At 27.3% G+C, this 72,089-nt stretch overlaps 1 protein-coding gene and 1 long non-coding RNA gene across 3 annotated transcripts; one reads left to right on the forward strand and one right to left on the reverse strand.

The window, feature by feature from the left end:
• Positions 1 to 9,427: 9,427 nt before the first annotated feature.
• On the reverse strand, positions 9,428 to 10,219 carry LOC136090179 (uncharacterized). The gene is made up of 3 exons (XR_010643228.1): positions 10,011 to 10,219; positions 9,682 to 9,926; positions 9,428 to 9,508 (listed from the first exon to the last, which is right to left on the reverse strand). It is a non-coding gene; the product is annotated as an uncharacterized LOC136090179 (long non-coding RNA).
• A 24,902-nt stretch (positions 10,220 to 35,121) lies between these two features.
• On the forward strand, positions 35,122 to 46,239 carry LOC101241671 (endosomal/lysosomal proton channel TMEM175). 2 transcript variants are annotated; one of them, XM_065815352.1, is made up of 2 exons: positions 35,122 to 35,251; positions 44,453 to 46,239. In XM_065815352.1, the coding sequence occupies exon 2, from the start codon at positions 44,481 to 44,483 to the stop codon at positions 46,095 to 46,097; it is 1,617 nt and encodes a 538-aa protein (XP_065671424.1). In that variant the 5' UTR covers positions 35,122 to 35,251; positions 44,453 to 44,480; the 3' UTR covers positions 46,098 to 46,239. The 2 variants fall into 2 exon arrangements, with proteins under 2 accessions (XP_065671424.1, XP_065671423.1); XM_065815351.1 differs by lacking the exon at positions 35,122 to 35,251 and adding an exon at positions 43,844 to 44,020.
• The last annotated feature ends 25,850 nt before the right edge of the window (positions 46,240 to 72,089 follow it).

The raw sequence follows: 72,089 nt of genomic DNA on the forward strand, positions 1-72,089 counted from the left end.
ATTCGCCTTGAGTAGGGCAGAACATTTTCCAAAAAAACTTTTTTTTTTATTCATTTGTTATCAAAGTAAAGCACCTTGAACATAATAACTACACTCTTTTTGACAATGTAAAACAGAAAAACTTGTAAAACAGGTTTATTGTTTTACATAAACCTTGTTTCAAAAGGTTTGTATTTTCGGAGTTTTAGGATTGAGAGAAAGTTACAAATAAAATAATAAAAAAAAAAGAATTAAGAAACAGGGCCGTTGACACTAGGAGAAGCAGGGGGTGGGGCAGTGGGGCACTTTTTATTTAAAAGAGTTTTTTTACAAATTTTTATGATATATAGGACTTTTTTAGAATTGACGATTGTGCCCCTCCATTTATCAAACCCGTATTGTCGGCCCTGAAAAATGAATCTCTTTGACTTTAGTGGCTTTATAATCAAAAGAATTATTAATTTAATTTAAAATTCAATAAAAATAACATAACTGAATCTTGTTTTCCTATATATGGAAAATGGTATTTGCAGTTGTTCTTGAGGTTTTTAATAAAGTCTTTAAAGTTTTTAGTAAACAAATAAATTAAGGTGTTAGTGATCACTTTTTACCGCACTAACACTTTCCCTATCCCATCTAACACCTTCCCTACCTCATGAAGTAGGGAAGGTGTTAGATGAGATAGAGAAAGTGTTAGTGAGGTAAAAAATCTACTTTCTGAAACTCGTTATCGTAACTCTTTTTAGTTTTTTAAAACTGTTAAATACATTAATAGAAATAGTTTTATAAAAAAAAAAAAAAAAATCCTATTTTAAAAAGGATATATATCCATAATGATCAAAAAAAGGTTAAATTTGACCGTTTAAAATGACAATTTTGAAACATCATAACTTAATAAAAGCAAAACTTAAAATTCTTTTACACTTATTAATATCCGGATGACCGATAGGATATACAGAACTATAACAACCTTTCAGCTTATTTATCTGAGTAATGTTTTTGACTTCATATATGATATTTAAAACGCAGAAGACGTAGCTAATACACCTTTGTGAATGTTCAGAGCGAATTATAAAAACACATATGAGAGGAAAATAGAGAATAACTTTTAGTTAATTGTAACTAGGGACGTTGCTATGGACTCAGTTGCTACATAAGAGTGTTTTGAAGTCTAAATATGAACAAAAAATATTTTTTACTATTTTCAACGTTTGTTGCATGAAAATAGGCATATCATAAAAAGAAATTCCACCATAAAAAATAAATCAAATTTTTGATTTTTGGATCATTATTTATATCTCTACAATCTTAATACATTATCTTCAGTGGTTATCACTCAAAACACATCAAATACTTTCGATAAAATCCAGCATCCTAATTTTCGCATTCTATATAGTGGATTTAAAAAAGTTTTTTAAAACTTTTAAATTTTTTTAATTTATAGTTGTAGTAACATTGCTTTCGATGGGTTTTTGTTAATTCTAGCAAGCTCTTGTGTACTACAGGATTCCGTTTTTGGTTCTATGTTATTTCTTATTTAAATCAAAAATCTTTCGGGTTATTGTACTTTTTATATGGCTTAATATGCTCAATATATATAAATATATATGTGTGTGTATAAATATATAAATATATATATATATATATATATATATATATATATATATATATATATATATATATATATATATATATATATATATATATATATATATATATATATATATATATATATATATATATATAAATTGATTTTAATAAAAAAAGCAGCGTATAACTATTTTTTAAACATATTTTAGATATAATAATATATTAACGATATTTCGTTAACCTGTTGTGGTCAGCATCATCAGGTAATGAAAAAAACGTTACAAAACAACATAATTACATTTTTAGAAAACGACTATAACAAAAGTATTCTTATTATAATGACCAAAAACTATTTAGACCGCGTTTCAAAAAATACTACATCTAAACAATTAAATAAGTAGTTTATTAAACTACCTTGGATACCTATTATTGGCCCTAAATTCCGAAGAGAATTAAAAAAAAAATACATCAGAATATTTACTTCACCTCCCAATTTAAATTACATATTATGAAACAACAAAACAAAACTACCACCGAACTTGAATCCGGGTATCTACGAACTCAAATGCTCATGGGAAAGTATATATATTGGTGAGAGCAAAAAGAAAATCATTTCAAGAAGTGCGGAACAACAAAGAAGACCAAAGAGCCTGTGAAATCAAAAATGATTAAGTTCAAGGGGCCAAGGAACATTCTAGAACATGTCGTGGTACTTTTGATTGGCTGAATCCTAAAACCTTGACAGTCATTCCAGAATACAGGATAAGAAAAGTTAGAGAATCCCTAGAGATAAATAAAGCAAGAATTCGACACTTTCTAAATAAAGATGTTCTTAAATAAAGATGACGGGGATAATGTGAAAACAAATAGTTAGGGACCAATTTTGACAAAAACTTAACTGACGTCACTATTATATTATTTTTATTTTACGCTTTTTAAGGTCTTCTTTTTAAACGGTTGATTTTATGTTGTTTTGTAACATTTTTTTCATTACCTGATGACGCTGACCACAATAGGTCAACGAAATATCGTTAATATATTATTATATCTAAAATATATTTAAAAAATAGTTATACGCTATCTTTTTTACTAAAATCAATTTATATATATATATATATATATATATATATATATATATATATATATATATATATATATATATATATATATATATATATATATATATATATATATATATATATATAAAATGTAATATAATATAATATAATATAATATAATATTATATATATAATATTATATATATATATATATATATATATATATATATATATATATATATATATATATATATATATATATATATATATATATATATATATATATATATATATAAAATGTAATATAATATAATATAATATAATATAATATAATATAATATTATATATATAATATTATATATATATATATATATATATATATATATATATATATATATATATATATATATATATATATATATATATATATATATATATATATATATATATATATATAGAAATTAGTAAAAACACTAATTTTTGATTACTTCAACACTGTGTTTCACCATCAGTAGGTTCATCAGGAAGAAGATTCTTCCTGATGAACCTACTGATAAAATTAGATAAGTGTTTTTAATAATTTATTATTGCTCTGTTCTTTTAGAACATTGAACACTCTGTTTGTAGAATACACTAACATGATATATATATATATATATATATATATATATATATATATATATATATATATATATATATATATATATATATATATATATATATATATATATATATATATATATATATATACAGTCATGCAAGATTTGACTCAATACAAAATCATGATAAGTTTCTGGAGTTGTTAAATGAACAATATCCAGGGTGCTTATTCACAACTCTTTCGTAAGTCAAAAATTTGCGTAAGTTTTGGCGTAAGTTCAAAGTTACGCTAAGTCATATTCACAAACTTTGCCTAAGCAAAAACTTAAGTTTTTGCGTAACTTATTACACAAAAAGTATAAAAAACGGTATTCACAGAACATTTTCCTCAAACCTATCGCGAAGTTTACGCAAGAAAAGTTACGTCTATTTTCTGACTTACGTTTGGCGTAACTTTGAATCATCTAGTATTAAAAAATGGCGTTTTAACTATTGTAAAAAATTTTCGATTTTGTTGTAACTGCCAATAAATTATATACTTATATTAATATTATACTGCTATACGTAAGTTATTTACTTAAAAAATACAGCTATAACCTTTTTTTTTAACAACAACAACAACAATAGAAATATAATATATTGCTATTGTTGTTGTAAAAAAAAAAGGTTATAGTTGTATTATTAAGAAATAACTTAACGTATGTTAATATATGGAAAATATATTATTATATTTACCAAAAATATAGAAGTACTACATAAGCTTGTTTTAAGGTGAAAAAAATATATACATACATTTTATATAATCGATAGTTCACTCTAAATTGAACCATATCTAGATGGTTCAATTTAGAGTGAACCATCCATTATATAAAATCTATGTATTTTTTCACCTTAAAACAAGCTTATGTAGTACTTCTATATTTTTGGTAAATATAATAACATATTTTCCATATAATAACATACCGTTAAGTTATTTCTTAAATAATACATTTCTTAAATAATACATACGTATTAGACTAATACCATATAGAGAGCTAGCTCTCTTATATCATATATATGGAGAGCTCTCAGAGAGCTCTCTTATATGGTATTAGATGGTTCACCTAGAGCAAACCATCCATTATATAGAATGATAATATGATTATATAAGATATAGAATGATAATATAGATATTGTATTCAATATGAGAGCTCTTATAGCTTGGCTAAAACAGGAGAGCGACAGTAGATGCTCTGGTCGCTCTCCCTGTTTTAGTTTGTATAACATATAGTTTTATTATGTTGTATATGTATACAATTGTAATATTTATATAATTTAGTATATGTTTTAGTTTGTATATAATATAGTTGTGTTATAATACAACCATAAGGTATTAATCATATAGTTTTGTAGTATGACAATAAATAGTTATTGAGATAACTTAATGATATATATGAGAGTTATTAAGATAACTTAATGATTATATATGGTATATCCATATTAGTATGAATATTTCATATAGATTTGTAGTAAGCCAATAACTTAGTAAGTAAGTTAAGTTACCTTAATAGCTATTTATTGTCATATTACAAAACTATATCATATATCCCATACTATATTAACTTATGGTTGTATTATAATACAACTATATTATATACAATACTATACAAATACTATATACAAATCTATATACAATAATATTATTGAAGTATATACTTTATACTCTTGTCTCTCTCTCTATTATGTTACTCTCTATTACTATATTACTATAATCTCTCTATTACCTCTAAATATTCTCTTAAATATTACCTCTCTATTAGAAAGAGAGAGAGTTAATATTTGTGCTAATATAGATGCAATATTATTTAGGCATTTTATTATATAAACAGAGTAAATGGGGTTTAATGCCCCATAGGGCTTAATACCCCACTTTACATGCAATAATAATGTACAATATTAGTCAAAGTCTTTTAGTAATAATATATATTACTAATACATGTACATATTAAATTTAATATACACATAGATTTTGTTACTATATGTTACTCATACATACACACGTATTTAATATATGTGTATGTGTGAGTAACATCATATTTATCCATACATTTTTACACACACATTTTATTATAATAAAATATGTGTATATTATAAATTTAATATATGTATATATATTAGTTATATCAACAGCGTGTTTATCAATAACGTGTTCATTGCGCATAATAATAATATTATTATTAGGTGCAATAAATAGGTTTATTGATTTAAAATTACTAATTTAGTAATATATACAGAATAATGTATGTCGTTTTATATAGAATAGCATATTAAATTAGCTATTTGAAATGCTATTTGAAATATTTGTGGTTAGAAAATGGATATTCAAATGATTCAAGAAATTGAATTCCAAAATCAAAATTGGCGAAAGGCTCATCGTGCTGTCCTTAATGATTTTTCAGATGTTGAATGTCGTCAGAAATTTTGTTTACCGTTACGTAAATCTCTGATTGTTAACACTCTACAGGATGATCTGTCTTCAACAACTGGCCAAAACAATTCCATTTTACCAGAAACTAAAGTACTTGTATCTTTAAGGTTTCTCAACCAGGAAGCTTTCAAAATCCAATAGGTAAGAATTATATTATGTGTATATATTTATATATGTTTATTGAAATGTATTTAAAAATACTTAAAAAAAAAAGTAAACATGTTAGCTAATGCTTCACTTAATTGATATTAGTCCAGTGTTTCAAGAATCTATAAATGTACGTTCTTTAAGAGACAAAAACCAAACATAGTTTTAATTAACAGAACATATTAATTTTTTTAGAATAACTGCAATTTCACAAAACTATGTATTATTTTGTAAGGTTAAAAGTTAGTTAGCATTTTGTATAAAATCACAGTTTTTATTCAAGAATTTTCCGTAAACATAAACAATCATAAATTCAATCATAAACTACATCTGAATGAAGCTATGAAAGTTTATTATTTTTTAATTTTAGGCGACACTTCTGAGATGAGCCAGGCTAGCACTAGCCGAAAATCCATCAGTTTTGTGAGTCATTTATGCAACACTCCGCTCCTTGTCAAATGGTACAGTAGTCAAGAAGAAATAACTAAAGTGAAACAAAGTTATTTTGAGGCTTGTGGAGTAAGGGTTTTTTGGGCCTAATTGATGGTACAATGGTGCCCATCAAAGGAGTCACTGGGGCTGATGAGCCAGCTTTTATTTGCAGGTAAAAAATAGTTTTTAAATGAGCCAAAGTAATCTTTAAATAGGCTTGAGTAGTATACAAATTACTATTAAATAATATGATTGACATTTTTAATTTTTTTTTATTGAGTATTTATTACTGTAGGATCTAAATGATCATATTGAAGAGTTAAAATTCTAGTTCCTAATTATAGTTATAGTGTAATTATACACTTTAAGCTCTAAAAAACTGATTTTCATTTTGCTTATTAATATGTTTTGTTTCATTTTTTAGAAAAGGCTATTGAGCTATAGATTGCCAATTTGTTGTCGATTATGATGGACAGTTCAGAGATGTAGTAATTAAATATCCAGGATCATGTCATGATGCTTTTCTTATTCAAATTCTACTTTAAAACAAACGATGGAAGCTGATCCAGTTGCAGGTTTTCTTTTTGGTGATTCAGGATACGGGTTATCGCCAGTCATGATTACACCATTTAGTCCTGCAATTACCTGAAGAAATGTTTTTCAACAAAACCCACTCGAGAAAGATTCGGAGACTGGAGTCGAACGTTGTATTGGCAGTCTCAAAAACAGGTGGAGATGTCTACATAAAAGTGGGGGAACTCTTCAATATTTTCCTACCAAGTGCTGTTCGATCATTTATACTTGTGTATTACTTGAGAATATGTGCAATTCATTGGGTTTAGAAGAGCCAGATAATGTAGTAGCTAGCGACGATGCAGTTGGTAACACTGAGATGATAACAGATAATAACAGCACTGAAAATAATAGTAATTTTTATCACGTTGGTCGAAGACAAATCAACCAAATTCGACTTGGTTTAACTAGAAGAAATGATTTGAAAAACTATATGTTTGCCAATAGACATCCCCATGTTTTATAACGTTGTATTAAATAAAACTGTTATTTTAAAAAAAAAGCTTTCTTTATTTAAGAAATTTAGTGTGTAAAATAAAAATCTTTTTTTAAACTTTAATAATGATATTTATGTCTATGTTTTTGTGCGATGTCTACGTCTATAAGTTCATATGGGATTGTATAAATTAATTTTTGTTTTATTTTCAAAAGATGTTAAATTAATCAACAAATATAAAATAACATTCAAATTTATTAAAACTATAATATTGATTTGATTATTCTAAGATGCTATTAATGTGCAAAGGGTCTTAAAAATTTAGCTTTTGTTTTTAAATCAACATTAGAACAAATTATTTTAAATCAATAATAGAACAGCTATGCTATTCGCTTAGAATTTTTTTTGTTTCATGTTTCATTTTTTGCCATTCGAACATTCGTTTTTAGCTTAAGTGATGAACATTTTAACTATTATTAGGTAATAAATAAAATTAATAACAAATCAATTTATTGGATTGTGATTGAATTAGATAATGTACATTTATTAATTCTAGGAATTTGCTGAAGCGATTTCTTTAGGGAATTCGTCATCTTTTAGGAATAACTGCGCCAAGCTTTGTTGACTCTGCAATGCATCTTAAGGTGTCGCCAATACTTTCCAAAAGTGGTTGATCAGTTAGAATAGTTGGCTTAAGAGCAGACGCTATTTGCTCTGCAGTTTTCAATAATTTGTTGACCAAGCTTGGACATGTTTATCATATAGTTATCTACATTTGATGGCGATAACTTCATTTAGAGGACTTTAGTGACTGTTTACACTCGACATTCTAAAATTAAATTTAAATTCGATGTTAAGAAATAAAACAATTCTAAAACATAAGTAGTAGTTTATTTATTTTATTTACTTTTGTTGTAAAACAAAAATAATTTAAAGGGAGTGATGCACCTGTTTTGTAAAAATTGGCTCAACAGACGTTTTGTCTTGTATTGTCAAAAACATAGAGAACTAGTTGATGCAGTGGAACTTAGCAATTCTTTGGTAATTGAGGATGTATCGTGCAACAATGGTGTCTATAATTCAATATGAGTACTGATTACTGCCAAAAATTGAAAAGAACACTAGGGATCAAAATACAAATAACATATTTTTTGGGAAAATAATATAAAAATACTTTTTGAGACTGTTTGAACTAGATTGCACTATATTCTCTTTGTAAATCTCATTATCAGTTGCAATCTGAAGACTGCATATTGTTGCTAAATTATACAAGTTATATATATATATATATATATATATATATATATATATATATATATATATATATATATATATATATATATATATATATATATATATATATATATATATATATTTATATAAATATATATATATATATATATATATATATATATATTTAGCAAATAATAAAAATAAGCAAGAAAATTTATTAAACTACCGCATTGCACAAAAAATAGTTTGCATACTGATCAACCGTTTGTTCCTTTGGCTGTAGTGAAAAACTCCCTGATATATTGAAAAATAAAGTCGTTATTCGATGTGGTAGGACTTTGAAGAGAGTCAATACCTCCAGTGATTCCCTGTAAATATATATGTATATATATATATATATATATATATATATATATATATATATATATATATATATATATTAACGAAGAAAAAACAACTTTTTCTATGGTACTTTAAGTTTCATGCCTATACGGCAATCATCAGCCATTGAATACCCATTAATTAGTTTAATTAACCCATTGAATAGCCATTGAATAATAGGTATTCAATGGCTGATGATTGCCGTATAGGCATGAAACTTAAAGTACCATAGAAAAAGTTGTATTTTCTTCGTTAATATACTTGTATATCGCTCTGTTTGAAGTATCTTTTTAATATTGCGCACTCTTTTACTACTATGAGTTTTGTTTTATTATTATAATACAAAACAGCCTCAAATATCAATATATATATATATATATATATATATATATATATATATATATATATATTTATATATATATAAATATATATCCATATATATATATATATATATCCATATATATATATATAAAACACACAAAAATTATATTCTTCTAAAATCATTACCATGTATAAAACTTTTGGCATCTTAGACACCATTTGCTGATCTAAAAAAAAGTCGTTATTCGATGTGGTAGGACTTTGAAGAGAGTCAATACCTCCAGTGATTCCCTGTAAATATATATGTATATATATATATATATATATATATATATATATATATATATATATATATATATATATATATATATATATTTATATATATATATCCATATATATATATATATATATCCATATATATATATATAAAACACACAAAAATTATATTCTTCTAAAATCATTACCATGTATGAAACTTTTGGCATCTTAGACACCATTTGCTGATCAATGGAGTTAAGCTCTTCCAAGCACCCCTCACCCCCGCCAGTCTTGTTTAGACTAGAAATAATCCGTGCTGCTTTTCCCTTGCTTTCAGATTTTTGATCAGATAGCTTCTTTTTACATTGTAGCAGTGTGCGGTCTGAACCGACAAGAGAAACCTGGTCTGCAATTTTACTCCATGCATCGTCTTTTGTAAGTTTTGAGATTGCTAAAAATAATTGAAATTTTTTATTAACATTAAAAATGTTTTATCATTATTATATAATATATATCTAAAATAAATCTTTTTTACAAGGAGAAAATTTTCCATCAAGCAATCTCTTATTCTCGTTATACAGCTTGACCAAAAGTCCTATCTGCTCAAGCGTCCAATTTTCAGCTCTTTTTTTAGAATCTTTCGTGATTTCTGACACTAGAGTAAATAATTTCTCAAAAAATTTTAGCATCAACATATTTATCATAATGCCATAATAAAATAAATAAATAAAACGCCATACATAAATTAAAGCACTAAACTACTTTTTTGTACCATTTAATATAAATTTATACTACTATTAATATTAAAAATGATTAGTAAATATTTAGTAGAAAAAAAGAGTTAATAAAAATAAAAACCTACTTCTAAGCAGCAATATTTATTTATTACTTATGCTACTTTGAAGAACTTTATTTTGTTAACAAAAATAAGTATAATAAATAAAATATAATAAATAAGTCTGCAGATATTTTATAGTAATCAGTAAAGGCATTAAAAATTAATATGTACATTTATAATTTTTAATTATTTCCTTATTAGATCATTTGCTGAGTAAATAGTATATTATTTTAATTTAATTAATCAAGAAATTAGTTAAAGAAACATTTAAAATTTAAAATAAGTACGTGTATTTCCCCAAATAAGGAAGAAATTACTAGAAACATCTCTCTCTCAATCGTTAATTCTCCTTAATTCTCCATCTCATCTTCCCTTCCTTTTTTGGGAAAATATACGTTCTTAGTTATATATAATTTATATATAACGTTCTTAGGTATAAATAATTATATAATAACTTAGTTATAATATAATTATATATAAGACACACATGCAGATATAAATATATATAAATATATATATATATATATATATATATATATATATATATATATATTATATATATATATATATATATATATATATATATATATGTATATATATATATATATATATATATGTATATATATATATATATATATATATATATATATGTATGTATATATATATATATATATATATATATATATATATATATATATATGTATATATATATTAATATATAAATATATATGTATATATATGTATTTATATATATATATATATATATATATATATATATATATATATAAATACATATATATATATATATATATATATATATATATATATATATATATATATATATATATATATATATATATATATATATATATATATATATATATATAATATTTTTAGTAGATACCTATCAAAACAAAAGAATTTAGTAATACTAACTACTTATTCTATACAAATAGTTTTTAAATATTTGCGTAAGTTTTTGCGTAAGTTTTGCGTAACTCATGCGCAACCTTAACTTTACGCAAACGCTACGAAAAAGTTGTGAATACCAAATAGTTACGCAAAAAATAGTTTGCGTAAGTTTTTCATAACTTTTGCTCAGCTACGCAAGAGTTACGGAAAAGTTGTGAATAAGCACCCAGCAGTAAAATATACTTCGGAAAAAGAAAACAATAAAAAAGAATTAAACTTCTTGGATATAACTGTAACCAATACTAATAACTCATACTATAACTTCAAAATCCATCGAAAATCGGCTATCACTAATATACAAATAAAACATACATTAAACGTTAATCTAAAAATAGTAATGGGTGTTTTTAAAGGTTTTGTATCTCGTGCCGTTAAATTTGTTCCAAAAAATATCTTAATGATGAAATACAGTTTTTAGTAAATATGTTTGCAGAAAATGGGCACGATAGATTAAAGCTTGAAACAACTGCTAAGAACTATATTCAGAAAAGACTCAACCTTTCTAAAACAAATTATAATAAAACAGAAACATTTAATTATACTGTCAAACTTCCATGGCTCCCAAGAATAGGTCCAAAACTAAGAAAAGAACTTAAACCTTACAACGTCAGAATAATATTTAGTACACCACCTACGTTAAAAAACATCTTATGCAACAACAAGTCTAAGTTAATTCCAAATAGCAATCCCGGTGTCTATAAACTCACATGCTCTTGTGGCTGTATATACATCGGTGAAACAAAAAAGAAGATTTTAACGAGATGCATTGAACATCAAAAAAACTATTTAAAATGTAAATGGGATGCATCTGGTGCAATCAAACATGGTCGAGAATGTAATGGTATGTTTGATTGGTCAAATCCGAAAACTCTAGCAATAAAATCAGAGTACGATGAACGTAAAGTTAGAGAATCACTTGAAATTAATTACGCCTCAACATACCAAGAAATAAAACATGCTCCAATACTTCTCTATTGTAACAATGGCATTAAAATTTCTACAAACAGTTGGAGACCTATGTTTAAAAAAATTATCCAAAAAAAGAGTAAAATAATATTTGCTAGTTTTATATTTACGTTATTATGTTATTTATGGCTTTTTACGTGATTTATGTTATTTATTATTATTATTACGTTATTTACGTTATTTATTACGTTATTTATGGCTTCTTTTTAATGTCTTCTTTGACGTTTTTATGTAATATTTGCAACGGTTTTTTTCCATGCTTTATATAAGGTGTCTTTCTATATATATATATAGATGTTTGTGTGCCACAAAATTTGAAATCAATTTTTGAAAGCTTTTTTCTCAACCAATTTTGCTCAAATTTTGCACACTTAATCATTTTCGATGACAATACAAGGAAATGGAAAAATTTGACCAAAAAAATGTAATTAAGTTAACAAAAATTTAATTTGTATTTCCCCATACATTTTATTTATTTGATATGAATTGCGTATTACGTCACAAAAATCATTGATTTGCAAATTATTTGCAGTTTCGAAGACATTAAAGCGCAGCGATTCAAAACCTATTGTTTTAAGTTATTAAGTAATAAGTCTTAAGTTATTAAGTTAAAAAACAAAAATTTAGTAAAAACAGTAATTTTTAAATTAAAAAAAAAAAACAGTAATTTTTCCTTCTACAAAAGATAACAAAAAAAGAATTTCTAGGCCCAATAGAATTCTGCTTGCATAAAGCATGGATTTGAAAAAAGAATTTTTTTTTGATTTACTAGTTGTATTATATTTTACGTCTGATGACGATCTGTGCAAAAGCAGATCGAAATATTACGAGGAATAAATTTAGTTTCTACGCAGCTGTTTGTTATGCTTTATATTCACAAATATGTATATATATATATATATATATATATATATATATATATATATATATATATATATATATATATATATATATATATATATCTGATATACATACATATAAATATATATATATATATATATATATATATATATATATATATATATCTGATATACATACATATAAAATATATATATATATATATATATATATATATATATATATATCTGATATGCATACATATATATATATATATATATATATATATATATATATATATATATATATATATATATATATATATATATATATATATATATATATATATATATATATATATATATTTATTTATATATTTATATGTATGTATATCAGATACATATGTATAAATTATTGAAGAATCATTTAACAACACTATTTTGTTTAAACAATAAATAATTACATTTTTTTGTATAACAATTTAATCAATGCTTTTGAGTTTTTTCAGTAAGCGCACATTCCGAAATGCTCCTTCCGTAACGAACTGTTTCGCAAGTATTCTTTCAAAATAATTTGTTTTGCAAGTTTTTTTTCGTAAAGGATTGTTACAGAATTATTATTTATTTGCGCATTTACAATTTCCGCTATAGCAATCTGAAATACGGATGATAAATATGCGAAGTTTTTGTTTACGGCGAACAGCCTTAGTCATAAATAACATTTTTACTCAGAACATAACAGTATTAACAAAGTAAAAGTTAAGCTGCATTTACGTTTTTTGCAATATTTATACGTAACCAACGAGAAAAACTGATGTTGGCTACATTTAATGGGAGCCACACTTGATTTATATATGACGTAAACGTGGACCATATGTGGTATGGTGTTCCTATAGCTTTTGATGATAGCAACATAGAATATATATACCACTTAAGTATTTTAAAATATTTTCAATGTTTGAACACATTCGTAAACCAATATTCGTTTAGTAAATAATATTCGTTTTACCAATATGTACTTATTAAACAAATAAACGGGAGCAATAGAGTAAAAGCGGGTAGAATGAAATAAAGGTTAGAATAAAAAGTTTTGAAAATATTTGTTCTTTTGCTCCTACTTGTTTATTGAACTAAAATCTTGCAAATATATTTTGATCATTATGTAGAGAATCTTTTTCCGAACATTTTCCGAACATTTTCCGAACATGATATACAAGTTTAACACAAAAGAAATAGGTTTTTCTATGCAGTTTGAAATATTTGGGCGCGAAATGACTTTTTTTTTTTGTTGAAAAAAATGAGTGAAATTTGTTGCAATTGAAGTTAAATGTATTCTTGTAAAAGTCTAACGCTGGTCAAGATTTTTTTTTGAATTAAAGTTCCTATTTTCGGTTAAAAGCTACAAATTATTAACAAAAACGGTGAACTGAGGTTATGTGTAATACTCTAACACTCTGTTCACACTAGAGGATGTTTGATGGAACATTCTATGGAGCATAAGACACTAACAAATGCACTCTCGTGTGAACGCAACTTGAACAAAAAATTCTTGGAACGTTTTAGAAACTATTGTATTGTTATTGCGTTAAACAACTAACCCGTAAAATAAGCAAAAAAATAGTTGTGCGCATGTTTATTCGCTTAAGTAGATATGTTGGGAGTTGTCCGTTAGATAGGTTACATCTATCGTTAAATAAGTACCTAGTTTCACTGTATAAGTTTCCCGGTTCCGTTAAATAAGTTTACCTAAATAAAAAATTTATTTAGATTTCAATTAGACCACATTCAATAAATTACTTCAATAATTTTATTCAGTATGTTATCAAATATTTGTTAAATTTTATTGTAAAATGTCAATCAATCATTCAATAATTTATTTCTGAAATAAGATTTTACATTCAAGGATGTTTACAAGTAGTAAATTTACTAATATAAAGTAAACACCTGCTAATGTTAATAATATCTAATTTAAATAAATATAATGCTAATTTTCATAACATATATAATAAAAATAATAAACTTTATAACATAAAAATAACGGTGTTAATAATACTACTAACAATAATAGCAATAATAACAATGATAATAAAATAATAACAATAATAGCAATTATAATAATAATAACAATAATAACAAAAACAATATGTGAAAAAATTGAAACTTTGTGGTATGTAATAATAATCGACTGAAACTCTGTTTCCGTATCGGTTTTGACAGATAATTTGATACTGAAATTTCGGTTTCGGCTTTTTTTATAAATTCGGTAAGAATATTTGGTTGAAAACATACCGTAAACCAAAAAGTTTGAATGTCTATAAATTCTTATTTAGTTATTAAAACTTATTTGTTTTTGAAAATTTCCACAAAATATTTTATCATTTTAAAATAAAGTTTGAAGTCCATTAGTTAAAATTACTTAACTTTTTATTTAATATTCATCTGTTTATTAAAAATATTCAAACTACAAATAATTATACTACTGCAGTGTGCATTATATTTTTACTCTTTTACTGATAACGTTTTGATAAAAGAAAACAACTTAGGTTTAAATAGTTTAAACAGAAAGTAATCAAGAGGCCGGGTGAATAAAAAAAAGCTTTTTTTCGCTTTTACTCACCGTTTTTGGAGTAATTGCTCAGCTTTACGTAGATAAAAATTTGAACAAATTCGCTCAAATTTTTATTTTCGTAAAAGCTAAGCAAAAGTATTTAAAAAAATAATGTATAAAAACATTGATAAAGTCATTATTCTGTTATACAATCAATAACAGAACAATGACTTTATCCATGTTGTTGTCCTGTACAAGACATGTTGACTAATCTCCATGACTTGTGCAGCACAAGAATAATAAGGGCGCGTGTGGCACAACTCTTGCTGAAAGTAATTTCAGTAACTTGGTAACGCTATAATAGAATATATATGGTTTTGATTAATAGAAGGCTTTTTTGATTAATAAAAGGTAAAAAGGGGATGTACAAATATATATATATATATATATATATATACATATATATATATATATATATATATATATATATATATATATATATATATATATATATATATATATATATATATATATATATATATATAACAAATAAGTTTTAATAACTAAATAAGAATTTATAGACATTCAAACTTTTTGGTTTACGGTATGTTTTCAACCAAATATTCTTACCGAATTTATAAAAAAAGCCGAAACCGAAATTTCAGTATCAAATTATCTGTCAAAACCGATACGGAAACAGAGTTTCAGTCGATTATTATTACATACCACAAAGTTTCAATTTTTTCACATATTGTTTTTGTTATTATTGTTATTATTATTATAATTGCTATTATTGTTATTATTTTATTATCATTGTTATTATTGCTATTATTGTTAGTAGTATTATTAACACCGTTATTTTTATGTTATAAAGTTTATTATTTTTATTATATATGTTATGAAAATTAGCATTATATTTATTTAAATTAGATATTATTAACATTAGCAGGTGTTTACTTTATATTAGTAAATTTACTACTTGTAAACATCCTTGAATGTAAAATCTTATTTCAGAAATAAATTATTGATTGATTGATTGACATTTTACAATAAAATTTAACAAATATTTGATAACATACTGAATAAAATTATTGAAGTAATTTATTGAATGTGGTCTAATTGAAATCTAAATAAATTTTTTATTTAGGTAAACTTATTTACCTAAATAAAAAAAAAATATATATATATATATATAAGATATATATATATATATATATATATACCATTGCTTTAAGTTTCACCATTGCTAGATCATCAGGAAGAGTTCGAGAACTCTTCCTGATGATCCAGCAATGGTGAAACTTAAAGTTGAAGAGAAAAGTTAGATAAGTGTTTTTTACTAATTTATTATTGCTCTGTTCTTTAAAAGCATTTGTACATCCCCTTTTTTCCTTATATATATATATATATATATATATATATATATATATATATATATATATATATATATATATATATATATATATATATATATATATATATATATATATATATATATATATATATATATATATATATTATATATATATATATATATATATATATATATATATTGTTGACGCAAACCACCTTACTCTTGCTCTTGATGCTTTTTCAGCTTTACCAGCTGAACCAAGTATCATCAAGAAAAAAGCTTATTAACACACAAAAAAAACTTACCAACACACACAAAATTAACATAATAAGTTTTCTTAAAACCAAAAGCATTACCAGAACATAGTATACAACTAAATCTCTTGAGAACCATTACTTACAAATTGTACAAAACTAAGAGTTTTGGCAACTTTTCTTCAAAGTTCACAAGGCAGTTTCCAGTATTTTCTATTTTTTCATTCTTGACCTTAAAAAGCATAACTTTGGTCTTTATTGTTATATAAGCTCTTTTGATTTTGTTTCATTTTTCTCCACTTAAATCTTAGTATTAATCATATTTTTGTCTCTGCAACCAAAAGTAAATCATCTGCACAGTTAAATCATCTGCACTAGCTTGTTAAAATATTTATACTCTTTGGAGATTATTGGCGAGCTTCTAAAGCAATAACAGAAGCAGACTGGATCAACTAGAATGAGCACTCGAACCTGATGCATAGTAAGCTTTCTTTAAAACTACTAATCTCTCCATCTTTTGTTTTGATTGCTGTGATGACATTTTTAAACATAGTTGTATTGTTTGTAATCAACTTTAACAACTAAATTCCTCAAAGATTATGCAGAGGCAGATCCAAAACATCTAGTGAAGGGGAGCAATTTTTAGTTATTTTTGATTTGGAAGATACAGACCATCTAGTAAGGAAAGTTTGGGGCACTTTTTGGGTTCAATTTTTGAGCAGTTAAGCCCACAAATTAAAAAACTTTATTTGTTTATTTCTTTAGAATATTAGTCTTGTTAACACTGTTTTAAACTATGTTACTATAAAATTACGTCATATATTGATTTACAGTTTTGTTAGTATTTTATATGACTATTTAACAGTCTTTTAATTCTAAATCTGCTTTCGAATAACGTGCTATATTAAATATATGAATTTAAAAAAAATTGTTTCGAAAAAATCTAAAGGGGTAGGGCAATCGCCCCATCCTTTCCCTATGGATCCGCTTTTGGGACTACTTCACCACCTCTCTAACTACTCTATCAAAAGCTTTTTTTAGGTCCAACAGGTACCATCTTTTTTTTTTTCATTTTAAAGATGTTTTATAACTTTGCATTTCTTGCTTCCTTTCCTATTTTAAAATCAATGTACATGTTACTGATAATTATACTGCTTTTAATTTTGTTAACATTAATTATTTCTAAAATCTTTATCTTATTTATCTAGTTAAGCAAGTTTATTGCTCAATAGAAGAGCTACCAATGCATCCCAAAAAAGCAACTGATTGGTGTGGGTTACGGACCGGTGGCATCATCGGGACGTACTTATTCAAAGACGACAATGACCGGAACATTACTGTGAATGGAGAGCGCTCCCGTGCGATAATTACAAATTCTTTTTTTACCCAAAATGGAAGAGCTTAACTTGGCTGACATGTGGTTTCAACAAGACGGTGCCACATGCTATACAGCACACGAAACAATGGCCCAATTGAAAGGCGAGTTCGGTGAACAGTTTATCTCATGTTTAGGGCCCGTCAATTTGCCGCCCAGATCATGTGATTTATCGCCTTTGGACTATCTCTTGTGGGGCCATGTTAAGGCTAATATCTACAGGGATAAACCAGCAACGGTTGATGCGCTGGAAGCCAATATTGAAGTATTTATTTGTGAGATACCGACCGATATGGTGGAGAGAGTGTGCGATAATTGGACCTTACGCATGGGCCATCTAAAGCGGAGCCGTACCCAACATTTACATAAAATAATCTTTAAACATTAAATTATATCAACCGTTCTATTGACTAAAATAAAGATTTCATTAAATCCTATACCTCTTAAAAAATCACTCTTTATATAAATATATATATATATATATATATATATATATATATATATATATATATATATATATATATTATATATATATATATATATATATATATATATATATATATATATATATATATATATATATCGCATAATGTTTATCTGTTTATTAATAATAATCATCATAATTTGATAGATTCATTTTTATTGGCATAAAAAGGTGCAAGCTTGTGGCAACTTGTGGCAACAATGTAAATTTAATAGCATGTTGTTGTGAGTGGAGCTAACTTTTTAAATGTAAGGGTAAATACTTTAATATGCTTTTATTATTAAAATTTTAAATTTAGCAAATGCGTTTCAACAGGCAAAAAAATTTGGAGATCAAGAAATATCAAACGTTAGCATCATCAAATAAAAATGACGCTCGAGCTTTAACCTTTTGTTAATCTTAATCTTATTGTGTTGAACATGAAATTATATGTGATATATGTACTCTATATACTTATGGAAGAAACTTTTTGACTACCATGCACGATTACATCTACCTTTGGACTAACAACACTTTTTAAATAGTGACAAATTACTAGAGCTCAAAGCTGGAATCAACACTCCCCCAAAAAACAAATTAAAACCAGATGTTATCTTCATAGCTGAAAAGTGGTTCAATGAAACATCTGACACCTCAATTGACGGATACCATTTGCATAGAAAAGACAGAGGAAGCCGAGGAGGGGGTGTGGCAATGTATATTAAATCTACTATTCCTTATGTATTAACAAGTATAAAAAAACTAACACGACTCTAACATTGATTAACTTTGGCAAACTATCAAGTTCGGTAATGAAAAACTTCTCATAGGATGTATCTATCAACCTTAAAACAATAACGATGATACCCTCATGAAAATAGTTTCTTTAATCAAAGCAGCGAAATAAGATCTCTTAGAACTAGCCTGTGCAACCAGATTTGCTGCCAGATTTTGAATCACATACTAATGTATTTTGCACTATAGACGTAAATCTTCCATCGGCGAATTCATTTCAAGAAAGATTAAAAAAAAGTTGAAAGGATATGACGACATAAACCCGCGAGTATTACAAAACTGCGCTTCATCGTTTGCAATGCCATTAGCTATGATCGACCAAAAATCAATTTGAAATTCACAGGTTCCAGTGCTCTGGAAAATATCAAATGTCTCCCCAACTTTTAATGGAACATAAAAAGATAAAAATATCATCTAAATGAAAATATAAAACAAGCGGGGTATCCCAGGGCTCTCTGCTTAACTCGGTTCTTTTTATCTTATATATAAAGATTCTGCCGAACTAAATTACTCATCACAGGGCTCAAAAAAGATATGGATAGGTAGATACCAACCTAATCTTTTTATAGAGCCTCTACAGGTCATAACAGTAATAGTAATATATGGTTAATAAATCAAGTAGAAATTTTAGGAGAAAAAAATAAAGAAAAAAAGAAGATATAATATTTAAGAATAAAAATAGAGAAAAAAGAATATGTAACAATTAAAAGTACAAACACTCTAAATTAGTCAAAAAAGAAGATATGATATTGAGAAATGAAAAATTTTTATTAAAAAAAAAAAAGTATATATATATATTAAAATATATATATATATATATATATATATATATATATATTATATATTTTTTTTTTTTTGTTGTTGTTGATACAAGTAACAAAATACTTGCAGTTCTAAAATCTAAGGAGGATAAAAAAACCTTGCATATTGACATAGATTACTTAGTAGATTGGTTGCATGAACGGAATATGCCTCTCAACTTCAGTGAGTGTAAAGTTATGCACGTCGGGCGTGGTAACTCCAAATCTATTAAAAATTATTCGAGGCTTGACTTGAGTGGAAACAAAATTCAATTTGACATCAATAAACACAAACATGATCTGGAAGTAATTCTATCTAAACTTAGAAGGTTTGCTCCCAACTTTTGACAAAGGAGGTCTTCACTTTTTTATAATATTTCACTTTGGGGTACAGCGATGGTGTCTTCAGCGTATAAGTGTATGCCAAAGATTGTGGCAGTAGGGTCACTGTAAGTCTTGAACAGATAAAAAATATGTCTTGTGATGGTAGTTATAATAATAATGTAGGTAAGAACTTCTGCAAATACTGGTGTTTTAATACATCAACTGTCAGTTGATTGTGATATCAGCTTAAATGAATCTTGGCAGAAGTTAAAATATTCTACTTTGAATGGTGTTGCTTCGGCTCAAAAGGTAAAAAAGGTTTTAGATGTTCATGTTTTGTCTAAGTTCTCTAAGAGTTGTGCTGTCTGGGAGAAAAAGAAAAACAGTCTTGAGTGTGAACATTGGAAACCAAATCACCGCTGCGATAAAGGTGATAAAAGTACTGCCTCGTTTGATGGTGTGGTGCAGTCTAAACGATATAATATGGACATGATCCCCGTTAAATGGAAATGAGTTTGCCGCATTCAAAGGCGTCTTGGGGCACACCTGTGCAACAAAAGAAAAGAGTTAAAAGGTAAATTGCTCTCTGATTGAAAAAGTTTCAATAGTAGATGTAGATTAAAAGATTTTAATTTACCCCTACTATTTACATAAATTCTGAAGGTTGCCATTCGCTTTGCTTTTGAAAAAAAAAGAGCTGGTGTAAATAACAAAGAGACAAATTTTTGGGTACAAGTACCTTAAAATCACATCTTTAAAGTATCTTTAAAGATCTTGGCTCTAAAGATCTTTTAAAAAAGTGCTTACTTAAGTTTACTCAAAATCCAAATGAAAATTTAATCCAATTAATTTGGAATAAGTTCCCAAAGTCTTATTTGTGTCACGATATTTAATTAGGAGATAGTATATTCTGCTATTATTAATTACAATAATGGTGTTATTGGACTTAATAATGTATTTAAACTGTTAAACTTGACAGCATGGAAATATTTTCCTTTGCAGTAAATTTAGCAACATGGGAACATTTGGTATGCAAAAAAAAAGAGCAATAATTTATCAGGCAAATTAATAGTAAAATGAGCACAAAAAAAAGAAAAAACAGAGGAAAATTAAAAGTGCATTAAGGAAAAGATTCTTTGACAGAGATTAAAGAGACAGTGGGTGAAATTTATGGTTCTAGGGCACACTAGTTTCATATTTGTATACTATTTATTTCATTTTTGTTTTTATTAAAAATCATGAATTAAACTTTTTTTTTAATATGAAACTTCAGAACACAAAGCAAAGTCTAAGGATAAAAAATAAAAATAACAACACATATCAAACAAAAACATGAATAAGTTTGAAAAGTTACTAAGTGTGTATAACTCAATCTTTTCTAAAATTAACATACTTTTCATTTACGTGATAGATCAATCTTTAGTATTAACTATCTAAGTTTAGCCTCAAACTCATTAAACATTGTAAGAATTTTAAGTTCAGATGTTAGTATTTTAATCCATGCCTTTGGTCCTCTAATTGAAATGGAAAACTCAGTTGCCGCAAAAGAACTTTTGGATTGTATATAGCTGTTATTTGAATTTCCAGTTAAGTATTTATTCTGATTAGTTTTAAATAATGGATTAAAAGTTTTTGGAATAATACTTTTATTAATATTGAACATAAAAGTTAAAAGATGACAAATATTTATAAAGTTTACATTTTTCAGTTTTACAAATTACAGAGTATTTAAACAACCTGTATTTTTTCTGGTCAATAAGACTTAATAAGTAAATCAACTGAGACTGAATAATCAGTAGTTTGCACACCACAATGATATATGCATAAATCTTTTACTTGTGTTGCTTCGTTTAAGCTGGATACAATTTGTTTCGGAGAACTTTAAAAGAACATTTTTTTAATAAAGAAAATAAATTTAAATTTTTTGTCTATTGTATAGAAATATTGTTAGTTTTAAAATGATAAAGTCTCATCTGATCTCTTTTGACAGCAATGCTAATTTTTTTTGTTCTCTACTTTGTGTTCCACGTTTTTTTAGAAGCTTGAGTAAATGGTTCGAAATTTGCACCTGGCAGTCTTCCATAAATGATTAATTAAAGTTAAAATATTAGATGTTTAAACTTTATATAAGTTATTGCTAAAACACAATTAAATAGTACAAAACTGAAAAATGATTTTAACATCATTAGTCTTTAAATTTAATTTTTTTAAAATATTATTTAAAAAAATTTCATATGTAAATCGAGTGGAACTTGGAAAAGCCGCGGAGTTTTGGGCTTTGTCCAATCGATCTGTTTCTAAATAACTATTGTTTGTTTATAGTTTTTTTTATTTTTTCAAATTAAATTTATTTTACACAAGCTTTAGAACCTTCCCAAGACTCCTAAAATAAAATTTAAAATATCTAAACGATTTATTTATTTATTGTTGTGGGGTGTATAGAGTAGAACGAGGCTAGTTAGAGTACAGCGAGGCTAGTTGATCAATTTTTACTAAACCTAACAAATCTAATTTTACTAAATCTAACTAAGCTACATTTATAAGTTTGAAAAAAAAAACTTACACAAGTACTCATTTTTAGAATTTACTCGAACCTTCATTTTCATCCGATCTCTGACCGACTGTGAGTCTGCAGTTACAGAGGCTTAAATTGGAAGATAAATTATGAAAGCTTTTGGCAAGTTAAAAGAAAAATTATAAGCTTTTTAGTGATAGTGTAGCACAAGGACTAAATAAAGAATTTATTCAATATTTTTGGTTACGTTTTTGTAGTAGATAACTAAATACCTATGCAGAAAAATAATAGTTTTGGTATGTAGAACTCAGGTAGAAAAATTATATGAAAATGACACGTGTTTAAAGGGGACTATCTAAATCTCCCGTAAAAAAATTAGTATGGAATTAACAACACTTTTATTTTATGGGAACCCTAATGCATGTCCAATCGCAACTAACTTCACAGCTCTCTTTAATTCAAAGATGGCAATGGCCCGCGTTTGTTTAAAATGTAGCTTAAAGTCAATTTTTGTATCTTTTAAAAAGTGTTCCAAAAAGCCGTGAATCAGTCATTAAATATTTTACTGTTGTTTATGATTGACTAGCTACATAGTTATAAGATAATAAAATGTCAGTATATTTTTATTATAAATAATGATTTTGTGGTTATATTTATGGTTTGAGCGTAACATTTATCAAAGAGATAAAATAGACATTTATGAACGTCCTTTTAAAAAATGCTTATTGTGTTACTTTTATAACTTTCACACTCATGACTTGCACTTCTCGTGGGCTTCTACCTTATAGTTTATCATTATGTTTCATTTTGTTTTATGAACCAAACATTGGTAATAAAAACCTTTTTTCTGTAAACCAAGAACATTCTTTTAACACCTGCAGCAAAAACATTTTTATTTCTTGGAAATTATTTAAAAACTTCGGTTAAAATGTGCCATGGCTTAACAAATGGCTGCAAAACAAGCCATGCAACTTGCACACCAGTAGACGATTTTTTTTAGAGATTGATGTACATTTTCATTGAAGGAAAAGAGTGTTGCTAGAGTAAATTGGCTTATCAGATTTTAAAAACGAAATAATAGCTTGTGTGTAAGGACACCCAAAAATACTTTATTAGCATAAATTTACAAACTTTAACAGACACAATGTTTATAGCTTTTTAGTAATTTGGAGTAGAGTCACCTAAAGTATAATTTTTTCTCTAAATACGAGGCAAATATTTAGACGAGAGTAGATGAACTAACGTAACTAATGCACCAAAGACAGTTGCACAAGCAGGTGTTAAAAGAGTTGGTAGTGGCTCGCTTGTGACGTTGCTGGCTTATGCAAATGCTTCTGGTGGAAGTATTCCTTCTGTTTTCATATTTCCACGTGTTCATTTTAAAGAGCATATGCTCAAAAATAGTTCTTCTGGTGCTTTAGGGCTGGCAGATGTTTCTGGTTAAATAACCATAGATTTCATTTTTTAAAAATTAAAACATTTTGTTGTTTTTGTTAAGCATACTCCATAATCTCTGGCTTTATTAGTCCTTAATATTCATAAAACTCATACTGCTCATTACCACTCATATCATCAATATAGTGCTTTATGCTCAAAAAAATAATAATAACGATTTATTACGTGGCTCAATTTGTTGAAGAAGTTTTCTATGTTTCTTTTAACATGAGCAATATAACATAAGGATTTAAGAACACCGGTATACGGCTTATTAATCTAAATAATTTTACAATTCGCTATATAAACCTTCTTTTTCAAGTAAACAAATAACTTGACCGCCAACTCTGATTGATTATACGTTACCTTCAAGCTAAACAATCTGATACTTTAAAGTCTCACTCTTGAGAAAATTCTAGTAATCTTCTAATAAATCCGGAGCATATTGGGCCCAACCCTGAGGCTCCATGTCAAAGAACTATAGTAAATAAAAGGAAAAATAAAATTTCAAAGAGTATTTTAACTGGTAAGGAATCAGACTAATAGTCACACGTAAAGGGTATAGCGAAAACAAAAAGAATAAACGTAAATAAAAACATCGAAGCTACTCAAAAAAAGCTACTCAAAAAAACTGTTCAAAAAAAGATCGTTAGTTTCAAATTATAAATAAAGTTGTTAAATTTTTTTGTAATAACCAAAAGCACTTTCTTTTACATATTGAAATTGCAATATATATATATATTATATATATATATATATATATATATATATATATATATATATATATATATATATATATATATATATATATATATATATATATATATATATATATATATATATATATATATATTATATATATAGGGTAGATTAGGGTAATATGAGCACCTTAAGCAAAAATTGAAATATTTTCAAAAATAGTTATGATGGATCCAAAATTTTTGCAACTAAACAATTTTTAGTGATCCCTACTCATGATCCACTTAGATATTTTATACAAAATTTTATACAAAAAATACGCTAAAGTATAAAGCTTTTTGTATAAAGCAAAATTTTATACAAAAAATACGCTTAAACAATTCAAAAGTCAAAAAAAAGCTGCAAAAAAAAAATTATTATTTGAATATGTTAGAAAAGCATAAGTTTAATTCAAAACGCACGTGGCAAATTTTAGCAGAAATTACAGGTAATCGCAAATTAAAATCGTGTTCTTTGCGTAAAATTTTAAAAATTAATGGTAATAATGTTGATGACCCAAAAGAAATAGCTAGTGAGTTAAATAAATTTTTTGTATCTGTTGGCCCAAATTTATCTAAAAACATTCCAGACATGCTAAATCCTATAATTAATTGTGTTTTTCCACTTAAAACAAATTTAAATGCTTTTGAAGTATCATTTTCAGAATTTGAAAGTGCCTTTAAAATGCTAAAATCTAATAAAGCAGTAGGTCCAGAAGACATCAGTGGAAACATAGTCATTAGTTCATATAACAACATAAAATATATTTTATTTATAGGTTTTTAAGTGTTCAATAAATCAGGGAATTTTTCCTGAACAACTGAAAATAGCTAAAGTTACTCCTATATTCAAAGGAGGTGAACTAAAAATTATTTATGAACCAAACATTGGTAATAAAAACCTTTTTTCTGTAAACCAAGAACATTCTTTTAACACTTTTATTGTAAATAATTATCGTCCAATCTCAATTCTTTCTGTTTTTTCTAAAATATTTGAAAGAATTTTATTTAACAAAATATTTAATCATCTCTCTGTTAATAATATACTTTTCTAACAATCAGTATGGTTTTAAAAAGAATAACTCAACTGAACACGCAGTAATTCAACTCACTCGATGCATTACAAATTCCTTTGAAAAATCACAGTTTACTTTAGGCGTTTTTATAGACTTATCTAAAGCCTTTGATACCATCAATCACGTCATTCTCATAAATAAACGGAAACAATATGGTTTCACCGGTGAAGTCTTGACATTATTAAAAAACTACTTAAAAAATCGTAAACAATTTGTTTACATTGATGAATCTACCCCTTCAAATGTTTTAGAAACAGCCTGTGGAGTTCCACAGGGTTCCATACTTGGACCACTATTATTTCATATTTATATAAATGATCTATATAGAGCCTCTAACTTAATGACAATAATGTTTGCGGATGATACCAATCTTTTTCTATCCAACAAAAACATCAATCATTTGTTTCATGATATGAATATTGAACTGAAAAAAATTTCAGACTGGTTCAGATCAAATAAACTTTCGCTAAGCATTGAAAAAACCAAATATATTCTCTTTCATCCAGTTTCAAAAAAACATATTCTACCATACAAAATGCCTGTGCTTATTCTTGATAACATTCCTATAAAAAGAATCACGTACACAAACTTTTTAGGTATCATTATAGATGAAAATCTTTCGTGGAAGTACCATATCGATAACTTATGCCATAAAATATCCAAAAGTATTGGAATTCTTTATAAATCAAGAAGTATTTTAATGAGACATACTTTAATTAAGTTATATTACTCTTTGATACACTGTCATATTAGTTATGGCAATGTCGCGTGGGGGAGTACGCACAAAAGTAAGTTAAAACCTCTCCATTGTCAACAGAAGCATGTAGCACGTCTTATAAATTTAAAAGATCGTTTTACTCATGCAAAGCCTCTTTTATTTAACATGAACATTCTTAATATTTATGAGGTTAAAATTTTCAACGTTCTTGTTTTATGTTTAAATGTAAAACTAATTTATGTCCAGTTTCTTTTAGTGATTTATATTCATGTAAAGAAAAAAACAAATATATACTCCGAAATAATAATTTTATACGACAACCAAAATGTCAAACAAATATCGGCAAATCCTGCATTCCATTCCGTGGAGCATTTTTATGGAACAAAATAGTCTTAAAAAATTTTGCTTTTACTCATGAATGGAGTTATCCAGTATTTAAAAAAAAACTAAAAGAAATAATTTTTAAAATTGATGACATATTTCTTTATTTTTGAATGCTTGGTTTTGATGGCTTCATAAGATAGCTTTATATTTTAGTTTTGAATATATTTGACCACTAACGATATTTATATTTTTGTCAAGTCAAGAGTTTTTATCTTGTAACTTTATTTTATTGTATTTAACGTTCTAGCGGTTCTCGATGACGAGACGTAGTAGTCTTCTGCGAGTCTCCGCGTTCTTTATATTAAAATATATATATATATATTTTAGTATTTATATAATATATTTTAACGATTTATTTTAACATGTAACACGAGTTTTATTCAGATTGTAATAAAAAGAACGAAAAAAAAAAAAAAAAAAAAAATATTTGGGCACCAATTTTTTTCTTAAAAATGCGGAGGTTTTAAAAAAAGTAGCAAAAGTTCTCATATTACCCGAACCACTTGGTAATTTGAGCACAGTATACTAGCTCAAAAAAATAAGATTAAGTAAAAAAATACCAACCCGACAATTAGAACTAATTTTTGGAATATAACGATTTGTTATTAACAAAACTTGTCATTAAAAGATTAAATTTTAAGCCACTTTTTGTTGAAACAATACTACTATGTTTTCCACACAAAAAAAAAAAATTCGTTGTTTTTTCATTTTATTAACTCAAACGTTTAAACGATAAAAGTTTAAACTTTTTGAATATAAATTACGGAAAAATATTTAGTATTGTTAAAATGTTAAAATTTTTTACTATGTTTTGCGTTTCTTCAAAAAGCAATTAAGACCACTGCTATTTGAAGACTTTAAACTTGGTAATTTTAATGAAAAACACTGAGTATTTTGAGCATGCTCATATTACACAAAAATGGCATCTTCAAATACGAGGGTCACTATTTATATTTCAGGAATTGGCAACATTGATGTCATGTGAGTCCCTCTGACGGTCCCATCGTTAAGTTTGACATTTTTGATGATATACGTTCTCAGAACATTTTGTCATACGGACGCTATTTGTTTATTTTATATTTATTTGAAAGTTACGTCTCGGCAAAAATTGGAACTGAATCGTGAACATTTTCGTGCGATGATTTTTTACAACTTTCAACGTAGATTATCACAACAAGAGTGCGTCAATTAACTTAATTCGACTTTTGGCGATGAAGCTCCATCAACCACTGTGCATCGCTGGTATAGTGAATTCAATCGTGATTGTAGTTCGCTGTCCGGCGAGTTTCGTGAAGATTGTCCAAAATCAACTGTAGTGCCAGAAAATATCGATGCTGTGCACTAAATGATTAAGCAAGATCGTCATGTAACCTATTCTGAGATTGAGGCATCCCTAAACATAAGTTACACCAGCATATATTCGATTTTACATGAACACTTAGCTGAGCGAAAGTTATGTTCGCGTTGGATCCCACATAACTTGACAATCGCTCAAAAAAAGGCTCGTGTCAATTGGTGCAAAGAAATGCTTAAGAAGTACAATCGCGGTGCTTCAAAAGACGTTTATAAAATCTCGACAGGTAACGAATCATGGATATATTTGTATAAGCCCGAAAGTAAGCAGCAGTCAACTGTATGGGTGTTCCAAGATGAACCAAATCTAACAAAAGTTGTTTGCACACAAAGCACTTTAAAGAAAATGGTGGCCTGTTTCTTCGGAAAAACTAGTCATATTGTAACAGTGCCTCTAGAGAATCGTAGAACAATAAATTCTGAGTGGTACACAACCATCTGTTTGCCAGAAACCAGAAAACAAACAAGAGACGTCGGATTTTTTTCATCATGACAATGCAAGCTCTCACACATCGGCTCAAAGAGACTATTTGAGCACTCAAAACATCGAATTGATGGGTCATCCGCCGTTAAGCCCTGATTTGGCACCCAAAAATATCTTTTTGTTCCCATTCGTGAGAAATAAACTGCGTGGTCAACAATTTTCATTGCCCGAAGAAGCTAATGAAGCGTTCAAAAATCATGTTTTGGAGACACCCCATTCGGAATGGAATAAATGATTTGAAAATTGGTTTAAGGGCATGCAAAAGTGTATCGATCATCGTGGCGAGTACTTTAAAAAGCAATAAAAATATATTCGCAGCTTAACTATTTGCTTTTTTCCTATTCCCGAAATATAAATAGTGACCCTCGTAAAATCAAAACTAAATGTTTCAATGCATTGTTTTCAAACAAAAATGGATTGGATTTTTAGCTATCACATCTTTCTTTATAAAAAAAATAATTTTATTTTTTTTATCAAAATTTCACGCCACAGATTTATTTATGCGTGATGATATTATGTTAACAATGCAAAAATTTAGCAGCTTTTTAATTAGATGTTAGCCGCTAATTATTGCATATAAAATTAGGCTAATTGTACTGATCTCTGTTATCACCACATAAAGTCAATTCAAAAAATACAACTTAAACTTTACTGCTTACATCTAAGAAATCTTTAAGTATGCTCATTTTTCCAAGGTGCTCTATTACCCTACTTTACCCTATATACATATATGTATATATATATATATATATATATATATATATATATAAATTGCCAAAAAAAAATAAAGTTTTTTTTGCCAATTTATAGTTTTTTTAACAAATTCAAAATACCAATATTTTAATGTAACAGCATAATTATGACGGTGCATAATTAAAAAAAAATGCTAAGTTTAGAGAAAAATGTTTAAAAAGTCTGTTTTTTAAATTAATTTTTTTCAACATTTTTTTTCTTTTATATGATGCAACCATCTTGTATTTTATTGTACTAATATAAAACAAATTAAAATTTCATTTCTGAAGTTGTTTACCTTAACAACTCCTTAGCAACAACTAACAATTACTTTTTACTCTCAAAAATCAATGCTAAAAGCTCTACTTTTAATTCATTTTTGTATAAAATGGAGTTTTTGCTTTAAAAAAATTTTTCTTTGTGAATATATAAAAGTTTAAAATCTAAACGGGCGCCCATTATAATAGAATTAGTATGTTGGAGATAATATCTTAACTCCTTATTAATTATTAAGGTATATGTTCAAATAAAAAAGGTTCTAACAATCAAAATAATTTTTGATAAAGTCTTATTATCTATAAAAAATAATTTTTCTAACTATTAAATGGGATTTTTAAAATTGTATCAATTTATTTTTTCTTTTGTGTTTACTCGTTTGCTGATAATGGCGTGCTTTATTCCATTTTATCTAATTTACATCGGAAACGGATGCTTATTTACATTTATTACTTATGAAGCACCTGCTTAATATGTTTACTTTAAAAATTTTAAAAACTAATAAATTAATTACCAGTAAAATTTTATTAGTATAAACTTTTATTCAGAATTAAATAAAATATAAATGACTAAATATAAAGATTGTATCCGTTGTAAAACTATATTAGCTAGGTGTAAATTGTGTAAATACAAAAAGTAATAGCATTAAAAACATTTTTTTGTCTACTGGCATTTGCTTAAAACAAAAGTCTTCAAAAAAAGCTAAAATAGAGGGTAATGAAGACAAGCCTATTTAAAAAAATATATTTTCATCAATGCTTATCCTATTTGTTTTATTTATTTATTTTTTTTTTTTTCCTGTTTTGAAAGATAAATTTTTATTATTTTCGTAATAAATGTGATTTCGAAATAGTATTGAATAGGGATATAATAGTTTATCGGAGCTGGAGGTTTAAACGAAGATTTTAAATTCACAAGTTGTAAACAACTTTAAATAAATGTTTTATTTTAACTTTTAATAATAAACCAAAATTGTCTTGAAACACCACTCTCAAGTTTGACGCGCTGTGTTGTAAATGTAAATCTTTGTAAAAACCACCACTTTAAAATTACCGGGAACGGAAAAAAATCAACATAAGTTTCCAATCTTTTGGAGTCGAAGCTCCGTAACATTTTAAATATATATGTACTGTGCTTTAACATGAGCTGATTTCGATAAATTTTTAAACAACCGTTAAACCTCCGATACAATTCTCTTCTGTTACATCCCCAGTTTCAAATTACTATTTTATCCCTAGTATCAAATAGTTACTTGATTTTAAAATTATGTTATAACATGTCAAAAAAATACCAATTGTTCATTTCTATCTCTAATTTGGACAAACTCTTTTGGTTCTTTGCATGAAAAATTTATAAACTGAATCAATTTTGAGTTCTGCAGATGGTTGCGAGTTCTGCACATAGTACACATATGCAGCCATGGCGCAGTGGTTAGAGTTCTGGCTCAGAACAATAAGTCCGAGATTCGACGCCGGCTCTAGTCCAATAAACGAAACTGGTAATGAGAAAGGTGTGAACTTCCAATTTAAATGCTCTTCCGCAGTGTTCTGTGATAAACCGTAAGGACTTCTTAGAGCATTTTAATAGCCGAACAACAAAAATCAAAATATTCCACAAAAAAAAATAACAGTAATAAAAAAAATTTAAAAAAATATAGCTATATTAAATGACACAAAGTTTTTACTCTGATTTTTGATAACTAAGAACTACAGGGCGCCATAGTAAAAAAAATGTTAAACAGTAAACAGAAACGTGTTTAAAATGTTTATGTTTGAATGAAAGTAAATAAGTGACAGCTTTTGAGAAAAGCTGCCATTTATGTTTTCGATATTTTTACACAATATCAATTGTCACGTCTCTTCACACACTTCTTCACGTCTCTTCACAGTTTTCGCCTCTATCACCATGCGTAAATATTCTTTCTTTTAATTTAAATAATTAATATACAATTTAAAGTAAGTTTCTATACGAAAAAAATCAATAATATGAACATTAAAGCAAAAATTAAAAGTTTGTCCGAATAAATCTATTTAATTAAAATGGCTTTGTATCTTTAAAGCATATAACTATACCTAATTATTATTTATATAATAGATTATACCTAAATAATAATTTTACACAATTTCAACTTTTTTATAATAAAACTGCATGGCAATGATTGACTTTTAAAAATACAAATTTACGTTAACTATTGTATATTGTATTAAAAATGGGTCTGAATTGAAAAAGTGAAACTATTATAATTTTCTTAACAACTGCAGAGGATGCATTAACATTTACTAAAGTTCTAGAAAAATTTATAAGTTAAAGGAAATAAACTTGTAGCAATTTTTAGTAATGAGTACACGATTGTTCGTGACTGTCTGAGAACAAGTTTTCTAAATGCGATATTATTATTATCCATAATTCAACATTTCATATTATGTTTTATAAGTAAATAAATAACTGTTTTAAAAAATTGTTCATTTCAGAAAGTCATAGATTATGTGCAATAAAAACACTTAAAAATATGGCTTACAAAAATTCAGGAACAAATTTAATAAGTTTTTTTATCAATTTTAAAAAAAGTTGCTACGTAGTAAAAATATGAAACAAACTAGAATAATTACAAAACTTGTGAGTGGGTGTTTTTTGGCAACAGAAGCATTTGTCTTTTGGACAGTAAACAAACTACAGATTAAAGTTGTTAAAACGAAGAGCGTAATTTAATTATTAAATAATTATTAAAAATATATAAACTTATTAAACCCTCATCTACTGTTTTTTAAATATCTTATTTCTGTTTGCATGTGAAAGAAACCAAGTTTATAGCTTTATTATTGTTTGGAAACGTCAATTAAACGTTTCCAGCAATAATAATTATAAGTAAAGCAAAGTAAAGTAAAATCTTTGTACCTGTTGTTCTCGATTATCGAGATTATCGAGAACATTTTAAATGTTCTTTTCTAAAATTTAAATAATAAGTCAGTTAAATGAAGCATCTAAGGTATACCATATATGCAATAAAATCATCCAATAGCTACTATCCTAAAATATTATACTTTTTTAAATCAACAGAATTGCCCTCTAAACATATGTTAATAGGAATAAAATTGAAATAGTTGCCAGTATATTAATGTGATGTCATTTTTATAAATTACTTTAAGTTTCATGCTACTCAAAATCCTCGCTTTTTTGACACTACAATGTAAAGCAAAATCATTTAGAATAATTAAAATATACTCTTGACACAAGCTGAAAAGATGAAAACAGGTACATTGCTTCTTAAAACATTTTCTGTCCCCGTTCCTTTATTAAATGTATATATATTTTAAAATTAGTTAGCCCGAAATAGTCAAAATTACTATAAAATACCCTGCCATAAAATATTAAATCGGTACAGCTATCTTTTTACTTAACTCCCTTTCTTTTTCCTATAGAAAGTCACATTTTGTGAAGTTTTATGAGTACATAAAACAGCAACTTATCAATAAACTATAGTTGCGTATAACATTTTTATGTGTTTATATGTGTAGTTTACGAATTTCACATATATATTTGCATATGCCATTGTATGTGTAAAATTATATGTAGTAGATTTTTTAACGAGATCCGCTGAAGATTATTTCTACCTTTGAAACTATATCAAAACAATACAAAAGAGCGGTATTTTAAACAAAAAGCCCAGCAAACATTTTTGTAGCGGGTTTGCAGTGGAACTATATAGGCAATTTTGGAGTTTTGCTCATTGGTTACTTAGTGGGGAATTATGCCATAGCCGCCAAAAGCGGCTGATCATCGGCTAGTCACTTTCGGCGGCTGATACTAATGGTCCACTAAGTAGCCGGTGAGTAAAAATACAGCAGATCGCTCAAAATGTCTATATAGGTCCACTGAAAATCCGCTGTAGAATGTTTTCTGGGAGGCTGCTTATTTTTCGATAAAATAAATATTTTTATTTTAATGATTTTATTTTATTACATTTATATATTTTTTTAATAACTTTATTTTTTGTTATTATGAAAACATTTAAGTTTGTAAAAGTAGTCCATAAATTAAATTATCAACTAATTCTTTACAATTTATTGTAATTTCTTATCAATTTATTGTAATTGGTCTAGTCGTCACAACGACGACTAGACCAATTACAATAAATTGATATATTCTAACAATAATATAAACATCTATAAATAAATAATAAAATTAGAACTAAATTATTTAAAAATTATATATTTGGGACTTAAAATGATAAGAATTTCGATTTATAAGTCTTCTTTGAGTACTGCTTACTAGTTCATAAAAAAGGTTAACGTTCAGGACTCAGAGGTTAAATGTCTTTTTGCGTAATTGTTTAACAAGGTTTTTCTAATTAAAGCCAACATGGCTTTATGTTTAAGTGACAATTTTTTTTGCTTTAAATTTATTTTTTTGTTCAAATTTTACAAGTTGGGAGGTTTGTTTAAACTTTTTTTATATATTTTTTGCCAAATTAAAAACAAAAAAAAATTTGGGTTACGTTAGTTTGAAGTACTAACCCTCTTAACATAATCCGCCAACAAAAAGGTAAGCCGCATGATTATGCACATTTTTCTTAAACTTCTATGTTTCTGAAGGTCCTTCATTTCTGTATTTTTTCCGATTTTTGATTGACATTTATTTTGATTACGAAAAAATATTTCAATTGGTTTTACATATTTTTATGTAATTTTTCACATTTTTTTCAACAGCAATAAATGAAAAAAAGAACAAAAAATAAACAATATATAGGAATATTCAGGAAACAGATTATTAAAACTCTTTCAGACTATAATTTGAAACAACGTATTAAAATTCTTTCAACATCACAAAATTTTTAATGAGTATGAACAGAAACAATTAGCTATTAAAAAAATTGGTTTGCGCAGTTTATATTCATGGCACTTTTTTTTGTTTTTATTTTTTCAGTTAATATTAGGTGCATTTTTTTCATGATTATTTTTAGAAGCTGACACAAATGCTCTCTGCAATGAAAAATAGGTTACATTCATGGGATTAATGCTCGTGTTTAATATCATTTTAATAAAGCTTGGTTTAAACTGATTTTTGTTTTTAAATAGCCATGATATTAGAAAAAAAATTTAAACTTTAAAGAAATCTTCTACTATTTTTATAACTTGCCTCAGTATTTTGTGCGTATGTGTGTGTGTGTGTGTATATATTTGTAGATATTGAGTATTGAGGTGCTCGCAAAAGTTTTTAAGGTCTTATAACAGAGTACCGCAAAAGAGCATACACCTATAAAGTTCACGCCTCCTTTCTTACTTACCTATGCTGCTTATTAGACTAGGCCCGGCGTCGAACCTGGGGTCTTTTAGTTCCAGAGCTAGAGCTCTGCCGCTGTGCCACGGCAGATTTTCAGTTTTATAAATTTCATATAAAAATTTATTAAATTAAATTGTATAAAAAATAAATTTCTTAAAAAATAAATGTATCAAACATAATCAAGCATGTAGAATTATATGCAATGTGAATAATAAGCCCACGCTAAGCCGTTATTCCAAGAAATAAAAACGCTTAATGTCAATGAGTTAAACCTCCAAAATTTATAATTTGTGTTTAAGTATCAAAATAACATGCTTCCAAAATTTTTTATATTCGCTTTTCAAAAATTAACCGTAAATACTTAACGAGATGCTCCGTTTAGAACTTTATTTTACCTAAGTCTAATCTTAAAAAAACAGATTATTTAATCTAGGACGTTTTATATGGAATCAGCTCTTGATAAAAATATCAAAGTAAAACCTCAATAAATTCTTTTGAAAATGTTGTTAAAATGTTTTTGCTTGACTTATCAGACACAAACATAATTTTGTATTTTTAACAGAAAAATAAAGATTGAAAAAAAAAAAAAAAATTATATTACTTTGGATTTTTTGGGATTTTCCTTTATTAATACTTATTATACTATCAAATCTTGTTTTATTAAAGTTCTTTTATTTTTATCCATTTATTCTTTTGTAGTTATTTTATATTGCTTTATAATATGAGAAAGTATATATTTATATAAAGTGAACTTGTTAAAGAAAAAAAAACACTTCACGTTTACTATAGGGGCTTGATGATAAGACTACTGTCTTCTACTAGCTCTTGTCATTCTTTTATTTTATATTTTATTTTGAAGCTTGTAAATAAGAACGTTGTAAAATGTTTATACATGACAAATAAATAAATATAAATAAATATCATAACAAAAATACAAACTAATATTTTTGAATGCTTTGTTTAAACAGGTAAAAACGCTTTTATTAAACAAAGACCTAAATTCTTGACCCAAAGAAAAATATTACTCATACTTCTTTACTAACAGAAGTTATAAAGTTCAATAAGTCATAAAAGTAAACTAATATATCTCAAATATAAAAATAGATAAATAAAATAAAAAGGTTTATAGTTTTAATATGTCATCAGTTAATAATTTTATATTAATCAATTACAATAATTACTATTCAATAGAGGCTCAATTTTATTTTTTTAATCACAATCATCTCTTTTTGATATTCAGAAAAAAACGTTACAGCAAGTATTATGAGAAATCGAATTGATTACATTTGTTATTGTTCGCTTCAAATGGTCAGTATTAGTTACTTTTTGTAGAAACACTTTTTGTTTAGCATATTCCATAAAAATAACACATATGGTACCATATCTGGGGATTGAGCAACCCATTCAATTGAACCTCGTCGACCAAACCGTCTTTCTTCATTTAACCAAGCTCTAAAATTTCTTCTGTTTCTTTGGATCCGTGTGACCTTACGCTTTTAAACCATTACTGGATGAGTTCTTTAAGCATTTCTAGGTAGTTTTAGCTATTGATTGTTGGTTCGTCAAAACGTTCTCCGACGCACTGTAAAAAATTTTGGACTGCGCTTATCGTATTCTTTACAGTATTTGATTTTTCTTGCAAAATCGGTTGTTCTGCTTATGGACTCCTGAAAAGTTTCATTGGGAAAATTTTTTTTGACAGTTTGGGCTCTAAGAATAAAGCGTCCCATATATAATTTCTTTTGTTTTTAAATTTTATATGATTTTAAAGGTTTTCTTTATTTTGTGTGATTTATTTGCTGATTCAGTTTCAAGAAAACTTTTATACGTTGTATCTTTTGACCTTGGATTTGGTATTTCGGCATTTTAAAATTGTTTAAACTGATAACTGATAACTACAATATTATATCAGATACATAGACTTTAACTTTCAACATTATTGTTTAAACAATCTAATAAAAAATTTTAATAATAAATAAAAAAAAATTATAATTTTGATTCTACTAATAAAAATATTTTTAAAAGTAATTTAGAAAAAGTTAAATGGGTTAAAAATGTAGCTTACCAAGCAGGCATTCAGTTCAAAAAAGTTATTTTTTAAACGTATTTTGAAAATTTTGAATTTCTTTTGGACATTCAAAAAAGTTTTTTCCTGATATGCTCTTTTCCCTATATGCTTATTGGGAATATGCAAAGATATCCGTAATTATTTTTATTACAACGGCGGATGCAGAGATTACCCTACCCCAAACGGGAGAGCAACAAGTTACTAAAATATTTTTTAGATTATTCTTAACTAAATTCAAACCCACAGACAAGTTTAAAATTTCAAACAATAATCTCTTATCGTTTAAAAATTTTGACAACATAAATGCGATAGTGGTTTAGTCATAGAGGACCCGCTTCTTAAGTTAAAAGTTTCCACACCGCGTCCCTGTTAGTTAACACACTTAACATTTTTCTTTTCGCAGCGGCTTTGATCAAGGTTTATGTTATGGAGTTAAAGAGTTGAAAGAAGTTTTTTATTTTTTTTAATTCTCCTATTTTATAGACTTTTAAGCGTGCTATCATTTTATTATCTCAATACGTCAATAAAAATTACATACTAATACGTCACTAGCCTATCAGTATGCAGTTTTAAAATAGTTTTCAATTATCAGAAAGACTTATTATGAAGATAGCTTAGCATTTTGAGAGTTATGAACAGAGTTTGGCGTTATGAACAAAGCGTTTTTTATTAAAAAAAGTTAAATCTATTTTCAACATATTATATAATATAATATATTAATATTAAATAATATTTTAATTAACATATTATAAAATGCTTAAAAAGGGATCAAAGTTTGCTCTATAAGTATTAACATTATGATTTTTTCATGATAGCTTACGACCAAATCAGGCCTAAAAGCTAAAAAGTATTTGATACTGGTAACATTAGCATTGTAATGTTTGATTGTGAGAGTTCTGAAACGGACAATCAAAAAAAATCTGACATAGGTTCTTAAAAGGAGCTTGTAATAATTCCACGGGCGGCTCTGAAATGACAAAGTATGCCAGCAAGTAATAATGGCAGCATAGAGCTTTGCCTGCAATAGACTCAAGCTCTCTATCAAAATAACTATAGTCCTGGCCTCAACGGTCTTGGAAAATTTAGGTCTGAAGCCCTGGCGTCAACAGTTTTGGGAGATTTAGGTCTAGAATCAGCCAAAGATATCCCTAATTTTATCAATCAAAATAAGTTGCACCCTGGGAGGACTAAGTACAGATGTAAAATACAAAAACAAGACAAGCTAAATGTTGTGCATTGCTTCTGTTTAGAAGCATTGCACAGACATTGTAGAAATAATTTATTATACATATAATGTCATTAAATAACGTCAACAATGACGTTATTCAATGTAACAAACATCAAAAATGGTGGGATAAGGTTAATAGAAAAAGAAGTAAGAATCTTCAGAATTAATAGAAAAAGGATTATGTCAGTTTCATGGTCAAGAATTATCAGCAAAGTGGCTCCTAGGAGTTCTAAACCTTTCAAGATGACTAACAAAAGCAATATGTGTTCTCCGTTTATATGTGTCAACCTTTGAGCCGTCTGAACAGCCTAGAACTTTGTAAACTTATATTATTATTATTATACGTATTTACCTTCTAATACAGTTTGAGTTAAGTTTTTTTTAAGAATATAGTCAGAGACCTGTGGACAACAATTGACCTGTCGCGTTATCTGTCTGCTCTACTAAAAGAAATTATCGATAAGAAAATTTTCGTAAATCAGGATTGCACAGAGTTTTTAAAGCAAGGTCACAGCAAGTTAGCAGAATAAGACAATTCATTGATCCTGAATTTAAGTAAGATTTTATCAACCTCATTGATTGGCAAAATAATAAAATCACCAAGCCTCTATTGACATTTTCTCTTTCTGAGGGAGAAAAATGGTCAATAACAATAAATAGCCTGTAGTAAATTATCCCAAGATTCAATATCACATTCAAGTCATTTAAAGCTGTCTTAAATTAGTTACTGAGACATCGTCAGCCGCGTATAGTCAAAAATTAAGAAACCGAGTTATGTAATTAAAAATATAGTGTCATCGCATAATTCTAGTTTATAACATGACCAACGTCACGGGTTTCAAAGTGGGTGGGCACAATCGTCTATTTCTAAAAAAACTCTATATCTAGAATTTTATCGAAACAAAAAAAAAGGTCTATTAGAATAAAAGTGGAAAAACGTGTCCCAGTCCCCCCGGCGTCGTCGGCCTTGTATGATAAGGTGTCCCAAAAAAAAGAAAAAAGACTACACCCTCAAGTGTTTGGGATGTGGTCTGTAAAAAAAAAAACCCATATGTTATGGTTCATTTAGTCGACAATTGCAAGATATATATTTTGAAAATTTGAATATAACAATTTGTTCCCTATTTTTGTTACTTTTGGTTTTGTAACAATTATCACCAAAGTAGCATAGCTGTTAAAATCATACAGCAAGTTTTATTAGATAAACTCAAGAATGTTTATAAATTTTTCTAATAGATTTACTTCATAAATGATTTTAACTAGTGCAGAAGTGTTCACAATATCAATTTTTTTTTTAATATGGAACATTCAAAAATGAAAATAAAGCAAGGTGCAAAGAAAAAATACAACTGCTATATTAGTCCTAGAAGAACTGGTTACCTTCTTAATTATCCTATAAACAAATTGCCAACTAACCAACTGCCTTCTGTGGGAAATGTGTTAAAATATTATCTATTTTTAAACTCTGAAAAAAAGCTTTAGATTTAGGCCATCAAGGTTTCACATTGCGTGTCCACAAAAATGTCTTGAATTTGTTTTATTGGTGTTTGTGTTAATCATTTTGGGATCAATTATGTTGTTGCAGAAGTTATTTCTGTATGGATCAAAGCAGGTTTTGGAGATTATATTCAGAAGGGAGCTGAAGTAAGGAAATTAGTAACATTTAAAATAATGAATATTTTTTCAGTTTGTACTCGTTTTTTGTTAGCTTGACTGTAATTGTTATCAATAAAATAAATTTTTTTTAATATTTATTTAGAAACAAATTAATGAAGTTCATTAAAAAATCACGTAAATACTATTAATGAAATCACTTAAAGATAAAACAAAACACAACATTCTAGCAGAAGAATTTAAATTCGAGTTAAGTAATCTTTTTAATATTTCAAAAATGGATTATAAGCAGAAAATAAGAGCGTCTAATAATGATCTAGAAGTAGTTGAAAATAATCAAGAATTTTTTAAAGACCAAATGAAGGAAAGGAAAATGTTCATTAAAAAAAAGATGATGCTGCTTACAGAGCTAGAACTAAAAAGAGGAGAATCAGATTTCTAACTATTGAAAAACAAAAACAAAAAGAGATTCATAGAGTTCAAGGAAGCAAATATAGTAGTCTATCAATATGTAGTGAAAATTGGATTTGAAACAGCCGACTGCAAATTTGACTCTTCAACAGTTGATGAATTTGAGGAAAAACTTATAAAGAAAAAAAAGGTAATTGTGAACTAGGTCTTCTGTTCGCAAATAATGGTTTCAGATAATTTAGTCAACAGGAGATCTTATAAGAAAGCTATTAGTTGATTTACTAAAAGGTAAAAGACTAGTTCTACATTTTGACACTAAACTAGTTAAAGAAATTTAAGAAGACCTTCAAATATCTGTTTTTTGTGATAGATGGGCTGTGAGTGTTAGTTCTTCAGATGCTCCAGATTTTAACGATACATTGCTTGGAATTTTCCAATTAAAAAATGGTACTGAAGCATGTCAGGCAATTGAACTAACAAAATTATTAGAATATTACGAGTGTGTTAATCAACTGTTTGCTTGCTGCTGCGATACAATCAGTACTAACACGGGGAAATATGCCGGAGCAATTCAATTGCCGAGCGTAAAACCCAAAACCCCTCCAACATGGCTGTTATGCAGGTATCACATATATAAGCTGCATATGTCTCACTTCATGGAAGTGCTCACAAGAAAGATGAAAGTCCTCATAGAGTATTATATTTAAAGTTAAAAATAAATTGGAACGAATATTGTACAGATGTGAACACTCTAAATAATTACGTAAAAGTGTGCTGGGATAACCCAGAAGTAAATTCAGTGTTGTACACTCTTGCAAAAGATGCCCGTACTTTCAGTTCAAAAGCTTTGCTTAAATATACTTTTGCAAGAGGTAATTATAGAAACCTTATAGGCCAGTTATACCAAAAAATAGTAGTTTATACCAAAAAATAACAAGCTGGCCAGTTATAAATAACCTGCCAGCTTGTTATTTTTTATCTTGGTGGAAATGTAACTAATTTTAAATTCCATCAACATAGCGCTTGTTATGAGGCATGTTTTATGACAGATAGACTTTATCTCCTTACATTGGATATGACAAAAAATGTTGCTAAAGTAATGATAGAAAAGGAAAAAAATGAGGTATAGAAAGGAAGTTTTTTTACCGCCATTCTTTATGCACCATGGTTTTTAAAAAGCTCTTAGTCTTCAAAAGCACCCAAGAATGACCTTGATTCTTTAATGGCAAGTCTTAAAATACAAGAGCAATACGATGACCGGTTAGGACATCCTTTAACAAAGAGTATAAAACAATTTTCTTGATACATAACTCATCAGCTTGCTGTGTTAGCGGTTGGAGATCGTAACGTTGAAGACAATGAAAAAATAAAAATGAATGATAACTACTTAAATTTCCTATGCCTACATTCCATAATTGGTATCCTCAAATTATTCCATTTGTTGATTCCAAAACAACATTATCTCTTCTGGTTGGTCCAGAGTCTTGGTATTTTTTTAAAATTATTGAAATTTCAAAAAGCGAAGTTGAACACTGGGTTTACGGTGGAGTAAAATCTTGGGATAATATCTCTCTACTACTTACAATTGCTCAGAAAGAAACATCAAACTTATACAAGACTTTGTGATGGCATCTACAAATGATGATCAAAAGAAAAATATAAGGCTTGTTGCAAAAGATCATAGAAAAAAATTACAAGCCAAAATGCCAATAGATCAACTCACAAAAACATATACATTATAACTGTTTTTCTATGCGTTTAATTTTATAGAAAAAAGGTTTTTTACATTGTGATTCATTTTATCTCCTGTAACGGTTGTTTATTTCATTATTTAATTCTGTTTTCAAACTTATAAAACAAATTTCTAAGTTGGGGTTTTTTATATTTATTGAAGGAGAATTATCTCAGAAATATGCGCGTAAAACCTTAAAAAAATATAAATCTCTCTGAATTTATAATTACACATCTAGCAAAGTTGCTAACTTTGGGTCAAAATTTTTTTTATATTCTATCTTTATAGATCAAATCGCATAGTTTGGAGGGTATAGTCTCTTGATTTTCAAATTTTCATCATATTTTGGGACACCCTACTGTATAATACACAGGGTGAATACTGTGTTGCATAATTTAATATAACACAGTATACACCCTGTGTATTATGCACAGGGTGAATACTGTGTATATTTATAGTTTAATGTAACACAGTATTCACATTTTAACTTATTTTAAGTATTCTATAACAAACTATCAACAGTATACTGTAACAAAGAAAAAATTTTTTAAAGGAAAAGGTGTTTTTATGGGCGTTATTTTTATGCAATAGTTACAACTTTTTTTTGAAAAGTGTTTTAAATCATTTTACACTTTTATAAAAAGGGTTTTACGAAATTCTCATAAATAATAAATTTACGCTATATATATAAAGTTAAAAAAAAAATAAAACAATGGCTAAATAAAAGCGATATATCTTTTTCTATTACGTCCCTATCTTCTGCAAGAAGATGTTTTTGAATAACGTTTATTTTCAATAATTAATTTTATTTTCTAACCAACATCTCAAGGTGTAATTTATCTCAGATAAATCACACTCTCTTGTTCTGTAATCTTAATTTCTCGAAGTTAAGATATCGATATAATCTTGAGCATAATGTTAGCTTCAAGAGATCTATACTATTAAGTTGATAAATATGTAACGGTTGAAATCAAGCGAGTAAGGCTTTTTCTTTACTTCTATATATATTTATAGTAAGAAATATCGGAATATGATGTTGTTAAATCTTTAGTTACACAAAACAAAAAGTCAAGGAGAATTAAAAGATAAACGATAAAGCTAAGAGACCAAAAATTAACATAATTTTTTTTTACATTTATCATTGTGATACATATATATTTGAAATTGAATAAATAAATCATTTCATTTAAAGAAAAAAACAATGTTAAAATAAATACGTTAAGAAAGACTACTTTTAATACATTTTTTATATAAAATGAATATTTAAAAAGTATTAAAAAATTGTTTAAAATATTTTTTGGCATTATTACAATAATAATAATAACAATGTTAATACTAATATCACTAACATGAAAACGAATAACTATAACGATAAAAAAAAACTTGGTAATTTTTTTTTTTTTTTTATAGCTGTTTTTATTTCGACCATTAAGAAAAGATGGCAGGTTCAAAGCCAGATGATACAAATTTCAAAAAACAAACCAATACGCTTTCATCGCATCCTAATGAAAAAATAGATTTAAACAAACACAGTGAAACGTCAAGTGAAGGTGACTTCGACGACATATTTAAATCAAATCGTTTGCTTGGTTACACGGATGCGATAATGGCCACGAGCGCAACTTTTCTTGTGGTACCAATTAAAAATTTAAAATCAACAGATGCTAAAACATTTTCTGATTACCTGCTTGAAATGCGTACTGAATTTATTATGTTTTTTCTTGGTTTTACTATTGTATTAACCATTTGGGAAAACATGAACGTGCGATCAATTTTTGTTAAGCGAGTTGACGACTTTATTCTGACATTAGTTATATTAGAGATGTTAGCAACAATAATCCTTCCATTTGCAATATATCTTCAAGGAAGTTGCCCAAATGACTATGTTCCGATCGTGTTAACATGTTGTGGGTTAGGGTTCATTCAAATTTTAGACATGTCTATTCTGTTTTACGCTATAGAAAACCCTAAGCTTCTTCACCTTCAAATGCAAAAATGGTCCAAAAAAGAACTTCGCAAATTTCGTGATATAGTTCTTGTTAGACCAGCATTGTGCCTAATTCTTGTCGTACTTGGTGGCTTATTTTTTTTGGTACACTACGCTATTTCCTGGGTGTTTATAGCCATTTTGACAATTATGCCTATACTTCGTAGCTTATTTTTATATATTCGACGACGTAAGGAAACTCCAAATAGTATAAAGAAATATCAATTTTATTTCTATTTTTCTAAAAAAAACATTCAAAAGGAGCGTATAGAGGTGATGAGTGACGCAGCATTTGCAATTATTGTAAGTCTTCTGATACTCGATATCACAACACATTTTTCTCAAGAGGTCCAAAAAACGGGATTCAATTTAAACCACGAACTTAAAATCAGTCTTCAAGAATTTTATACGTTTCTTGCAACTTTTGGTATTGTTTCAACTTTATGGTATGTTAACCACTGCGTTTTGCATCTATTTCGCACTGTTCCAGTAATAGCGCTTTATATACAGAAATTTTTTTTGGCATTTTGCTGTTTATGCCCTCTCGCCGCAAATATGATTCTACAATTCGGTATTAAAGGAGACCACAAATCGTCAAGTAGCATTCATTACGCAAGTTTAATAGTTTTTTGTGCCAGTATGGGAAACTTTTTTCTGTTTTTATATGGCTTCTTGACAAAAGATAAATATTTTTATCAATGGGCAACATTTGGCCGCACTTTTCAAACAATGTCACAACAAAATAAGTATATAATATTTAAAGTTTTAAATGTTCCTTTTTGGTCACTTCTATGCGCCCTTTGTAGCTTAAGCCCACAAAATATTGCGCTCTATATTTTATGCGGGTGTTTTCTTGCTACACCAACAAGCTTTTTTGTTGCTAAACTGGTTTTCATGCACCGCGTTGCAAAAAGTTCAAATAAATCTTCTTCAAAGCAAGGTACCAAACAATTTTCCGAAGCGTTTGAAAAAGGCAACGAAGATGAATTAAAAAACAATGATTCATTTAAGTTACAAAATGCGCACGAAAATGAGATATCATTGGACGATGAAAATTTTGACCCATAGACGTTGGTCTGAAATAATTTTTGTTGTGTAATTTTTGTCATTTCATATTTTTTTAATTTTTCTTCAAATTTTTATTTTTCGTTTGGATTTTTTTTACAATGTATTGTTTATTTTTACATTTTATTTTAGATTTGTATACTAACCTTTATTATTTATTGTAACCTTAATTTTGTCTGTATTTAGGGATAGTCCATAAACGCTAAATTTCGCTCATAAACAAAACAAAAAAGATCAAGACTTTTCCCTTGAAGTGACTTAAGTTATAAAAAATAGCCCATTAATTTTAATAAAAATTGCTGCGTTAAAGAGTCTATAATCTCCGACTAATCTTTTTTAAATAAAATTAACGTTATATAATTTATATACAATCCCTTAGTTTGTTACAACTCCCTAAATGTCAACAAAATTTAATTGGGTTTGCTTTTAAATAAATGAATAAATACATCAGTGGCCGATCCAAGAATTTGAGAGAGGGGGTGGCTACATTATAAAAAAATACTTGATTTTTACTTACAAAATTTTATGATTTTTTCCATGTTTTAGAAATAATTATTTGTCACCCAAAGCACATTATCTATTCATTGAAACATAATATACAAACATAAAATACTAAACACAGTCATAAAAAAAAGATTGTGCTTGCATCCTACGTGGATGTAGTGCAATGAAGTTATTTACAATTTTTTCTGTTGAAACACAGTCGTTTAAATTATTATAATGCATCCCAATCACACACAAATCTGACAATCGATCAGTTGTCATCGTTGTTCGTAAATATGAATGAATGCGGCGTACACAAGAGAATGAACGCTCCGCCTAACAACTGCATATTGGCAAAGTTGCCAGAATGAGGAATAACTCACGAATATTGGGAAAAAATGTGGATTCAACATGTTGCTAAAGTAGTTGCGTGATTGTCATTACACAATTGTTCTCAACGCATAAATATTTTCATCGTTGCAACTCATTATTCAAACCTTATGGGTTTGGAAGAATTCCATACCATTTATTCGCTTGTGGCTTTGACAATGTTTCCAACTCTTCATTGTCTTTAGTGATAATAACTTCTGGAATCAAAGAACATAATTCATAATGTGCTCTCTTATTTTTTGTAAAGCGTGCTGCCAACTCAGATGAAACCTTGTCAAGGAATGGAATGGCTACATTACGCTTGGAGTAATCAAAAAGTGAGGTAGCAGTTATATTTGAGCGGTGGATTTGACGACTACAAAGCCTTGGAGTTTCTTCAGTACAATTTACAGACTGCGCAATTTTTTTGGCTTTGAGATAAATGGTAGAAAACCAGTCATCAGCATTAGTGCGGAGTGTAGAATAGAAAGAAGAAATTTGCGAAACTTTTTGGAAGGCCAGATAAACCTCCATTAACTCACACTGAAGACATGATACAATTGGTTGCATCGGCTGTAAACCTTCCTTTGCCGGAAGGTTTACAGCCAATGCAACTTTGAATGTGCTGCGACGCTCAAGCCATCGTGTTTTGCAAAGGCTCTTCAAGTTTGTCTTTTTTAATTCAGGCGCTTGAGTAGAAATAACTCGTTGGAGAAAGCGTTGTCGCTTTGGTGAGTTATCAAAAAATGAAAACATTTGTTGGCAGGAATCCATCATATTTCTAATAGATGAAATCTCACATCCATGGCAAATTGTTAGATTTAGGGAGTGGAGGACACATCCTTGATAGTCTGCATAAGGTGCCCATTTTTTAACAAAAGTCTGTACCATATGCTTGTCCTTTGCAATCTTTGATGTTAATACTTTCTTCCTAGTGCATTTTTGAAAGACAGTGGAATAGACTCTCCTGCGATTCTCTCAGTCTCCACCAATCGAATTACAACTTCCATCTTTTCAGGCTTTTCTTTAAAAGTGTCAAGAAGACGAATACAGACCGAAATAATTTCTCAACCATGTGAGTTTGTCTTACTGGCAATTATCGAAAAATATGGACAAGCTTTTAGACACTTACAAAAATAGTCACGAATCAAGTTAGCGGCAATGATGATTACCTCATTTTGTATAGCTTTGCTAGTATATAGTGCGTTTTTTGGTCCATTAAGTAGGTGTTCTTTTAAAACTGGATTTTGTTCTGCAAGAAGAAGGATCAGGGCAATAAAATTCTCTTCATTTGTTGTCGGATTTTCAGAAAATTGAATGGCATCATCCCGATGGCCTCGCAATGCAATTTGTTGGCGTGCACAATACATGACGGCTTCAATAATTGTTGGAAGCACCTTTTGATTATTTTTCATATTTTCAGCAGTCATTGAATAAATTGCTGAGTCGATACTTAATGCTGGATTTACTAAGTGTGCCTTGGTAGTTGATAACCGTTTCATACTCATTTGGTGATACGCCTTTGATTCGTGGCTATTTAGAAGCTCCTTAGACTTGTTGTAGTATTAAAATGGTGTTTTAACAAAAACACCCAACTTCTCTTTTTCAGATACTCTCAAGAATAATACAGAGGCAATGCACCATCCACCTTTGTAAATATTTTGATTACTGTATCTAAGCCATTTGAAATTAAACCATTTTGATTGAAAAGAAATACTTTTTGTCTTACCTTGAGCAATTGTGAAACTATCCTTTTCGAATATGAAATTAGCAGATGGTTTCCAAGAAGTTAACTTTTTCTGAATTACTCATTTTTCTAAGAATATTTTCATCAAGAATTGAAGCAATATCAGTGCAACTAACTAAATTTAATGACTGTTGTACGCACAGTGGGTTAACTGAAGAGACATTGACAATAATAACATTATCCAATGCAAATGATGAACTTTCTTCAACAGTTCCATTTGATTGTAGGGGTATACTGACACTCATAAAGTTGGCAGTATCATTGACTTGAAGGGCTGCAGCATTAACATTTGAAGAAGAAATGCGTGCAAAACTAAGACACTGCTGTTTAAGACGTTTGCTAGGTGGACCAATAGACAAACAAAAAAATAAAAAAAGATTTTTAAGTAAGAACTATTATTCCTTTGTTAAAATTATGTTATTACATTATAAAAATATAAATATTAAATAAAAATTAAAATCAAATATACAAAGATAATCGTTTTTACGTTTTATTATCAAAAAAATGTTAGCTTAAAAACATGCTACAAAATGAAAACTAATTTAAAATTATTCTACAATCTAATGCTTAAAATTGCATAGAAAAATAGCTAAAAACCATTAAATAGTAACATATATTTATTAAGTCATATTTGTAGCCTTCTCCAGGTCCAAATATTTCTTTCAACGTTTTACGGATGCCAGTAAGTTATAAATAATGGCATCGGCTCTTTCAAAAAATGGCATCGGCTCTTTCAAATCCTGGCACTTTCATTCATTCTCTCCCCTATTTACTTGTTAAAATTATGGACTAAAGGGGGTGTGGCTAGCCACCCTAGCCACCCCCCTTGATCCGCCACTGATAATACTTATATAAATATATATATATATATATATATATATATATATATATATATATATATATATATATATATATATATATATATAAATATATATATATATTTATATATATATATTTCAACTGTCATCTTTACAAGCACGTGATTGTTTTTCTTTGTCTATTTTATCGTTTTTTTTTTATAATTATGAAGAAGTAAGTGCAATATTTAGTTTTTATTTTTTTTACTGATATAATTTAAACTTGTAAATAAAGATTTTCTAATATTATTATTACAAAAAGGTCATTTTTGATAATGTTATAACTCTAACCTCCAAAATCTTGTATTATTTGGTAATGGGTAAAAAAGGAGATCTTTCAGCAACAAAAATTGGATTTATAAAAGCATTGATAAATGAAAAAACACTTTCACAGCGTGAAATTGCTAAAAAATGTGGTATTTCACATACCTCTGTATAGAGAGTTGTCAAAAAATTGGATATGGGTGATAACTGTTCACCGAAAAGGAAAGGTAAATGTGGTAAAAAAAAATGTTGACTCCTCGTGGTGAAAAAACATTGTCGAAAGTAATAAAGGAGGATAGGATTGCTACTAATTCTTCCATAAAAAATAAATTACAAGCCTCTGGAATTCAAATGTCCACCAGAACATTGCAGAGAAGACTCAATGATCTCAGTTATGATAGTAGACGGCCAGTAAAAAAGCCAAAGTTAACAATCAAAATGAAAGAAAATAGATTGAAATGGGCTCTGAAGTATAAAAACTTTACAGTAGAAGATCGGAAACAGGTTTGTGTTTAAATTATTTTAATATTTTTATATGAAAACACACATGGAATGAGAAATTATAAAACAATATTTTATTTCAGGTTTGCTTTAGTGATGAAAGCACATTCCAAGTGATGACAAACAAAGTTCAGTACGTTAGCCGTAAAATATCGGAAAAATATCACGAAGACTGTGTTATAAAAACTGTGAAACATCCGACTTCTGTCATGATTTGGTCCGTGATAAGCGGAAAAGGTTTGGGTCGACTCTACGTTGTAGAGGGCATTATGAGGCAAGACCAGTACCGAGATGTCTTGCAACATCGATTGTTACCACAGTTAAGGGATTGGTTCGTTAAAATGGAGAAATTTATATTTATGCAAGATGGTGCCCCTTGCCATACTGCAAAATCTATAAAAAAGTTGCTCTCAGATGAAAAAGTTCCATTATTGGATTGGCCGGGTAACTCACCAGACGTCAATCCAATAGAAAATGTTTGGGAACTCGTAAAGAGAAAAATTTCAAAAGAAAATATCACAAACAAAGTTAATTTGATTGAAAAAGTTATATATTATTGGAACCACGATATAAATTTAAAAGAAATGTCATTAAAATGTATGGAAAGCATGCCTCGACGCGTCCAAGCAATTATTGATGCCAAAGGCGGGCTCACAAAATATTGATTCAATGTGTGTCTATCATTAGGTTTATTAATTTTTGTCGTTATTTTATAGATTTATTTGGTTTCATTGTGTATATGAATGTTAATCAATTAAAAATAAAAAGTATTTTAATACAATTTAATTGTTTACTGCATTTTATAACCCCAAGAAATCATTAATACAGAAAAAATGTAGGTGGCACTAAGAAATTGTCATGGGACTGTATATATATATACAGTTAATATATATATAAATATATATATATATATATATATATATATATATATATATATATATATATATATAAATGTATATATATATATATATATATACATATATATATGTATATATATACATATATATATATACATATATATATATATACATATATATATATATATATACATATATATATATATATATATATATATATATATATATATATATATATATATATATATATATATATATATATATATATATATATATATATATATATATATATATATATATATATATATAGTTAACATATATATATATATACATATAAATATGTATATATATACATATATATATATATACAGTTAACATATATATATAAATATATATATATATATATATATGTATATACATATATATTTATGCATATATATATATATATATATATATATATATATATATATGTATGTATATATATATATATATATATATAAATATATATATATATACAGTTAATATATATATATATACAGTTAATATATATATATACAGTTAATATATATATATATATATTATATATATATATATATAGTTAACATATATATATATATATATATATATATATATATATATATATACATACACACATATAAATATGTATATATATATATATATATATATATATATATATATATAAATATATATATATATATATATATAGTTAACATATATATATATATATATATATACAGTTAACTTATATATATATATATATATATATATATATATATATATATATATATATATATATATATATATATATGTATATATATATATATATATATGTATATATATATATATATATATATTTATATATATAAGGTAAAAAAATTCTTACTTTCAATACGATTTTAAATGCTAAATAATCGTGAGGTTATGTATTGCAATTGTTGTGACATAAATAATACACCAAGTGTTGTGACTTGGATAAATAATACAGTTAGTGTTGTAACTTGCCTAAAATATATAGCAAGTGTTGTGACTTGTTAAATTTTTTGATAGATGGCTCTGGTTTACCTTAACGTGGTGTCTATCGTTAAAAATAAATAATATTTAGGTTCATTACTGGAATTAATCATTTTGATCATTTACTTAAAGAAAAAAATATATAAACTATTTTTAAAATATCAAATTTTTTTTTTTTTTTTTACGTTAACATTTAATTATTTTTATTTATTTTGAAACAGGAAATTTGTTTGGTAATCAAACAAAATGGCTACCTCGTTAACCATACTGAATGGTCCTTACTTCTGTTAATGTAATAATCACATGAAAGACTTTAATATAGGTATTTGCTATACTTGGTTATAAAGATGACATGTTTTTTACAGCCAATTGACTTATAATTATAGCTCCACAATAGTAGTTGTGTAATTTTTTTAGAAATATGTATCCAATTAAATAACAATTTTTGGTTAGAGGGGGAGGAAGCATTCTAATGCCCCTTCCCTTATGACATGTTTGGATACGTCCTTCCTTATACTCCACTTTCTTATGACCATGGATGCACCACTAATGTATCTTTAAATCTAGTGGAACATGTTTTTTACTTCTTTGTTGTTGTACTTTAAATATTCAATTAGATATTTTAAGAATTGAAACATTTTTTGATATTATAGCACTAAAACATCATCAACATATCTACTAAAAGTTTTACATTTATCTCCCATATTTGGTGGTTGTCTAGTATGTATTTATTTTTGAATTTATTTCCAATTCCATAAATTTTTAAACTTATTGTTCAAGTTTTGAAAACAGTAATTGCATTTTTTTCTTTTTTAGGTTTAGTTAGGGGTGGAGTGGGGGCATACGCCCCTCCCGTAATTGTGAAACACCACTTTTATACGTAAAATCTTGTATAACATAATTTTATATTGTATAATTAATTTTACTCATTTTATTAAAGGTACAAATACTTATAAAATCAAGTCGTTTTTGATACTAGGGTGCATCAAAACCATCACCGCCACACCCACCTATATTGCTAACATACACCTCTCATATATTTTGGTTTAGTATAAATTAAAAAAAATTTTTTTGTATATTTATATTAGTTTTTAAAAAAAAAAAAAATTTTATTCTGAAAAAAGTGTTCAGTTTCATACGGGAAAGGAGGTGGTTTGGTGCCCCCTCTGTCCATCCAATACGCCCGGTGGTTAGAATTTAACATAAAGTTGTAGCCCACTCTTACACCTATCTTTTAACACAAAGATATTAGTATTTTGATAAGAATTAACAAAGTTATGACAATTTAAGTGAAGAAAAACATCATTTTGACCACAGTTTTTTTAACAATCCCATATATAGAAAAATCGTTACTTAAACCGTCATAACTTTTGAACCAATTGTTTGATTTTAATAATTTTTCACATTTAAAATTCTGTAACAATTCTCTTTCTTATGATATATATTATTATAGTATTTAAACAGTTTGAAATTTTTATTCACGTACCTAATTAAATGGTCTTTAATACTACTCTTATAAATATAGATATTTTATAATTATTTATATATAATTTATATAATAATTTATATATAATTTTATAAACATTTATATATAATAGGTTATAATACCCGCAGTTTTATCACATTTTAATTTAAACTTATACAAAACCACCTGTTGTGTTATATTTTAATTTTTTACTTCAAATTTCATATTTTGAATTGGACAATGGGCAAAACTATTCTTTATTTAAGTTAGGGCGTTAGTTAGTTAGTAATTATTGCTGTAACTGGATTGGCCAGTGAGTATGCTTTTAAGCACACTGTGACAGCCGCTTCAATTGATTGTTGTTTGTCCAACAGTCAAATCCTAATTCAATGGAGTTTACAGACAATGATTTAACTAGCTTCAAAGGCAATGAGTTCCATAAGTTTACCGATCTATTGTAAAAGAAATTATGTCTTTGCAGATTTTTTGTTGTTTCCCTATAATACTTAAAAGAGTAAACTTTAATATGATTTTGAACACTTAATATGTTATGATCTGTTTTATTAATGTTGTTCATTATCTTAATTAGTTGAATCATATCAACTATTTCCCTTCGTTTAGTTAGAGTTGTCAATTTCAAAACTTTTAATCGATCATCGTAACTGAAACACCTAACTGATTTAATCAGTTTGGTGGCTTAATGCTGAACTTATTCAATTACTTTACAGTAACCTTTTTGATACGGGAACCATACTTGTACTGAGAACTCTAGAAAAGGACGAATAAAGGTTAGATATAGTGATTTAAGTAAATAACAGTCCAATCTTGCAAATGATTTTTTAATTCGACCTAACATTCTATTTGCATTATTTGTTACCGAACTTGATCTTTCCTCTTGAAATTTTTAGAAAATATTACACCCAGATCTTTTACGCTGTTTAACTCTGGTAGTTTTATGCCATTAATATATAGGGGATTCTTTTTATTGTTTACTCCATAGTGCATTACAACACATTTATCAACTTTAAACTTTAAAAGCCAGCCTTCTGTCTATTTAAAAGATATATTTAAATCCCTCTTTAGACTTGAAGTACCTTCATCTGAAATTACTTTGGACAAAATCTTAGTATCATCAGAAAAAATTTTGCATTTATTCATTAATTTCCTTGGTAGATCATTATATTATTATGCATGTATTGAACTTAAAGGAAATAATAATACATTAAGATCAGTTTTAAATATTGCATCTGATTTTAATGTTCATTTTACAACTTCAAATTCAGTTAGAACTGTTTTTGGTTTTAACAGTGGAGTATATTCATCAGGTTACCATGAATCAACAAATATAGTAAACATATTAAGTGTTAATAGTATACGTGTTGCAAGATAATTAATAGAATCATCATATATAAATGAAGGAACAGAAAATGTTATATATTCATTTTTACCAACTGTAAGTCCTGGATTTAAAGTTGTTCAAGAGCCGTTAAAACTAAATTTACTCACCAGTAACACTAAAAATAATTTTAAAAATAGATACTAAATTGCTTAATCAAAATGGAAATCCTTTAAATTTACGAGGAGAAGAATTATTTATTAAATTTCATATAAGAGAAAAAAAAAGTTTTTATAATATAAATCAGTAAATATACGAATATAATAAGTAAATATACTAATATATTAAAGTAAATTAAAAAATTTATACTATTATAGGGACAATTAAAAAAAATTTAAAATAGCAATTGAAGATGGTTATCGAGCTAGTATTAAATTATCACATTCAGATCTTAATGGTGAACATGTATTAGCTGTAACAAATACACAACTGAATAGAATTACAAGAGCATATGAAAGAAGTACTGGTGTAATAATTAATTTAAGTAAAGCACAATTAGCTCACAATTCTCAAATAGAGGGAGGATTTATTGGAGCACTTTTACCTTTACTTGGTACAGTTGGAAGAATTTTATTACCAAGCGTTGCTCCGACAACTGCAACAAGACTATTAAAAGGAGTAGGTTCAGCAGCTGGATAAGCTATGGTTGATAAAATTTCTGGAAGAGATATTGTTCAGTTAAAAAAGAATGGACAAGGAGTTAAAATGATAGCTGCAGGATCTGGATTATATTTGATACCATGGAGTAAAAGAGGTAGTTCTGTAGGTGATGGAATGTACTTACGTAGTGGGAATGGATATACATCAGCAGGCTCTGGTTTATTATTATGACCAAATTCACCATTTGCTAGTATTCCATTTTTGAATATGATTCTCTGATTTTTTTTGAAAATCTTTTTCACATATATAAAAAAACAAAATGTCAAGAAATAATCCGCCAATGTATAAATTTATAAACAAATATAAAAGAGTTGAATTTCCTCAAATACTTATTAAGGCACAAAAAGATTTTGAACACCCTTCAGTATTAATAAATGAGAATAGATATGAAATATTTGCACGACATGACATTACAATAAAATCTTTATCACATCAAAATATTCTTTTAAAGTTTGGTGTAGCAATTAACGAAGGTGTTGCGTTAGTTTCACTAAAACAAGAACTTAAATTAAAAATGTTAATTTTACAAGATTCTGTAATATCAGAGTCTGTTGCTCATATTGTAGTAAATGTTGTTAATAATTCTGTTTCTGATGTATTCATTAAAAAAGGAGAAAATTCTGTTAATTTATTGTAAATAGTTTTTGAAAATACTTTTTTCCCGTCATTAAAAATGGAATATAATTCTAATAAAATATATCCAACTCTTCTAAAGGCACCTGATGAAAATTAGTCACCTGTTAGAAACCACGCTTATGCATACCATCTACAAAAAATTAATGAGATTCAAAAAGAAATAGAGCGTGAGAGAAAAAAGAGAACTATGTTAAGTAAAAAGTATCATAGAGCTGTAAAAATAATTTCGGTAGTTGATAATGTATTACTAGCAAGCACTCTGGCACTTGAAACTATTGGAATTGGTTTTTTGACAACAATAATTGCAGCACCAATAGTTATTGTACGTGAGGGTATAGGATTAGGAGCAGGTGTATTATCAATAATACGTGGACAAACTAATAAAAAATTAAATTTAAAAGCCGAAAAGCATGAAAAGATTAAGATACTTGCTAACTCAAAACTAAACACAATAAGTGATTTTATTTCTAAAGCTTTAGTAGATGGACATATAAATGACAATGAATATGAATTAATACTTGGTGAACTTGAAAAATTTCAAGTAATGCTTGAACAAATCAAAACAAAAATAAAAACTGAAATTGATGAACAAACTAAGGAAACGTTAATTAAACAAGGAAGGGATGAGGCAATTAATATACTCCAAAGTAGATTTAGTTGAAATGTAAACATAAAAATACAAAATAATTTATTAAAATAAAACGTAAATAAAACGTAAAACATAAGACACAACATAAATTGTTATATTGTGTTTTTTTTTATTTTATAGTAAATAAAATGTCATTTCTAAAAATCAAAGATCCTGAAAAAAGAGAAATTGTTAAAGAATTCTTAGATAGTAAAAAAAGAGTACAGCAAAATAATTTTATGAAAAGATGGGTAAAGCTAATTACAGTTAGAATTGACGAAATTGTACAAGCCATTAATTGATAGTCAAGCTGGAATAAAAGAAAACATATCTAAATTGCACAATCAAGCTAATAAATTTGCACTCACTTTTTCAAATGGTTATCCTAAAATAATGGCTGAGCATGCTTATAAGAACTAATGCCTTCTTACGATGAAACTAAGGCCTTGAGGCTCGGAAAAATTGCAACAGATTATCTAAGAATGTATACTAATAGTAAAAAGTCTACAAATACTACATTTGAAATACATTTTAAGGATGACAAGTTATACATTAGAAAAAAACCAATATTTATTAATGATGATGATATAACTATTGATAACAAAACATGATATGGTACTACTGGTCTTTGGGAGTTGATAACAAATCATGATAAGAACTTATATACTAAAGATGATCTTAAAAATTATAAAATATATTAATACAAACAGATGCAATTACTACTAAAAATCCAAACAAACCAAGGTCATCTCGGAGTGGAAAATACAAAGAAATAATAGTTCCAATTTGGAGAGATATAAAGAAAAATGAGAAACGTGAATCAAAAGGAACAGGACTACAAGCTATAACTCTTCCTAGCGACCCTAATGCACTAATTGAAATGCTTGAACTACGTATAACTGCATGGAAATAGCTGCATGGAAAGCAGGTAACACTGGATCAAAAAATGAATCTGTAGCAATTTGTAATGAATTACTAAGATAAGTTATTACAAATAGTGTACAGTATAAATCAGTACAAAATAATTTATAATAAAATATGTCTCAATGCATATAAAAAAGTATGTAGTAAATAAAAAATTGTTCATAATAAGAGATATGTAAAGAAACATGTTGTTAGAGAAAGTGGTATATTCGACAGTATAAAAAATTTATTTAAACGGGCAGCAGGGTTAAAAGCAACAAGAATATCATCAGCTATGTTGAATAGGTTGGCTGCTAGCGAAATAGGAAAAACTGCATTAACTGCAGCTAAATCAGCAGGAAAAGAACTTTCAACATCAGCAATAGATGCTGCTAGAGATCTTGCAGTTGAAAAAGGAAAACAATTAATTGAAAAAGCAACTTTAAAATTAGTTTTACAACCAAGTACTGGTAATAATAAAAAAAGTAAAGAAATAATTTCAAATTTAATAAACAATGGAGATGAGGTAACAACAAATATAAACAAAATAATGATGGGGGCTGCAATAATGCTATAAGAATAGAAGATCTAGTTAAAAAAGGATGCGGTCTTAGACTTGCGTAATATTTTTTTACAATTATTTTTTGGCAAAAAAAATAAATTATATTGTATGTAAAAAACAAAATGGCAACTTCTGCAGTATTAAACTTTACAGCTGTAGGAAAAGTTAATCTTGATTAAATATCATTGTTTATACCACATGTGATCCCATCAGATGTAGAAATGATTAATTTTATAAAACTATTGAATCAAAAGTGACACTTTCAGTAAGTTTTCGTGCGCGGCAGTGTGATATCTGTTCCACAATCTACTATATTTTCTTGGAGACTGGGTGTAAAGACATCTCCTGAAAAACGAAGGTTCATCATTGTTGGATTCCAAACAAATAAAGACGGAAACCAAGAACTTAATCCTTCAATATTTGATTATTGTGACTTGAAAAATATGTACATTATGCTTAATTAGGAAAGATATCCAGCAGCTGATTATAATTTATCATTCCCAAATCAACAATTTTTAAGAGCTTATAGAGATGCATCTGTGTTTAGAGAAAAATTTTATGGAAAGAATGAATTGATCACAATTAGCAATATAACTCCTTCTGACTATAAAGATTTGTACCCTCTTTTGGTTTTTAATGTTAGTAAACAATCAGAAAGATTAAAATCATCAGTAGTAGATGTACAAATTAAAGCAACATTTAATGCGGCTGTTTTAGCAAATACTGAAGCATTTGCTGTTGTAATATCTGATAAATTGTTACAATTTCAATCAGACGGAAATAAAATGAATATTGCAAATAAATTTTTTTTGAAAATAATTTAAACTTTTTTTGCTTATATAATAAAATGAATATGAAATATACAAAGAAAAATTTATTAGAATTAGAAATCTATTAGAAAAAAATAACATTTCAAAAACATCTGACAATCTCGCTACATTGCTAACAATTGCTATAGATAATGGGTTATTAAATAAAGAATCTATTATGAATGAAGTGAAAGAAGTAAATGAGAAAAGATCAGTTGGTAGACCTAGAATACATCCAGTAAAAGAAACAAATGTGAAGAATTCAGTTGGAAAACCTAGAAAAAATCTCAGATCCAAAATATGAAAGATTAAAATCAAATAGAAATAAACCAGTGTCTATTAAATTAACTAACATGGAAACAGGAGAAATTGCAATATGTCCATCTATATATAGCAATATATACGTATATATAGCAATATATACTATAAATAGCAATATATACGTGATGGAAAGATTGATAATGTTGTTAAAGTTGAGATATTTAATTCTGAAAAAAAAACAAATGAAAAAATAACAGCCGCAGAGATGATATAAAAATTTATTTATATTTCAATAAATATATATAAAGAAAATAAAAACTATATGTAAAGAAAATAAAAACTATATGTAAAGAAAATAAAAACTATATGTAAAGAAAATAAAAACTATATGTAAAGAAAATAAAAACTATATGTAAAGAAAATAAAAAATATTAAAATGATATAAGAATAATAAAAATATAAAAAAAAAATCATTTAAAAAATGGAAAATAAAAATGTCAAAGAATTACAACAAATCGCAAACGATCGAAAAGTTAAATATTATTATAGAATGAGAAAAAGTTATCTCATAAGAACGTTACATTCTACATCGATTGAGCAAAAACCAATACAATCTACTGCAAATTCGCTTATGTCATATGTTCCTGATACGATTAAAAATACAGTCAATACATTTGCAAATTGGCTTATGTAATATGTTCATGGTACGATTAAAAATAGATTCAATACATTGACAGCAAAAAAAGAATCTACTACAATCAATTATTCTACTGTAAAAAAAGAATTAATTGAAAAAAGTAGATTTAATTATATTGCAAATTGGATTGTGTCGCACGTACCTAATACAATTAAAAATAAAGTCAATCAAAAAATCAACTAATTAAAAAATTTATACAATTAATTTGAAGTTAGAAATAAAAATTTATCATCATATCAACAGTCGGGGTCAGGTTAGAGGTTTGTTTCTATTAAAAAGATGGATATATATATTATTGAGTAGGGTTCTATTAAAGCTAAATCATACATTCCACGTGATAAAAATTTAGCAACTAAAAAGGCAATAATTAGTATAAAAAATGAAGATAATGAGCGTTTTAAGTGGTGCATCGCAAGAGCATTAAATCCAAAAGATAATCATCCAGAAAGAGTAGATAAGGAGCTTAAAAATCAAGCTGAAAAAATAAATTGGGAAAAAATAGAATTTCCTGTATCATTAAACCAAATTACACAATTTAAGAAAAATAATACAGATATCAGTGTCAATGTATTTGGATATGAAAATTCATCAGTTCATATTTTTCGTGTGGCGAAAATTAATAATTGTAAACATTTAATAGATTTACTATTAATCTAAAATGGTGTTACTAATCACTATTGTTTAATAAAAAGTTTAAGCAGATTACTTTCTTCACAAACATCTGAGAAACGATCTACTATTCACCAATGCAGAAATTGGATTTAATACTGAAGAATCTTTATCTAATCATAAACTGTATTATGACACACATAATTCAGTACGTATTGAACTTCCAAAACCAAGCTCAACAATGCAGTTCAATTATCATTACAAATCTATGAGAGTACCGTTTGCAGTATATGCCGACTTTGAAAGTTTTATCAAACCAATTAACACTTGTGAACCAAATCCGAATGATTCCTATACTAAGCGATATTAAAGATTTATTTTTGCAAAGCAAAACTTACAAGCTTACCAAAAGCAACACTTTTAAATGTCAAGATGATAGCGAATTTCAAATGAACTTTTTCAAACTTTAAAAAGTACTTTATAAATTAAATCTTATACCCAATAGCTTTTAATAAATACCCAATAGTTTTTAGCAAAGTTTGAAATAAAATGAAAAAAAACTGTGACTAGAAGCATTTTCAAATCCAATGCAACAGCGTAGCAATTGGACAGTAACTGCATGAGATCTCAAAACTATTAGGTCCTAAACCGCCTAAGTAAAATTGAAAAAAAGGTGCAGTACAATTTGTACTATTATTATGCAGCTCAGAAACGGACAATTTTATTCAGAAAATTTATCTAAACATCTATTACGTAAACACCCAGGTCACTGACTCCCTGTTTCTTTAATGCTGTAAAGTTGACGCCGTAAAATTTTTTATTTTGTAAATTTTTATATTTCATAAAGCATACCGTTTGAAAACAGGTGTCAATTAGGGAAGCTGTTTATAATAGATAAGAATTTTTAACATAGCTGTGTGGTGCAAAAAAAGTAGTGTTTTTAAGTTATCTGGGTGGTACAGCACCAAATATTTTCTGAAAATTGAAAAAAAAATTAAGTTTTTGATATTTAGCTCATTTAATATGCTATTTATCGCAGATTAATAATATAAAAAGCTTATTCCCAATTTATTCTTTAATTTTTTGATAAATTAACCAACTAAAAAAATGTATATAGGAATTACAAGAATATTTAATCTTCTTGTGCACTTTTTTCCGTTTTCAAGTTTTTTCAAATCTTAAGAAACAGATGTGAATCAGAAGTGCAAATCACTTCAAATTTGTAGGGAATGTTTGTTATACTATTTTCTTGGGAGTGACATTTTGAAACTTTTAAATTCTGCTCCATTCTTTTTTTTTTAATTTTAAAGTTTAAAAAAGTTTTTTTTATTACTTGTAAAAAAATTGATATAATTTTTGATGTACTTTAAAAATCTCAAAATCGAAACATCAATACCTTACTTTCCATGTCTAGAGCATATGTAAATAATTTCATGGATTTTGTGTTAATATATTTCAAGTTATCGTGTTTTGAATTGACCCATTAAAATGAATGCTTTTCTATAAATTCGAGGCAAAGTGATCAAGGCAAAGTATAACGAAGGATAAAATAGCGTTCTAAACTAATGTAATTTTTGTTGATATAAAATTTACCCTTTTTTTTTCAAGTTTGAACGTTTTTAAATATTTAGTTGTGTACCACCTCAATATATGATGTAACTTCATGGTCACATAGCTTAAGATAGTGTAAGACTAATATTCTAAAACTTTACCTAAAAAGTTTTTTTATTATTTTAAACTTGAAAATCGACCCCTACTTTACTAGTTCGCATTCACCGAATAAAAGAAAATAACCCCCCTCCTCACCCGCTCACCTTTTCTTCAATTCTAGAAAGTCTGAACCAAATCAAAATACCCTAAAAGTCACAACCCACTACTCTCTTATTAGATGGTGCGGATCCGCTACTGTTAAGAATGCGGATCCGCATTTTTATAAATGTGATTGTTAAAAATGGGCGCCGCGACGCCCTAGAGTTTTTTTTTGCTTCAAATAACCTACTTTAAGAGCTAAATCATAGAAAAAGTATACAATTTTTTTTTCTGTTTTAAAGATAGTATTTACAAAATCTGCTTCAACAGAGAAAAATTATTAAAAACTAATAAAGCTGCGAGATACCATGGACCTTTTTGCAATGGAATCATAATTTACTATTTTTTGATTTATAATTTAAAATGCGGCATATTCATGTGTTCAATATGAATTGTCCACATGATAGCCACATCTAGTTTTTTTACTTCTTTAATCTATCTATGCCGTTTAATATAGTATTGTACTATATTAAACGGCATAGATATGTGAACGCATTATGTATTCCGTATGTGGACGGAAACTGATAGTTGCATGTGCGCCACTTATAGTATGGCCGTATGTGCTCCGCATATACATTTTGTAAGAAGTTCAAAAAATAGGGATATTTTTCCATGCTTTAAATAAGGTTACTTTCTATATATATATGTTTGTGTGCCACAAAATTTGAAATCAATTTTTGAAAGCTTTTTTCTCAACCAATTTTGCTCAAATTTTGCACACTTAATCATTTTCGATGACAATACAAGGAAATGGAAAAATTTGACCAAAAAAATGTAATTAAGTTAACAAAAATTTAATTTGTATTTCCCCATACATTTTATTTATTTGATATGAATTGCGTATTACGTCACAAAAATCATTGATTATATTATTTGCAGTTTCGAAGACATTAAAGCGCAGCGATTCAAAACCTATTGTTTTAATTCTTAAGTTAAAAAACAAAAATTTAGTAAAAACAGTAATTTTTAAATTTAAAAAAAAAAAAAAACAGTAATTTTTCCTTCTACAAAAGATAACAAAAAAAGAATTTCTAGGCTCAATAGAATTCTGCTTGCTTAAAGCATGGATTTGAAAAAAGAATTTTTTTTTGATTTACTAGTTCTTTTTAAAATTGATTTTATTTTTTTCAGTAAAAATTTTGCACGGTTTATAGAAGCAAGCTGTATCAAGTATGTTAACTCTATTATACGTTTCTTGTAAAAACATTTTGTATTAACAATAAAAATGAGCAACACATTCATTGAATAAACAAAGTAATCAATAAATAAACAAAGAAAGTTATTTATGCGAATTTCTCTGTGTGAAAATGATAATAATATGTTTAGGTAAGTCGTTGTATATAATTATATAAATTATATTATAATTTATATAATTATATACAACGACTTACCTAAACATATTATTATAAGTACTATAACAGTTAAAGTATTTTAACAATACTTAAATAGATATGGTAATTAGTTACCCTAACCCTAACCCTGACATGATAACCCTGACATGATAACCCTGACATGATAACCCTGACATGATAACCCTGACATGATAACCATATAAAATTTGCTAAGCTAAAGGATAAACCCTTGACCAATGTAGAAAAATATCGTTGCGCTAATCGACTTATACAGCATTTATCTGATTTAGCAGGAGAAGGTGGGTCATCACAGTTTGAATGTAGAATGAAGGTCTTGCAAAATTTAGTAAGTATTTAGGGTTCTATTAATGGAGCTATGGTAACTTTATTTCAACATCAACTTGTTGATTTTAATATACAAAATGGAGTTTCCAAGTTGGAAATGGGTGATGATAAATTTCAGTCTGAACTGCATGAAAGAAAAGTATGATGCTAACATTTTATGATTTATTGGCATTTAAGTTGCCAATTTGGCTGCTAAAAATTGTTTAGTATTTTAGTATTCATAATTGTTTGTTTTCCAATTATAGTTTTAAATAACAGATTTAAGTGAGCAAGTTGATGATGTTGTTAATGTTGAAGAAATTGACAAAAATAATTTTGATCAAAACTATAAAGAAGACTGTGGTTTGTTCGACTTGTTTTTTAATTATTTATTCTATGCAGATAAATTGTTTCACTTCCAATTTCAGTTTGAAGGACCAGCTTGCAGCGGTAAAGTTGAAAACAATGCAGTAAAAACTGTATGGTATGCTTTCATTCAATTTCTCTATTAAAATTATTTATTTTATGAAGAAAAACTGTTTTATTTCCAATTATATTTTGAAAGACAAGGTTAAAGTGGTGAAATTAAAAGCAGTGCAGTTCAAAACTATATAGTAGTAGTTTTTTGTTGTTGTTGTTATTGTTCTTGTTTTTGGTGGATTTGTTGAGTAGTAGTAGTAGTAGTAGTAGTAGTATTAGTAGTAGTATTAGTAGTAGTAGTAGTAGTAGTAGTAGTAGTAGTAGTAGTAGTAGTAGTAGTAGTAGTAGTAATAGTAGTAGTAGTAGTAGTAGTAGTAGTATTAGTAGTAGTATTAGTAGTAGTAGTAGTAGTAGTAGTAGTAGTAGTAGTAGTAGTAGTAGTAGTAGTAGTAGTAGTAGTAGTAGTAGTAGTAGTAGTAGTAGTAGTAGTAGTAGTAGTAGTAGTAGTAGTATAGTAGTAGTAGTAGTAGTAGTAGTAGTAGTAGTAGTAGTAGTAGTAGTAGTAGTAGTAGTAGTAGTAGTAGTAGTAGTAGTAGTAGTAGTAGTAGTAGTAGTAGTAGTAGTAGTAGTAGTAGTAGTAGTAGTAGTAGTAGTAGTAGTAGTAGTAGTAGTAGTAGTAGTAGTAGTAGTAGTAGTAGTAGTAGTAGTAGTAGTAGTAGTAGTAGTAGTAGTTTGCAGATAAAGATCTGTAATGTTTAGACTTTTCAATCTTTCGTCATTTATCAAATTCCACAATTAAAAAACAATTCTAGTAAAGTGATGTTGCACCATTTCTAAAGCTTTAATTTTACTTTTGAAGTAAGGAGACCAAACTGACACTGCAAATTCAATAAGGGGCCCAAAATATGTTGTATATGATAACCTAAGCATGTGTACGTCAATATTCAAAAAAGTACTTTTCAATATCCCCATCATTCTATTAGCTTTTGAGGTACAAGCCATTATATAATCTTTCCATTTCAAGTTTGAACAAAATAAAACTTAAAGATCTCTTTCTATTTTTGTTTTTCTGAGTGATTTCTCATCCATAGAGTATTCATACTTAATTTTATTTTACCTAAATGCATAACTACACATTTATTAGTATTAAACTTGACAAGCCAAACCTTTGACCATTCAACAGCTTTATTTAAATCTAATTGCAATAACTCAGCATCATATCTATCTTTGGCTTGAATAATTAACTTTGTATCATCTTTGTACCTGGATTGGGGCGTTCAGCCTGTCATCCTTGATTTTTTGAGCCACAATATCCTTCTTTGGTTCTTCCACGCCATAAATGATTACATTGTTCTCTCTGCTCTTGATTTCAGTCTGTTAAGCGAGCAACAGTTTTTCAACAGCTAATTGCTCAGATGGATTACTTTTTTTTCCAGATACAACAGTAATGTACAAGATACATGTAGTAGGGACATGTATCAAGAATAGATGTTTTTGTCTCAAACATGGTATACTTTTTTGATTTTCCTTATTAAATTTTTTATTTTATGAAGGTAAATACTTTTATTTCCAATTATAGTTTAAAAGATCAGGTTGCAGTGGTGAAGTTAAAAGCAATGTAGTTCAAAACTTTATAGTTCCTTGTAAAGGTATTATAAGTTTGACAATATTTATTTCATGTAACTTTGTACATGTAACATGTAATTTTCCAACATTGTAAATTTAAAAAAAATCTGATTTAACCAAAATAAAATAGAAGTAGGACAAAATCAATACATAATAGAATCATTACCATATCTCGCTCACTCTGGGCACATTTGATGCATCCATTGATCTTTTTACCTTTCCAAAAAACATCTTTAAAACTTGCCTTAAAATGAATAATGCATTTGTTGTTCCCTTTCATGGACTGAAACCAAATTGTGGTTTATTGATAATTCCATTAAGGTGCATTTCTTTCTTTAAGACTATGATAGAAATGTGCATGATTATGATGATCATCATCATCATTATTATCATTATGATCATGATCATGATCATCAACAAGATAAAAAAGGAAGGCTAAAAATAAAGGAAGGCTGATGATGATCATGATCATTGTTATCATCATCATGTTCATGATGATGATCATCATCATTATCATCATTGTCATCATCATCATAATCATCATCATCATCAGGCTTTAGCCTCCCTTTTTTATACTGTTTCTCTAGTATAAACAATCTAGAGCATTTTTTTTCTTAACTAAAGCTCATTCATATAATATGTATAGCACTCTCTTCAAGTTTTCTTTTTTCTACCACTACCATACTCTACTTCTACCACTACCATATTCTACTGAAGCTGCTACCTCTCTACATGCTGATACCTTAATTACTTTAATCTTTTCTAACAAACGTTATTCGATACAACTTTTTTTCTAATCTGTATAAGATTATGCCTCCTTTTCTTGTCTTGCTCGAGTCACACCACACATCCATCTGATCATCTTATCTTTCGGCAAATACTACACCATATAAAGTTTATATAACAATGAAAGGATGTTGTATGCCAGCATTTAAACAAATAGCAAACATATATGTATATATCCATAATATGTATGCATAAAGAACATCTTAGAAGCTTTTACTCCTTCTGGAATAAAAGTTTGGAAGCTTCTATTACTTCTCTTCAATTTTAAGTCAAGTCTTATTCTACTCCACATTTTTCCTCCAAATGTCTTTTAATTATTGCAAGAAGCCAATCTTATCTCTGATGTTAGGTTCTAGAGACTTTTGGTTAGTCTGCAACATTAACTAAAGTAAGTCTAAAATTTAATCTCAAATTCATGGGTCTGAATTTTTTTTTAAAGTGTTCTCTAGAACTTTCTTAAATTTTTGCTAAACTTTTAAAAAGTGCTAAATAACCAATTTTTCAAATCTCAAGAAAACACTTTGACTTCTGTAACTATCCTATGATTAGTCTTCGCTCTGTTATTAGTTTCTTAATATAAAGGTTTTGAAATTATTAAATTATTTCTTTCTTACTGCAGTAGTAAAGTTATTTTTGAAGGTCTATCATTTTCTTTATTGATATACCCTGAGCATTATATAAGTGTTCGAGAATTGAATTTCATCTACCTAGAAGTAGTATCTTTCTAGTATCATCTACCTAGTAGTAGTATCTTTGATAAAATTGAACTTAAAAGCAAGTAAACTTTATACTGTATTGTTAATTTCCAAAATATATCACAGTTTGGAAGACAAGTAGAGTTCATGCTTTTTATTGGTTGATGAGGTGTATGTTAAAGCAACTTTTAAATACCATGGTGGGAAAATCTATGATCATGCTAAGGGTAACCTAGAAGATCTTGCTAAAACAATCTTTGCTGTATTGGTTAAATGCCCATTTTCAGGATCTACATTTATTGTCAGTATGGTACCAGTATCTTAATTAGATTCTAATTTCCGGTATACTATTATTTTTAATGTAGTTGAATCTATTGAACAATGTAAGGGAAATGTTACTGCTATAGTTTGAGAAGATGATATAAATATTTGAGATCAAGCAAATAAACATTGTTTTACTCTTTTCGATGCCATTCCTAATAAACCCTCGAGAATTAAGACAAATATTTTTTTATTATATGATCATTTCCATTTATGGAAGAATATACGTAACAATTGGCTTACCAAAAAGACTAAAGGAATTCAATTTAAATTTGATAAAGGGTAGCAGTTAGTTGCTGATTGAAAAGATCTTGAGAAACTGAGAGCGTTAGAATTAAACTCACTTATCACATTATTTCATCTAAATAAATTGGCCATTTCTCCAAAGTCTGTAGAATGACAAAATGTGAAACTAGTGAAGTGTGGTTTATACTATTGTGTGGTTTAAACTAGTAAAGTGCGATTCCTGGTTTAATACTACTAACTTTATTTTCAAAGTTACAAGGGTTTCTTTGCAAAAAACACACTTCACTAGTTTCACATTTTGTCATTCTATAGGCTTTGGAAAAATGGCCAATTTATTTAGACGAGATAATGTGATAAGTGAGTTTAATTCTAACGCTCTCAGTTTCTCAAGATCTTTTCAATCAGCAACTAACTGCTCCCCTTTATCAAATTTAAATTGAATTCCTTTAATAATAAACCAGGAAGAAGTTAAAGTTACTGTTGCTTTTCTGCATATGCAAATGCATGGAAAATTATAAATGGCGTGTGCTAGATACATAGTTCACAAAACTGAAGTTGGTCATTCTAAATATTTTTCTTAACATTTTGAAATTATAGAAGTTATGTGAAAAAAATCAATAGCGGATGTTTAAAAGTTTTTGGTAATACATTGTGTCAGTGGGTGTTTTTTTGTTTCATTTTGTTCATGAAATTAAATTAGATTTTATTTCAATGGTTTGTCGAAAATAAGTTTCTAAATGTTTTAATTTGGTTGATAAATTTATTTTTTGTAATGTTCTCCTACAAATTAAAATCTGCAGTAAAATCTACAATAAATAACTATACAAAATTGGTAACGTTGCGCTCTAAAAAAGAATCTGTGCAGAAAAGTATTGAAGCTGCATTTTGATTAGACAATTTTATTTTTTATAATTGAGCAATTAATGAAATAAATCATTTATTTTATGTTTTCCTTTGAAATTATATGCAAAAAAAAAAGGTTTTCAACCAACCTCCAGTTTTTTGGCTTGATTGCGTGATTGCAAGGCCTGGAGTAAAGATAGCCTTGAATTTCACTAACTAAGCAATTTTCGGTAGAGGCATGCAAGGTTAAATTTTTTTTTTTATCTTTATTTTTGAAAGATAAAAAATCATAAAGAGTAAAAAGTAATAGTGCTTTAGAACTAATGTGTTATGCGATAATGATGTTAACTTCTTAGAGGTATTTTGTCTTTAGTTTATGGAAAGTTCGAAATTGCTGTGTTTATTAGTGTTTAGATTCAGAGTGTAAACTGTTATATTTATAATTTGTATTCTTTGTAGTCTTTTTTTTTGAAGTTCAGAATTCAATATTTATGGATGTATCTATTTATATTTTTTCAACAACATTTAGATTTTCTTTTCAATGTATCCAGATATGACAATGATCATGAATTTGCTTTTGGAAATCTTCACAAAAATCCACAAGTTTAAGAAATACCTATATCTGAATTGGAGTTTAATATCAAGATCACCGTTAGAAAATACTCTAACAAACTTCATAGTGTTTTTTTACAAGAGATGATGAATTTAAATCCTAATTCCTTCTTTCCTTATTTTTTAGTTTTGTTGCGGCGTTTGCTGAAAGGAGGAAGACCTAATGATGTTACAGTTGTTACACCTGCTGATACTGTAGATCTTAATTAAGATGCTAAGGATCTTACATCATCTCTAATGAATGATATAGTAGTTAATAAATGAGATGGTAGTTTTAAAGCCATTTCTTACAGCACAAGCGTGGAAAATTTAGGAGCTTCGTTTTTTAAAACGCAAAAAAAATGAAAGTTTGGAATTGTCCAATTTGTCTTCTCAATGCTCTTACAGAATCGATTGAGTGTAGCAGTTGCCTTGAGTGGTTTCACTTTAATTGTGTCAAGGTGACATCCAAGATAAATAAGAATTAGTATTGTGGTACTTGCCTGTTGAATGCTGAATCTTGTAATTTATTGGTAGTTAAAGTAGGTTATTGTTAAATTTAATGATAAACTTCATTTCTTAACATGTTTTTTAATATATCAACTGTAATATTAAAAAGAGTTTTCAAAACTTATTTATGTATATTTGTAATTACTATTTATAAAATATCTTATTCAATGTAGTTTTTTTATCTCAATAAGGTTTTAGTAGTTTTAATAATATTAGTAGTTTTTAATTTTTATTCTAAATGTAGCGGCCTCTGATACAATGGTCAGTGACGTAGCAAAGTCGTTGGGGGTTTGGGTTTAGGTTTTTGGTAGAGGCCTAATGGGCGAATTTTGAATATAATATGCAGGGTGCGTTGAATGAGGGACTTCAGACTTCAGGAACGCGCTAAAGTCGTGTTAAAGTCTTGCTAAGTCTTGTAAAAATGCATGCTTAAAAAAGTATTATGATATACTTCAGGGAGCCGGGTTCGTTGAACCTCATATTGCTACGTCAAAATGTATTTTTTTAAACGAGCTTATATTGCTCTCGCAATAGTAGCAAAACTTAGCAGTCGATCTAACTTACATAAAGTAATAAAATGTACAAGCAATATAGTATACATGTGCTGAAAATATTTTAAGATTTTTTTTACGTAAATTAAAAAATACTTTCACAAATTTTGTAAATAATTTGACAATAATACTACTGTTTTAAACTGATACTTGATGTTTTCTTTGACAAAAGAAAATATTATTGCAGCCTCTCAGAAATTTATATTTGTTATAACTAATTTTCTATAATAAATAAATCAGTCAATAAAGAAAGATATAACACATGTATTATTTTCACGAGATACTGATCCTAATTTCAACGCTTTATTCCCTCATTTTACCCGTTGTTAATTTCCGCATTTCAGCATTCTGTATTTCCGCATTTTACCCGTGAACGTTACAGTACTATAAAACAGGAATCTGTTTTATGGCTACGGTATTTAAATGCATTATATGGATACGGTATTTATCCATCCATCGCCGTATATTTTTCTTAACTCTGGTTAAATTGGCTTAAGTTTTTTTTATTATTAACATTATTATTGAGGTGCCCAAAGAAGTCCTAACGGTCTTTTCACAGACCACCGCCCCATATAGAATAGCATTTAATAGATTAGCTCTCCATTTCTAACTTAACCGAAAGAGTTTTTGTGCCAAGCCGGGAAGCTAACCCAAGGCTTTGCGGTCGGGGTCCAAATGCTTAACGCCACGGTTCATTGCTAAAAGTCAGGTCAGAAATTTTGAACCTATCCTAATGTTTTTTTTTCTTAGTAATTCACCTAAATTTTTCAAATGTCCAAAAATTTCGAATTACCTTTATCTTTATTTTGTTAGTTTTTTAAAAAATGGAAAAAATACGCAAATAACTAATAATGGACGAAATCATTTTATTTTAAAATATGAGACGGGCGGGGACGGAAACAACTTGGCAATTCATAGGGGCCTTATATCTTTAAATATAATGAGTTATAGTTATATTAAAAAATTTACTTTATTCTTTAGAAATTTATGAATAACTTTGTCATATCGAATCATAAATATAAAAACTTTCTTATATCATAAATGCACTATTAAATCAAGAGAAGCTAAAAAAAATTGTTTGTTGTTAAAGTTTTTTGCTGTTAAAAGAACTATTAAAAACACGTACATTCGGCCTCACCACGAGTACACTATTAAAGCATAACCACCGTACCAAAAGACGAGCTT

The sequence above is a fragment of the Hydra vulgaris genome, chromosome 13 (assembly GCF_038396675.1).
Source record: "Hydra vulgaris chromosome 13, alternate assembly HydraT2T_AEP".
In the NCBI taxonomy this organism is placed as follows: domain Eukaryota; kingdom Metazoa; phylum Cnidaria; class Hydrozoa; order Anthoathecata; family Hydridae; genus Hydra; species Hydra vulgaris.

Bases quoted from the DNA above. Each gene is read 5' to 3' on its own strand.
- LOC101241671 (XM_065815352.1), top strand. From the start codon at position 44,481: ATGGCAGGTTCAAAGCCAGATGATACAAATTTCAAAAAACAAACCAAT.